Source organism: Loxodonta africana, chromosome 2, assembly GCF_030014295.1.
Source record: "Loxodonta africana isolate mLoxAfr1 chromosome 2, mLoxAfr1.hap2, whole genome shotgun sequence".
Taxonomy (NCBI): Eukaryota; Metazoa; Chordata; class Mammalia; order Proboscidea; family Elephantidae; genus Loxodonta; species Loxodonta africana.
This window is the reverse complement of record NC_087343.1, coordinates 203443503-203504450: the sequence shown is the minus strand read 5'-3', so window position 1 is coordinate 203504450 and position 60948 is coordinate 203443503. Positions and strand designations below refer to the sequence as shown.

The window sequence follows — 60948 nt, the reverse complement described above, 5'->3', positions numbered from 1 at the left end:
ACTCACAGCCCATGGGAACTGCAGTCCACGTGTCTCCTCAGGCACACCTCAGGCTTGTTCCCCACCCCTGCCCCCCTTCCTGTCCTTCAGAGATACCTTAAATCGTTTCACTCCCCTAATATGGCCAGAATGGAGCTTAAGCCTCAGGCAGCCAGAGGGATCCTATTCAAAGAGTCAGATCACGGCCCCCTTCTGCTCATCATTTCCCATGCGTCCTCTTTTGGCTCCAGAGGGCTACAGTGCCCTCCAAAGACTCTCCAGACTGTGGGCCCTGGTAGTCTCCAATCTCTTCCCTATTATTCTCTCCTTTCTGCCCTCAGCTTCAAACACCCAAGTTTTATATGGGCCACTCGACAGTCCAGGCAGGCTCCAGCCCCAGGCCCTTTTCACGGAATGGTCTTCCCCCAGACATCCCTGTGGCACTCACCTCTTTAAAGCCTTTGCTCAGATGTCAACTTCTCAGTAATGCCTTCTATGACCACATATTCTCCCTCATCCCTTACCCCCTCTTGCTTTATTTTTCTCCACAGTACTGATCACCTTCTAATGGACCATATAATGTACTTGTTTATATAATGTTTCCCCTACACAAAACGTAAATCCTGATGAGGACTGTATGTTCCGATTACTGCTGTATCCCAGTGCTTGGCACATTGTAAGTGCTCAATAAATATTTGTTGAATGAAGAACCCTACATATTCATTGGATTCAAGGGAGCAGAGTAGCTTTTATTTGCAGGGCCTTCAGTACAGAGGGACTTAAGTCATGGGAATCTTTTTTTTTTTTTTTGCCAGTTTAGGGCCTTCCCTTTTCCGAGTGGTCTTTCCAAACTGGGTTCCCTCCTGAAGGAGTTTGAACACCAGTTGCTTCAGCTTGGCCCATGCCTTGCTGGAATTCCCAGGACACTCAAGCAAGGAAGTCAGCAGATATAGTTCCTGATGTCCACTTCAGGGGACCAATCCTGTTCTTATTCAGCAGCTCTATTGGTTTGGTGGGGATGTGGTTATGGGAAGGGAGATTGGCAGGTGATGCCATCTCTAGGGTGTGAAGGAGAGGCATCCCTCCTCCCCTCATATGCTTTGGAGCAATGTAAGTAGAGGGGTTGCTGGAGGTTACCTGTATATTGTATGATGAAAGGAGACATGACATGTGTGTGCAGCATGCCAACTGTGAGAGTGTGGGTGGGTGTGTTTGTGGTGCACTGTGTGGGTGTCTTGTAATTACACACGAGGGGCCTGTGAGTCTGTATGTGGATTGGGGTGATCCTGCACACATGTGCCCTGGAGCCACTGAGTTCATCCTCTAGTCCAGAGAGAACTGTTAGACAAACGAGGAGAAAGTCTGTCTGTCTGTCTCTCTCACACAGAGTTAATGACAATTGTAAAATATCATTAACAAACAGAAGATGGCTGACTAGGTAGAAGCTACCTCGGATCCCTCCTGCAACAAAGACTTGGAAAAACAAGTGAACCAATCACATGCATAACAGTCTACCAACCCTGACCATCAAACACAGATATAAAGAGTTGACCTGAGTGACAGAGACTGAGAACGAACAACCACGGGGAAGCAGTGACTGTTTTCAGAGCCTGGAGCCAGCATGCCAGTCAGGAAACCTTGGCCCCAGTCTTTGGACTGGGCGCAGGCAAGCTAGCACGGCATCCTGAGATGGCAAAAACAAGGGTCGCAGCCCGAGCCCCCAGAAGTGACCTCGGGGGAAGCCTAGCCAGTGCACTCAGGCAGCACAGCGATGCAGCTGACAGGAGGAGAAGTCACCGGGAGGTAGTGACAGGTTTTGGAGCTGGGAGTGCGGCGTCCCAGCTGGGGAACCTTGGCTCTGGGCTTTGGACTGGGAACGGAGGAACTAACCGTGGCTTCTGAGACAGCACAAGCATCTCCCACCAGCGCCTGATCTCTAAAATCTTTATGATTCTGTTAAAACTCAACCACAAAAAGACAAACAACCCAATCAAGAAGTGGGCAAAGGATACGAACATGCACTTCACTAAAGAAGATATTTAGGCAGCTAACAGATACATGAGAAAATGCTCTCGATCATTAGCCGTTAGAGAAATGCAAATTAAAACCACGATGAGATTCCATCTCACTCCACCAAGGCTGGCATTAATCCAAAAAACACAAAATAATAAATGTTGGAGAGGCTGCGGAGAGACTGGAACTCTTATACACTGCTGGTGGGAATGTCAAATGGTACAACCACTTTGGAAATCTACCTGGCGTTTTCTTAAAAAGTTAGAAATAGAACTACCATACAACCCAGAAATCCCACTCCTCGGAATATACCCTAGAGAAATAAGAGCCTTCACACGAACAGATATATGCACACTCATGTTTATTGCAGCTCTGTTTACAATAGCAAAAAGCTGGAAGCAACCAAGGTGTCCATCAAAGGATGAATGGAATACTACACATCGATAAAGAACAGTGAGGAATCTGTGAAACATTTCATAACATGGAGGAAACTGGAAGGCATTATGCTGAGTGAAATTAGTCAGAGGCAAAAGGACAAATATTGTATAAGACCACTATTATAAGATCTTGAGAAATAGTATAAACTGAGAAGAACACATACTTTTGTGATTAGGAGGTGGGGAGGGAGGGAGGGTGGGAGAGGGTTATTTACTGATTAGTTAGCAGATAAGAACTACTTTAGGTGAAGGGAAGGACAGTACTCAATGCACGGAAGGTCAGCTCAACTGGACTGGACCAAAAGCAAAGAAGTTTCCGGGATAAGCTGAATGCTTCAAAGGTCAGCGGAGCGAGGGTGGGGGTTTGGGGACTATGGCTTAAGGGGACTTCTATGTCAATTGGCAAAATAATTCTATTAGGAAAACATTCTGCATCCCACTTTGAAATGTGGCGTCTGGGGTCTTAAATGTTAACAAGCGGCCATCTAAGATGCATCAATTTGTCCCAACCCACCTGGATCAAAGGAGAATGAAGAACACCAAGGTCACACGATAACTACGAGCCCAAGAGACAGAAAGGGCCGCATGAACCAGAGACTTATATCATCCTGAGACCAGAAGAACTAGATGGTACTCAGCCACAGTCGATGACTGCCCTGACAGGGAGCACAACAGAGGGAGCAGGAGATCAGTGGGATGCAGACCCCAAATTCTCTGCCCTGAGGGAGCAGGAGATCAGTGGGATGCAGACCCCAAATTCTCATAAAAAGATCAAACTTAAATGGTCTGACTGAGACTAGAGGAATCCCGACGGTCATGGTCCCCAAACCTTCTGTTGGCCCAGGATAGGAACCATTCCCAAAGACAACTCATCAGACATGGAAGGGACTGGACAATGGGTTGGAGAGAGATGCTGACGAAAAGTGAGCTACTTGTATCAGGTGGACACTTGAGACTGTGTTGGCAACCCCTGTTTGGAGGGGAGATAGGAGGGTAGAGAGGGTTAGAAACCGGCAAAATTGTCACGAAAGGAGAGACTGGAAGGAGGGAGCAGGCTGACTCATTAGGGGGAGAGTAAGTGAGCGTATGGAGTAAGGTGTAGATAAGCTTATATGTGACAGACTGACTTGATTTGTAAACGTTCACTTAAAGCGCAATAAAAATCATTAAAAAAAAAAAAAGATTCCGTACAGATTGGGAAAAAGTCTTCAGCTCTGACATTTCCAATTAGCATCTGTTGTCTAAAATCTACATGATATGCAAAAACTCAACTGTGAAAAGACAAATAACCCAATTAAAAAATGGGCAAAGGATATGAGCTGGCACTTCACCAAAGAAGACATTCAGGCAGCTAACAGATACATGGGGAAATGCTCACGATCATTACCCCTTAGAGAAATGCAAATGAAAACTACACTGAGAGACCATCTCACTCCAAGGAGGCTGGCATTAATCCAAAAAAACACAAAACGATAAATGTTGGAGAGGTTGTGGAGAGACTGGAACACTTACACACTGCTAGTGGGAATGTAAAATAGTACAGCCACTTGGAAATTGATTTGGCGATTCCTTAAAAAGCTAGAAATAGAACTACCATATGATCCAGCAATCCCACTCCTTGAAATATATCCTAAAGAAATAAGAGCCTTTACATGAACAGATATATGCACACCCATGTTCACTGCAGCACTGTTTACAATAGCAAAAAGATGGAAGCAGCCAAGGTGCCCATCAACAGATGAATGGATAAATAAATTATGGTGTATTCACACAATGGAATGCTACGTATTGACGAATAACAATGATGAATCCGTGAAACATTTCATAACATGGAGAAATCTGGTAGGCATTATGCTGAGTGAAATTAGTCAACTGCAAAAGGACAAATATTGTATGAGACCACTATTACAAGAACTCAAGAAACAGTTTAAACAGAGAAGAAAATATTCTTTATGATGGTTACAAGTGGTATTAACTAATTAGATAGTAAGCAAGAACTATTTTAGGTCAAGGGAAAGACAACACACAACACAGGAGAGGTGAGCACAACTGGACTAAACCAAGAGCAAAAGAATCTTCCTGAATAAACTGAATGCTTCAAAGGCCAGAGTAGCAAGGGCGGGGGCTTTGGGGACCAGGGTTTCAGGGGACATCTAAGTCAATTGACATAATAAAATCTATTAAGAAAACATTCTACATTCCACTTTGGAGAGTGGCGTCTGGGGTCTTAAACAGTAGCAAGCAGCCATGTAAGATTCTTCAATGGGTCTCAACCCACATGGAGCGAAGGAGAATGAAGGACACCAAACACACAAGGTAATTATGAGCCCAAGAGACAGAAAGGGCCACATATATCAGACACTTGTCAGCCTGAGACCAGAAGTACTAGATGGTGCCCAGCTACAACTGATAACTGTCCTGACAGGGAACACAACAGAGAATCCCTGATGGAGCAGGAAAACAGTGGGACACAGACCTCAAGTTCTCCTAAAAAGGCCAGACTTAATGGTCTGACTGAGACTAGAAGGACCCAGGAGCTCACAGTCCCCGGACCTTCTGTTAGCCCAAGAGAGGAACCATTCCCAAAGTCAACTCTTCAGACAGGGATTAGACTGGAATATAAAATAGAAAATGATCCTGGTAAGGAGTGAGCTTCTTGGCTGAAGTAGATACATGAGACTTTGTGGACAGCTATTGTCTGGAGGGGAGATGAGAGGGCCGAGCGGGGCAGAAGCTGGCTGAATGGACATGGGGAGTACAGGGTGGAGAGGAGTGTGCCGTCTCGTTAGGGGGACAGCAACTAGGAATATAAAGCAAGGTGTATATAAATTTTTGTATGAGAGACTGACTTGATTTGTAAACTTTTACTTAAAGCACAATAAAAATTAATAAAAAATTTAAAAAATATCATTAACAAACAACATGCAGATGTATTATATTTAAAAAATTAAAATACTAAGATAAAAAAATAAAAAGGTAGAAAATTAATAAGCTAGGTGATTGCTCGATTTATCCATTAGTTGCGGAACTACATAGATGATTCACTGTCTTCTGGCAAAGTAATTTAGATCAAAACAACAAAGTAGTTCATTGTTTTTAAAACATTGCAACATTTTGGTTGGTTATGAAATCAATTAGAAGGGTCATGATTCAACATTTTTTTTTTAATGAAATAAAATGGAGCCTAATTCAATAGCAAATATTAGAGTGTATTACCCTTAGAAAGACTAAGTATTTTATATTTACGAAACATTTGTTTATAGTTTGGCTGTGTGACCCCAATACTCTCCAGCATATTTTCTCGTTTTTCAAAATGGGCGACTGAGAGCTTGACATAACTAACAGCCAGGACGTACCTATAGGTTTTTCTCATTCCTCTGCCTGCCACCTCCGTCACATACCTCTGTTAATGACTTAGTTTTGACCTAATGTTAAGGACTTTGTTCTTTGTTTTAAACTGATACGAATAACCTTTGCACCACCAGTGACTTACAAGCCCCACAGGAAGATCAGAGCCCAGGTCCCTGGTATGTACATCTTTAGTCTAATAAAGAGTCTTTTGTCACTATCTTGTAATGCATAACTCCTCTGGCCATGCCATCTGCAGACTGCAAAAACACTTCTAACCCTTGTAAAATCCTATATAAGCTCTAATTTAAATGGCTTTTCGGGGTTCCATAGAGACAGCCTGTGTTGCTGTCAGATCCCCAGTGATGTATACATCCCCTTAATAAACTTTCTCACTCCTTCTGACTTGGAGTATGGTTCATTGGCTCAGCTGCTCCAGGACACGGACCCTAATCAGGTAACAGGTATATAGTTAGAACAATAGACAGTCCTGGGTACTAGGTAAAGATGTAAAATATATTTCTTATTCTGAGTCATGATAAAAGAAGTTCAAAAGTTATTGACAATATTCTAATATTTCACGCGTGATATATCCTAAGTATACATATATTCTTTAAGAATATGTATGGTGCCTGTTTTCAGCACTTCTGGGGTTTGTGATTCATTGGATGGACCCTTCCCCACTTCTGCATCTGAGATGTGGGCCTGTATCTTGAGGAATAGCCTGTCACACATTCATCACTCTGCAAGGCCGCTGGTGGTCAGCTTCTACGTTTACCCACCAGAGTGCGGGTGTTTGAAGCTGAAGCTTGCATTCATTGCCAACTGTCAGGAACTTACCGTGGTACCTGTCCTGGAAGAAGCAAGTGGCAGATGTTGAAAAAATGAGTCAAGAGAAAAGATACACATTTGAAACTTTTTTTTTTAATTTTTATTGTGCTTTAGGTGAAAGTTTACAAATCAAGTATCTCATACAAAAATTTATATACACCTTGCTATATAATCCTAGTTGCTCTCCCCCTAATGAGACAGCACACTGCTTGCCTCTACTCTGTATTTTCATGTCCGTTCAGCCAGCCTCTGACCCTCTCTGCCCTCTCATCGCCTCTCTAGACAGGAGCTGCCCACATAGTCTCATGTGTCTACTTGATCCAAGAAACTCACTCTACACTAGTGTCATTTTCTAGCCCATAGTCCAGTCTAATCTCTGTCTGAAGAGTTGGCTTTGGGAATGGTTCCTGTCTTGGGCTAACAGAAGGTCTGGGGACCATGACCTCCACGGTTCTTCTAGACTCAGTTAAACCATTAAGTCTGGTTTTTCCATGAGAATTTGAGGTCTGCATCCCACTGCTCTCCTGCTCCTTCAAGGCTTCTCTGTTATGTTCCCTGTCAGAGCAGTCATCTGTTGTAGACAGGCACCATCTGGTTCTTCTGGTCTCAGGTTGATGTAGTCTCTGGTTTATGTGGCCCTTTCTGTCTCTTGGGCTCATAATTACCTTGTGTCCTTGGTGTTCTTCATTATCCTTTGGTCCAGGTGGGTTGAGACCAATTGATGCATCTCAGATGGCTGCTTGTTAGTGTTTAAGACCCCAGATGCCACTCTCCAAAGTGGGATGCAGAATGTTTTCTTAATAGATTTTATTATGCCAGTTGACTTAGATGTCCCCTGAAACCTTGGTCCCCAAACCCCTGCCCCTGCTACGCTGGCCTTCGAAGCATTCAGTTTATTCAGGAAACTTCTTTTGCTCTTGGTTTAGTCCAGTTGTGCTGACCTCTCCTGTATTGTGTGTTGTCTTTCCCTTCACCTAAAATAGCTTTTGTCTACTATCTAATTAGTGAAAACCCTCTCCCTCCCTCCCCACTCTCATAACCATCAAATATTTTCTTCCCTGTTTAAACTATTTTTCGAGTTCTTATAGTAGTGGTCTCATATAATATTTGTCCTTTTGCAACTGACTAATTTCACTCAGCATAATACCTTCCAGAATCCTCTATGTTATGAAATGTTTCACAGATTCATCATTGCTCTTTATAGATGAACAGCATTCCATTGTGTGAATATACCATAATTTATTTATCCATTCATCCATTGATGGGCACCTTGGTTGCTTCCATCTTTTTGCTATTGTAAACAGTGCTGCAGTGAACATGGGTGTGCATATATCTGTTCATGTAAAGGCTCTTATTTCTCTAGGATATATTTCAAGGGGTGGGATTGCTGGATCAAATGGTAGTTCTATTTCTAGCTTTTTAAGGAAGAGCCAAATCGATTTCCAAAGTGGTTGTACCATTTTACATTCCCATTGGCAGTGTATACGTGTTCCAGTCTCTCCACAACCTCTCCAGCATTTATTATTTTGGATCAATGCCAGCCTTGTTGGAGTGAGATGGAATCTCATTGTAGTTTTGATTTGCATTTATCTAACAGCTAATGATCGTGAGCATTTCCTCATGTATCTGTTAGCTACCTGAATCTTCTTTAGTGAAGTGTCTGTTCATATTCTTTGCCCATTTTTTAATTAGGTTGTTTGTCTTTTTGTAGTTGAGTTTTTGCAATATCATGTAGATTTTAGAGATCAGGCACTGATCAGAAATGTCATAGCTAATAACTTTTTACCAGTCCGAGGGTAATTTTTTTACTCTTTTGGTGAAGTCTTTGGATGAGCATAGGTGTTTGATTTTTTGGAGCTAGGCACTGGGTGGGTTTTGACCGGTTCTCTAGTTTCTTCTCTGCATTGTTAATAATGTTTTATATACCATTTATTAGGGCTCCTGGCGTTGTCCCTATTTTTTCTTCCATGATCTTTATCATTTTAGATTTTATATTTAGGCCTTTGATCCATTTTTAGTTAGTTTTTGTGCATGGTGTGATGTATGGGTCTTGTTTCATTTTTTGCAGATGGATATCCAGTTATGCCAGCACCATTTGTTAAACAGACTGTCTTTTTCCCATTTAACTGACTTTGGGCCTTTGTCAAATATAAGCTGCTCATATATGGATGGATTTACGTTTGAATTCTCAATTCTGTTCCATTGGTCTATGTATCTCTTGTTGTACCAGTACCAGGCTGTTTTGACTACTGTGGTGGTATAATATGTTCTAAAATCAGGTAGTGTGAGGCCTCCCACTTTGTTCTTCTTTTTCAGTAATGCTTTACTTACCTGGGGCCTCTTTCCTTTCCATATGAAGTTGGTGATTTCTTTCTCCATCTCATTAAAAAATGTTGTTGGAATTTAGATCTGAATTACATTGTATCCATAGATGGCTTTCAGTAGAAAAGACACTTTTACAATGTTAAGTCTTCCTATCCATGAGCAAGGTATGTTTTTCCACTTATGTATGTCTCTTTTGTGTTCTTGTAGTAGTGTCTTGTAGTTTTCTTCATATAGGTCTTTTACATCTGTTGTAGGGGAAAAAACATCACAAAGTTTGGTAAAGCAAAAAGAGAGTTTTATTCAGCATATATTCAAAAAGACAAAAGTGGGAAGCGGACAAGCATGCTGCCGGAGCAAATGTCTGCTTGAATCTGAGGAAATATTATAGAGTAAGCAAGTCTGGGAAAACAGACAAGCATGCTGCCACATCCATGAAGTTGCTTGCTGTTAATCACTGTTGAGTCAGCTCTGACTCATCGTGACTTATTTATAACAGAAATATTGCCCAATCCTGTGTCATTTCCATGATCATTGGTATGTTTGTGTCCATTGTTGCCACTATTGTGTCAATCCATCTCACTCATCTCATTTTCACTGACTCTCTCCTTTACCAAACATGATGTTCTTTTCTAGTGATTGGTCTTTCCTGATGACATGTCCGAAGTAAGCAAGCCAAAGTCGTGCCATCCTCACTTCTAAGAAATATTCTGGTTGTATTTCTTCTAAAAACACTTATTTCTTCTAAGGCTTCTGTCTCTGTTGCTGCTTTTTGCCCTGAGCACTGATATTGACAATCACAATTTGTGGCTTGCAATAATAAATCATCCATTGCTGCATCACTCTGAGTGACTTAAGTGCATTGTAATCTTGAGTGTTTATAGTTAATCTTAACTTGTCTGTGAATTAACAGTTGTACTTTGCATTATGATGGTGTTATTTAAATTTTTTTAACACTGTAAACATTGTGACCATGTTTCCTAAAATTCAGATAATAAAAATGAGAACAATTGCAATATCAATGCTGACACTACCCACACATCAACAAAAGAGAAGCCTAAATGACTGTGCTATTTTAATGACAGATGCCAGAACCTACACACCTGGTTAGGGAGGTAAGTGTCATGGATTGAATTATGTTCCCCCAAAAATGTGTAAACTATCTTGGTTAGGCCACGATTCCCAGTATTCTGTGGTTGTCCTCCATTTTGTGATTGTAATTTTATGTTAAAGAGGTTTAGGGTGGGACTCTAACACCTTACCAGGTCACATCCCTGATCCAATGTAAACGGAGTTTCCCTAGGGTGTGGCCTGCACCACCCTTTATCTCTTAAGAGATAAAACGAAAGGGAAGCAAGCAGAGAGTTGGGGACCTCATATCACCAAGAAAACTGTGCTGGGAGTGGAGCGCGTCCTTTGGACCTGAGGTTCCTGTGCTGAGATGCTCCCAGACTAACGAGAAGGACCTTCCTTCAGAGCCGAGAGAGAGAAAGACTTCCCCTGAAGCTGATGCCCTGAATTTGGACTTGTGGCTTACTTGACTGTGAGAGAATAAACTTCTTTTTGTTAAAGCCATCCACTTGTGGTATTTCTGTTATAGCAGCACTAGGTGACTGAGACAGTAAGTAAACAAAATAGAGCATCCTGCACAATGTGCTGAGAGTTTGGGATTAGACATGGTGGAGAAGTGAATCGAAGCACATATGGAAACTGAATCTCACAAATCTGGGATAAGACAAATGAGTGCTTCTGAATTAATCAAAAGTTTTTATTTTTGTCTCCCTAAACACACCTAGGAACCCTGGTGGCTCAGTGGTTAAAGCACTTGGCTGCTAATTGAAAGGCTGGCAGTTCAAACCCACCAGCTACTTCACAGGAGAGAGATGCGGCAGTCTTCTGTGATTTACAACCTTGGAAACCCTGTGGGGCAGTTCTCCTCTGAATCGATTTAATGGCAGTGGTTTTTTTTCTTTTTTATGGTTTTAAAGACACTGTTGTTCAGTTGAAAATCGTGGCTGCTGAATTAGCTTGAGCATACCACAGGAACTAAGATACATATTGTGTAATATCCATGCAACTGAATACAGTTACGTTTCCTGATTCGGAGCTTGTAAGTAAACATCCTGTAGGTGAACAAAAGGGGAAATTTGGGTAACACATGCATTGGTCCTTACAGTGCAGGGCTGCTTTTGTTGAGCCTTGCCAATGATCATGCTTCTCACAGTCTATCAAGTTGTACCTCGAATCAAGGCAGCAAAGAAAAAAAAAAAAAAAAAAGGTTTCCCCTATCCCTTAAGGACTTTGATTTGAAAAATAGAGTTTCAGATCATCTTCCTGATTTCTACAAAGATTTTAATAAAACTAGGGGAAAAAAGAAAGATTGTTGATATCTTGTCCAATTACAAACTAGATTTTGCTAATCTGCCTATCGGGCAGGCATTGAAAACGTAAATTATGACAAATTTCATTCGGTCTAGAAACTTCTTGCCAAAGAAAATGAAAATATCTTACCAGCTAGATGTCCTGTACATCTTGTATACAACTCTTCTAAAAAGCAGTGTGATTTGCTTACCTGGGCTACTGGGCTCAGAAGGAAGTGAGGAAAGCTGTACAGAAAGTCTCTATCATTTTAGAGAATACATATGGTGCCAGCAAGAGAATGTTGCTGGAAGTGTGGATACTAAATGTGCTTTTGGTAAGGCTTTAAAAGAAAATGATGAGCAAGTGATAGGATAATAGAGGAAGGGCAATGCTTTTTATGCGGTGACAAAGAACTTGCCTGAATTATGTTCAAGTGTCTGGTTGAAAGTAGAGCTTGTAAGTGATGAATGTGGATATTTGGCTGATGAGATTTCTAAGCAGGATCTTAAAGGGGCCACGTGGTTTCACCCTGATGCTTATAGTAAAATGTGAAAAGAGATGGAGTCAAACATGAACTGTGCAAAATGAAAACAGAACTCAAAGATTTGGAAAATTCTGTTGTACAAACTAAGGACACATGTCTTAGAATGTTCACCAAGGACACGACTACACATTCTTTTGTTAAAGAGATTAAACCTCTGACTTATGGATCTAACCATCTACCACAGCAGAAAACCTATCAGCTCAGACTGATGGGGATGAGAAAGAACAAAAGGAAAGAAAGCTGTCTGCCTCTTGAAATTCTACAGGCAGGAAACAGGCCAAAGGAGCTACATCTATTGTCCTCCAAAAAAAGAAAAGGACCATCCCTGGAGTAGCTTGGACAGCAGCAGTACTGTTGGAAGAAGCATGATAAGCAGGCTTCTTAGTTTCAAAGAGGGGGGGCCAAAGTCTTCTGGATCTCAAAGAGTGGAACCACAACCTCCTAGGTTTCAAAGAGTGAGGTCTTTGCCAACTCGGTTCTGGATTATGGGGCTGCTGTTAAGGTATGCCAGGGAAATGGACCTGCCGCCCAAAGCTGAGGGGTTGGGATTGTCATACACAAGGGTTAGAAGGACAGGGCCTGCTGAGGTCGAGGGGTTAGGGTTATCACTCAGATGGATGAGGAGAATGGGACCACTCAAAGCAAAGGGGGCAGGGTTGCCATCTCAGTGGGCCTGGAAGGTGGAGTTGAAGTCCTGGACCAAGGGCCTCCATCCAGACTCCAGAGAGCATGGCTAACACCTAGAATTTGGAGGGCAGGGCCATTGCCTAGACAGTCTCAGAGTTGTCTTTTTTATGTTAATAAGGCAGGATTAAGGTAGGGCATGTCTTGAGTCAATCTCTTGCAAAATATAAAATAAGCAGATTAAGCAAGCAGAGATGGGGGAAGAGGGATGCCAAGCTCATGAAGATCACCCAGAAGCACAAGCTCAAAAGAGACAAGGGCCTTCCTCCAGAGCTGACAGAGAGACAAAGCCTTCCCCTAGAGTCGGTACCCTGAATTTGGACTTCTACCCTCCTAAAGTGTGAGAAACTAAATTCCTGTTTGTTAAAGCCACCCACTTGTGGTGCTTCCGTTATAGCAGCACTAGATAACTAAGACAGCAATCGTATAGAGATCAAAGTTTATTAGTCATTCGGAGGCAGGAAGGAGGCGGGTGGAGGGGGAACTCATTGCATAGGGGCACTGAGCATTTCTGTTAAGGGTGATGGAATAATCTGGGAACAGATAATGTTAATGGTTGAACAACATGAAAACATAACTAATGTCACTGAATTGTATATGTGAAGAATGTTGAAAAGGCAAACAATATGTTACATACATATTTACCACACCTGACATAAGGCTACCTCTTCAAAGTGTGGGACAAGAAGAATGTCCTCTAATTTAGAAACACAATGAGGATGAGAGTGGAAAAAAGGACTAAAGTAAAACAGAAATTTATATGCTGTTTCTCCACAACTGAAGGGGCTGAAAGGATGAACTGACTATGCCTGAGTTATTCCATGCTATATGCAAGTTGCAACAAAAACAGAAAAAAAATACAATTAAAAAAAAAATGACAAGAGATTGGAACACTTATACACTGCTGGTGGGAATGTAAAATGGTACAACCACTTTGGAAATTGATATAGCACTTCCTTAAAAAGCTAGAAGTAGAACTATCATATGATCCAGCAATCCCACTCCTTGGAATATATCCTGGAGAAATAAGAGCCTTTACATGAACAGATATATGCACAGCCATGTTCATTGCAGCACTGTTTACAATAGCAAAAAGATGGAAGCAACCAAGGTGCCCATCAATGGATGAATGGATAAATAAATTATGGTATATTCACACAATGGAATACTATGCATCGATAAAGAACAGTGAGAAATCTGTGAAACATTTCATAACATGGATGAATCTGGAAGGCATTATGCTGAGTGAAATTAGTCAGTTGCAAAAGGACAAATATTGTAGAAGACCACTATTATAAGTACTCAAGAAATAGTTTAAACAGAGAAGAAAATATTCTTTGATGGTTATGAGAAGGGGGGGAGGGAGAGAGCGTGGGAGAGAGGTATTCACCAATTAGATCGTAGATAAGAACTACTTTAGGTGATGGGAAAGACAACACACAATACAGGAGAGATCAGCACAACTGGACTAAACCAAAAGCAAAGAAGTTTCCTGAATAAACTGAATGCTTCAAAGGCCAGTGTACCAGGGGTGGAGATTTGGGGACTATGGTTTCAGGGGACATCTAAGTCAATTGGCATAATAAAATCTATTAAGAAAACATACTGCATCCCACTTTGGAGAGTGGAGTCTGGGGTCTTAAACACTAGCAAGCGGCCATCTAAGATGCATCAATTGGTCTCAACCCACCTGGACCAAAGGATAATGAAGAACACCAAGGACACAAGGTAATTATGAGCCCAAGAGACAGAAAGGGCCACATAAACCAGAGACTACATCAACCTGAGACAAGAAGAACTAGATGGTGCCCGTCTATAACCGATGACTGCCCTGACAGGGAACATAACAGAGAACCCTGAGGGAGCAGGAGAGCCATGGGATCCAGATCCCAAACTCTCATAAAAAGACCAGACTTAATGGTCTGACTAAGACTAGAAGGACCCTGGTGGTCATGGCCCCCAGACTTTCTGTTGACCCAGGACAGGAACCATTCCCGAAGCCAACTCTTCAGACAGGGATTGGACTGGACAATGGGTTGGAGAGGTATGCTGGTGAGGAGTGAGCTTCTTGGATCAGGTGGACACTTGAGACTATGTTGGCTTCTCCTGCCTGGAGGGGAGATGAGAGGGTAGAAGGGGTTAGAAGCTGGCAAAATGGACACGAAAAGAGAGAGTGGAGGGAGGAAGTGGGCTGTCTCATTAGGGGGAGAGCAATTGGGAGTATGTAGCAAGGTGTACATAAGTTTTTGTGTGAGAGACTGACTTGATTTGTAAACCTTCACTTAAAGCACAATAAAAATTAAAAAAAAAAAAAAGACTGCTTCAGAACTCAAAAAAAAAAAAAACCACTTTCTTGGGAAAGGGAGGTTGACTTACGTCATCTAATGTGCTTTAGAATATCTAAAAATGTTGTATCTTTCAGACACGAGCAGCCTATGTAATTGCCAAACAGCTGGTCTACAAAACCAGTCTGTGGATACAAAGTGGATGGATATTTTGGAGAGCTGGGAACTAATTCCTATGAGTCTAAAAGTCTGCCATTGCTAGTAAGTAAAATTTGAAGTGTTCCATGGTCAAACACTGTGTATAAAGTGGGCTTGATAAAAGCAGAAACCAACTCAAGATGAATGTTCTGTTTTACTGCATTCAGTTTTACTACTACTTAAAAGAAAACCAGTTGCTGTCCAGTTGACCCTGACTCGCGGTGACCCTATGTGTATTAGAGTAGAACTCTGCTCCATAGTGTTTTCAATGAATGCCATTTTGGAAGTAGATTGCCAGGCCTTTCCTTTCCGGCACCTCTGGGTTAGCAGCTGAATGTGTTAACAGCTTTCACAACCCGGGGACTCCTGAAGTACACATTGCTGTTAGTTGCCATTGAATCAATTCCGACTCCTGGTAACCCCATGTGTCCAGAGTAGAACTGTTCTACAGAGTTCTCAAGGCTGCGACCTTTTGAAATTAGATCACCAGGCTTGTCTTCAGAGGCACCTCTGGGTGACTTCAAACTGCCAACCTTTCAGGTAGTAGCAGACCGCTTAACTGAGCCACTCAGGGACTCACATACACAATAGGAAAGCATGCTTGGAAGAGACTGATTTCAAACTAAAGCTAAGAGCAAAACCCTGATGGAAGACTTGACATGAACTGAACTTCTGAAAAGTTTTCATTGAGCAATGACTTTGTATAAGGAAGAAATTATGTTCTAATAGCAAATTTGATATATAAGCAAGTCTTGAGGGCTGCATGTGTTTATTTAACAACTACTGTTTGTATGTGTAGAGTTTCTGGGTTGCCAATTTGAATCACTCCAAGGGAACAAAGCTCCCAGTTTTCACCCTTCTGAAGGGGAGGCTCTTTCCTCCCAGTTCCCCTGTGCTAAGCCGCTTATCCCTCCAAACCTCACTCATGGTTAAGCCCATTGTCCTCTTCCTTGGTAGGCTGGGGGGCTAGGAGGGCAGAAGAGGCATTGGCAGGCTTGAGCTGTCCAGAATGGGTGGGAGGGTGTGTGTGCTGGGCGGGTGTGAACCAGGAAGGGTGGAGCAGGGCAGAGAAGAGGGCAGAGTCTGACAGGGCTCAGGGAAGGGCAGAACCTGTGGACAGCTGTGTAAGAAGCAAGAGAACCTGGGCCCTCTGCAGAAAGACACTGTCCCAAGGGAGAATAATAACAGTGGTTGAGCTCACATTCTGAGCCAGATTCTGCACTTTACATATTGTAATTCATTTAACAGTACAAATCTTATTGCCCCATTTTACAGATGAGGAAAGCAAGGTAACCTGATGATGCCACATACAGTTAGAAATGGCTGGAGCCCAGGCTTCTGGCCATTCTGTGTGTCGTTCTGGCTCCTAGTCCAAGTAGGTGTGTGTGAGGGAGAGGGGCCGCTCACTGGGGTTCTTTCCAGACCAGTGGTAACAAGGGTGCACCACGATTTCATGAGACAAGCAGGTGTGTTGTCCCCAAATGTCCAATACTTTTGTTCTTTCCTACCAGAAATCCATTTAAAAGATGTCAAATTCACCCTTCGACAATCTGGCAGAAAAAAGCTTAGAACTGCCAGCATGACTTGGGAAAACTAACACTTCAGGGTGAGTGACTGTCGGTCACAGAGTCTCTGGGATTGCGTTGGTTCTGTGGCAAGAAGGCATTGGGGAAGCAGAGGGCCAGGAAAGGGGAAAGAACCATAAAAGGTAGAAAGTAGGAGAGTATAGACATTGACACCAACCTGCTTCATCATGAGTCTCCAGGACCAGAAACCAGAGCTGCAGGGCTTCCAGCCACTCTGCACTTGCTTTCTGGGACCTTCTGCAGCTTCTCTCATTTTTTTTTTATGGCTGGACAAGGTGTGGAGATGAATGAAGACCACCCAAATGAGAACAATCAGAGGCTAGTTATTCAGAGCCTTTGTATAGCAAAGGAGTCAACCAACATCACTTGCATTGGGCAGGGACTCAAAGGCAGGCAGGGGAGTGGGAAAGCTTTACAGTGGAAAAAAGGGAAGGCTTCAGATGTGCCCTGATTGGAGGAGGTTGGCAAGGGGAAACTGGAGGCGAAGGGCATCCTATGTGATCAGTTAGGGGAGCATATTTGTCTTTCTCCATTTGGTCCTAAGTAGGAAGTGGGGGCAAAAATCAAGAAAGCTGGCAGTTATTGATCAAACCTTGCCTGTTTTGGGGCCAATTGCTATAGAGTCTATGGTTGACTTCCTTGGCTGGATGCTGCAGATAGTGGGTTCAAGTTCTATTTTTATATAAGGTCTGGCCATTGTCCATTTGTATCTTCAGCCTCCCAAAAGCCTGGCCCAGCTCTGTGCTCCTCATCTCCAGGCCTCAGATGGCAGAGGGACATTTTAACACTGTGTGTCCAGTGGCCCCTTCTAGGTAGCACAGAGGGCTTGTACTGGGTCCTCTTTGGGACACTTGAACCCTTCTTCCTCACTCCTTGTGCTTCTACTAAGGAATGTTTGTACCTTAGAGCACTGGGTTTGGAAACCCTGGACAAGATGATTGTTCAGGTCTCTTTCCAGCTGTTCACACTGCAGCTCAGTCCTGTTAACCCACTTAAACCATGGAGAACAATGGCCAAACTCTCCCTCCCAGAGCCTCACTGCCTCATCCCAGGCCTTGGATGGCCGTGGGGTCCAGGCTCATTTCTACACTACCTGCTTTCTGCTCAATTGGCAACATGACTCTCTCACACTTAACTTTTTGCAATGGCATTCTGTTTTCTGGGGAGTCAAAATTGACTATTTTTTCCACTTGCAGTTTACTTTGAAAATTGAGGTATATATTAAATACAGTTAGTATGGCCTATTCATGAACTTCATTTAAACGGCACCACATAGCTGTATTTGCTCCACACTGTCTGTGGGGTTCATCCATGGTGTTGATGTAGTAGGCGCGTTTGGTTTGATTACACATAGTACGCCACAATTTACTTACCTGATTCATTGTTGATGAGCATTTGGGTTGTGTCCAATTTTGGGATTTTGAGAATACAGCTGCTAAGAACATTCTAGTACTTGCCTTTTGGTAGACATATGTACTCATTTCTTTTGGGCATGCACCCATTTGTCCTGAATTTTAAAGCCTAAATAAGGAAGATTTGTCCTACATATTGGCCATTGTCTTAAGAAAATAAATCCTGGTGTATTTGTGTATATACACTGTAGCACATTTTTTAGAAAATAGTGCACCCACGTAAATAATGCCTCACACACATAACACTAGGAAATGATGAAATTATGTAAAAAAAAAAAATTCTGGCACAGCCCGCCCATGCATATACTGTGGTGGCATTTTCAGAAATGAATTTTGGTCTCATTTACCCTTGTTCAATACTCTGAAAATGTTACTTTTGATCATATTTATGTAATAAAAGTATAAGCTCTGGTCCAGAAGTCATGGGTTGAGTATGGTAGTACCCAGTGATTGGAAAATAAACAATTGAAACTGTTCCCTCGGGTAGTTTAGTGACCGGACCTAAGAGTGGTGGAGTTGCTTGCAGCTAATCTACGAACAGGTATGAGGCGGAGAAGAAGGCCAGAGGGCTGCAGCCCTAGCATGCACTGGTACTCCATGGGCGGGTATCTGTTGCCCAACATGCCCAGGTCCTGAGGTACAGAGCCCTATGTGAAGTCACATGGCAGAACAGCATGGGTGCAGGTGTGTGCTGCCCCAGCTCCTCGAGGCCCTCAGGGCCATCAGTCAGACCCACCTCCTCTGAACAAGGGTTGCATGACCCCTCTGTGTCCTTGTTCTCACGCCCATCCCGCGGCATCCACGAGGGTGGGAAATTCAAAGGGCTTGAGCAGGGGCAGCTGGCCAGCTAGTCAGATAGCTGGGCTGCTTGTGGGCAGAAAAGTGATTTCTTTACTGCATTGGAGAAAGCAGTTTGCAGACCATGGAAAGAATCCTCCCAGGAGAGAAGCTGCCTTAGAAACTCAAGGGTAGGCTGGTGATGGTCTACTGCTGAGAAGGAAACCTCTGTGTCAACAGGCACCAAGATGAAGACTTAAACCCGTTGGATAGAAAATAAAACTGAAATTGAAGTCAGCAATAAAAAATATTGGTATAGCCGTGCTTACGAAAATAACATGGGGGTTGTGCGTTACGCAAAAACACAACTTGCACATTATTCTTGTAAAATATGGTACTAGCTGCCACCTGCGTTTTTGCCTCTCATTAAATCTGGAAGTCCCCTAACCATTTGGGAAAGAAAGTTAGTTGCCACCACACACCAAACCCCAAAATTAATTTTAGAAGGATTAAAGTTTTGAAATCTCTTTTATTTTAAAAGATAGCACAGATACAGAAAACAAATGTATGGCTTGATGCATTTGTATGAGGCGTCACCCCTCATAAAACAAATATATGGCTTAATGCATTTTTTATGAGGCTCCAACATCCAGGAAAGAAAATAGTTAGGAACCCAGCAACTCCTCCACAAACCCTATCTCAGCCACACTTACCTCCCCCACCACAGTAACCTCCAACCAAACTTTATTAATAATAATTTCTGGATTTTGTTATAGTTTTATCATCCAGGTGTGCATCCCTAGATAGCAAAGGCACAGTGAGGGTAATGAGTACCCAGGGCAGTCTCTAAGTTGTGCCCCTCACCCCCCAATTTCAAGATGTATAGAGTTGATAGCAGCGAGGCGTCAGCAGAAATGTCTTCCCCCATTTTGTTCAGCTGCCTCAGTCAGGCACCGTTTGTATTTGTGAGGCCTAGGAATGTCTTCCATGCCTCCTCTGGGGAACCCTTGGACTAGTGCCAGGGGGCAAGTGCCTGCCTTTGCCCCCCCTTCACATCTCTGCTAGATAGTATGATTTGAGATATATATATTTAAGTTTCTTTTAATTTACAGCTTCCCCCTCCATCTTTTTTCCCCTTTTCATTTTTCCTTTAAACAACTTGGTCATTTGATTTGTAGTTTCTCATATTCTGGCTGCTTCCATTTGCATATTCATGGTGCCAGTTAGTCTGCTTCTCTGTCTTTGGAGTTTCCTGCAAACTGACAGGTATTCAGAGGCTTGATCAGACTCAGTTTCAATCCCTTTGGCAAGAATACGGGTGGTGGTGGTGTGTTCCTTCTAGGAGGTATATCATGCCTAATTTGTCTTTTTGCAATATTAGCAGCTGTTGATGCTCAATGCTAAATCCATTAATTTATTGGAGGTTATAAAATATGATATTTTAAATTTATTGTTTATATTTATTAGTGGGAATACTTTTATAAAGGAACATTTTTCCTTACCTGCTATTTGATTGCACTGGATATAAATCACACAGAAAAGGCAGGGTAAATGCCTGGTTTTTCCCTTTTATTTACCAGTTTTCAAAGTAATAAATTTGTTCCATATGATTCTCCAAATGTAGCCAATAACTTTTTTTTTGGTATCATTATGAACTCATGGTTTTAAGCACACATGATGGGTTTTAATGCATTGTTATTATTATCTTTACTGAAATTCAAATAGAAGTAGAGAATATACATTTTCTTTAGTGTTTCAGCATCAAAATAAGAGAATGTATTTTCTTGTTTAGCTGTATAAGTTGTGATTAAATCTTTAGTCTTTGAAAATATCGATTACTTGCTCTGGAATCTGTCTCACGATTGTTCCTTTGTAGAAAAACAAGGTAATCAAGATTTTTGTTGTTAATTAAACCAGGGGACAAGACAATGAGCAATACCATCAGGACCCAAGATAATTGAGCAAAACCCGGATCAATCTTGTGACCCAAACCAGGATGGCGATAAGAGACCAGCTAGACATCAACAATAGGTAACTTCGTCATTATGTCCACCTCAAAGAACAATCAACATTCCTGGAAATCTCTAAACCCTGACCCTCTCCCTAATAAAACCCTCCAGTTAGCCCTTTTGGGGCAGATAGAATTTGCAGAACCCTTTGTCTCTCGAACACGGTATTCAACGAAGCCCTCTTGCTGCTTACCGCCTGTCTCAGTATTGGCTTTGCAGCAGGCAGGCAGCTAGAATCCGTGATTTGCGGTAACTAAATTGTCCCATCTCCAGTTAATGGGAGCCCTCTCAAGTTGGCTCCTGAGCCCTTAGGTATGATCCTAGTAGCCCTGCTAGCTTCCTGGCTATCTGGTATGACAAGCGATTCCAGGCTTAGCTTGTGTATTTCTTGGGTCAGACCTGTATATTTCTCCAGTATCCCTGGTTTGTTTTACAGGGAAATGATATTTCAAAATCATAGTGTGTTCTGGGCACTAGGAATGCTCGATGTTACTGACTTAATTATTTTTTCTGAGACTTTTTAGTGGACAGAACTAGGAAAAAAATTATCTGTGTATCTATATCTACATACAGATTAAATAGCTAATGAGTTCATACTGATAGTTCCAAATCAAATTCAGGACCACAAGTTTTAACCTAAACCTTTACTACATTACATCTTCATCTCCTGTCTTTCACACTGAGAATCCTGGTTCTCAAAGGCACAGGGAATAACAGAATTAGCACATGTCATTATTATTCATTTGGTTTTCCTGTGTTATGCATACAACAATTCCAGCAAAAACAATACTAATACTACCGTCTACAATACGATTATTGAAAGGTTAAAAAAATTTGTTTCCTTTTTTTTGCATTTGTTCTCTCCATTCTCTCCCCATTTTTAAAATGCTTGTGCTATATGTACATGGTCAGGCATATAGCCATTAAAAACCGTACACTCTTTCTTTGAACCTTCACTTAGTATTAATTCTAAAAGTAACTAAAGATCATCAGCATTCTTTAAGTTAATGTCTCTTGTTATTTTGTTTACTTGAAAGTTCATTTTCTTGCAGATACATCAGGAAAGGCTCATGGGGACAATAGTCCTTGAGTTTTTGCTAATAACATGATGATAACAATTTGTCTATTCCCTTTTGCCACAAACTTAAATCAGATTCACTGGACATAAAAATCATTGACCCACATTTTTTTTTCTTTGAGTGTCTTAAATATGTTACTCTGTTTTCTTTTGGCATGAAGCATTGTTGTTCAAAATCTGATAATCTGATTTATTTCTCTTACAAGTCACTTGCTGTTTTTGCTTAGATGCCCAAATGATTTATTTTCTTTTTCTTTCAAGTCCAACAGTTTTACTAGAGTGTGTTTAGAATCTAGAATATGCAAATTTAAGGAAGAAGCAAAAGACATAAGGTGTCATTAAACAGAAATGTACATAAAACAAGGTTATGTATTGATCTGTTGAGGAAATGTTGTGACCACCACCATCTTCCCAGAACCCTCTGGTCTAAAATTTTAAATGCAAAGAAGGAAAGAAAACAAAAAACTCTGACTGTACTAGTTGTAGATTAAATTAAAATGACATAGCATTTTAAGACTATCAGATTTGCAAAGTTTGTAAAAATAAAGCTTAAGGAGTTTAAAAAATAAATTGGCATAACTTTTCTGGAGGGCAATTGGTAACATATGTAAAAGCTCTTAAACAACACATTCCTTCCTACTCAGTAATTACACTTCTAGGGATTTATTGTCAGGAAATAATAATTTAAGTGCTGTAAAGGAGTATGCTCTCTTTAAAGTTTTGAAAAGCAAAGATGGCACCTTGAAGACTAAGGTGCGCCTGAACCAAGCCACGGTATTTTCAATCGCATCATTATGCATGTGAAAGCTTGGCAGTGAAGAAGGAAGACTGAAGAAGAATTGACGCCTTTGAATTGCGGTGTTAGCGAAGAATACTGAATATACCATGGACTGCCAAAAGAATGAACAATCTATCTTGGAAGAAGTACAACCAGAATGCTCCTTAGAAGCAAGGATGACAAGACTTCATCTTACATGCTTTGGGTATGTTGTCAGGAGGGATCAGTCCATGGAGAAGGACATCATGCTTGGTAAAGTACAGGGTCAGCGGAAAAGAGGAAGACCCTCAACGAGATGGATTGAAACAGTGGCTGCAACAATGGGCTCAAGCATAACAATGATTGTGAGCATGGGGAAGGACTGGGTAGTGTTTCGTTCTGTGGTACACAGGGTTGCTATGTGTAGGAACTGCCTCAATGGCACCTAACAAAAACAACAGTAGCAGGAAACAGTATCATTACCTTTGAATACTTTAGAGCAACAGATTAAACAAAGTCTGTGAATGTAAATTTAAGCAAGTTTAATCATAAATTGTATTGGGGGCAAGTAACTGGATCTTAAGGAGCCCTGGTGGAGAAGATAGTGTAACGGTTAAGAGCCTGGCTGCTAACCGAAAGTTCTAACCCATCCAGCAGCTCCACAGGAGATAGTCTTAGAAAACCCTTTGGGGGCAGTTCTACCCTGTCATACGGGGTCACTAGGAGTCAAATCTCCACAGCACCTAACAACAACAACAATTGGAGCTTATCAGATAATGTGTTGACTTATTAACATTGAACTGAGGACCAACAGCACTCTCATACCTGGCTGAAGCTTATTCTACAGGCGGATTTTCTCCTTGAGGGAGGTGGAAGTATTCTTGATCTTAGGCATAGTACATAGCACTTCAGCACTATACTTCAGGCGTATTTTAAACAGTGATATCAATAGCATAAAAAACACTAAAATGTGACACTAAGAAGATGTGGAGTGGACACTTGTTTATGGTACGAGAACTGGAATAAGAAGGCATAGAGTCATCTTAGTTGACCTCAATGTGCGAGTTGGGTGACTCAAATTATTCACCACTCTATACATATCCATGAGTGACCTCAAAAGTGCCATGGGTATTGATTTGGGGGTTGCAAACAAATAATAGTAAATAATTGTAAATTATAAGTAGGTAAATTAGCAAACATAGAATCTGTGATAATGAGGATATGAAGAAATCTATTTTATGGAATTTGTTTACAAGATTGTAGGGGCTGGCAAGTCCAAAATTAGTAGGGAAGGCTGGAAGCTCTGCAGCAGGTGACGTTGCAGTCTTGAAGCACTTTCTTCTTCTCTGGGAAACTTCAGTTTTGATCCTAGGGCCTTCCAACTGATTGATGAGGTTCACCCACATTATTGAGGATAATCTCCTTTACTTAATGTCAACTGACTGTGGGTGTTAGCCACATTTACAAAATACCTTCACAGCACTGGTCTAGCCAAAGGTGACACAGAAACTAATCATCACAGCATGTAAATGCAATTTCTAATTTACCCATTGGGGGATTTGTTAAATGAATAATTGCAAATAGAGATAATAAAGTATTCTTTGGTCATTACAAATGATGATACCGTATAAAGTTAAACTTATTGACATAAACAGAAGTTAATGATATATTAAGTGAAAACAAAAATAAAACAACAGTCATAATGTGATAGTATGACCATAACCACATTTTTGTTTTAAATATATGCATATGTGGTGTGTGTTTTTAATTAATCTTAATTTGTTTTTGTGATTTCCCTATTTGAGTTAATATCAGGATGTTCTGTTCTGTGACCTTGTGTTGTGCTGGTATCTGATATTACTGGTTTTCTGACCAAACAATTTCCTTTAGTATTTCTTGTAGCTTTGGTTTGGTTTTTGCAAATTCTCCAAGCTTGTGTTTATCTGTAAATATCTTAATTTCACCTTCATATTTCAGAGAGAGTTTTGCTGGGTCTATGATCCTTGGCTGGCAGTTTTTCTCCTTCAGTGCTCTGTATATGTCATCCCATTGTCTTCTTGCCTGCATGGTTTCTGCTGAGTAGTCTGAACTTATTCTTATTGATTCTCCCTTGAAAGAGACCTTTCTTTTATCCCTGGCTGCTTTTAAAATTTTCTGTTTATCTTTGGTTTTGGCAAGTTTGATGATAATATGTCTTGGTGTTTTTCTTTTTGGATCAATCTTAAATGGGGTTCGATGAGCATCTTGGATAGATATCCTTTCGTCTTTCATGATGTCAGGGAAGTTTTCTGTCAGCAGATCTTCAACTATCTTCTCTGTGTTTTCTGTCCTCTCTCCCTGTTCTGGGACTCCAATCACACGCAAATTATCCTTCTTGATAGAGTCCCACATGATTCTTAGGGTTTCTTCATTTTTTTTAATTCTTTTATGTGATTTTTTTTCAGCTATGTTGGTGTTAATTCCCTGGTCCTCCAGATTTCCCACTCTGCATTCTAATTCCTCGAGTCTGCTCCTCTGACTTCTATTGCATTGTCTAATTTTGTAATTTTATTGTTAATCTTTTGGATTTCTGCATGCTGTCTCTCTATGGATTCTTGCAACTTATTAATTTTTCCACTATGTTCTTGAATAATCTTTTTGAGTTCTTCAACTGTTTTATCAGTGTGTTCCTTGGCTTTTTCTGCAGTTTGCCTTATTTCATTTCTGAGGTCATCCCTGATGTCTTGAAGCATTCTGTAAATTAGTTTTTTATATTCTGTATCTGATAATTCCAGGATTGTATCTTCATTTGGGAAAGATTTTGATTCTTTAGTTTGGGGGGTTGTAGAAGCAGTCATGGTCTGCTTCTTTATGTGGTTTGATATCGACTGCTGTCTCCGAGCCATCACTAAGATATAGTAGTGATTTAGTCTACATTTGCTCACTGAGTCTTATCTTGTTTTGTTTTCTTTCAATATACGTAGATGGGCTACTAGATTGTGCTGTCTTGTTTGTTGTAGCCCTTGACTTACTTATGACCTATTACCAGCTGGTTTGGGCTGTTGCCAGATATATATGCCTGAGTCTATTCACTATTCTTGAGTAGAATCTGATTTTGGGCCATCAAGTGTGTGCTGCACCCTAACACCTATCCACCTCGAGAAGTAGTGGTGATAGTTGTGTGCACCAGATTCTATTAGCAGCTGGGGTTCACACTCCGGGGGGGGGGGCAGGATGCTGACAGGCTTCCCCCAAGTGTCAGTGAGGTAGGCGTGTCTCTATTCCTAAGGCAGTTTGGTGGGTGGGCTCTGCAGCTGTACCTTAGGCCCCCAATGCAAGTACCTCTACAGATTGGTAGGTGTCACCCTCCTTAGACCCTTAAGGCAGGAGGCTAGATGGTCTAGGGGGAGCTTCAACCCTCAGTTCCCTGTTGTGGGTCAGTGAGGGGTCTGTTGAATAAGCAGAGATATCAGACCTGGGAAACTTGTTTTTCCAGTAAATCCGCTTAAAAAAATGCAGTCAGATCCCTATCAGAACTGCCTTTGCATTATAACAGCCACCTTGTTCCCTGTAAGGATGAAAGCCTGAGATGTGGATCACATATGCTTGGCTGGAGCTGGTTCTGTGTTTTTAGTCCAATTAGGGAAGGATTTTTGGTCCCTGAGTTTTTTGTGGTTGCTTCTCTCAGGCCGGAAGAATGGGTTAGGAAAAAACCAAAAAAAAAAAAAAAAAAAGGGAAAAGCAAAGCTTCGGAGCTGGAGCCGTTCTCCCTTTGGCTCAGGAAATTCCAATGTTAATGAAGCCGCCTGGGAAGGGGAGGGGAGGGTTCAGAAAAACAGGAGAGAGTAAAAAAAAACAGCACCCCAGAATATAGCCAAAGTTGCTTATCATGCTTGGGATGACTATTTTATCTGAGATTCCCGAGGGGCGTGTCGCCTACGTGTGCTGGCTGTGTGGAGATTGTCCCCGAGGGTCTGGCCAGCTGAAGCTGTGGTTAGATCCTCTGCTGCCAGTCCAAAGCTCAGTGTCAAGGTTCCCCTGCTGGGATGCTGCACTCCCGGCTCCAAAATCAGTCGCTGCCTCCCGGGGACTTCTCGTCTGGCCAGCCGCGTCCCTGCGCTGCCCCCGTGGACCAGCTGGGCCCCCTCCCGGGGTTAGTTCAGGGGAGTAGGGCTGCGCCCCGTGTTTGCGCTGTGACCGGATGCTGTATTCAGCTCCCCTGTGCCCAGTCCAAAGCCTGGCGCCAAGGTTCCCCGGCTGGGACGCTGCATTCCCGGCTCCAAAACCAGTCACTGCCTCCCAAGGACTTCTCCTCCCACCAGCCGCATCGCCACGCCGCCTGCACAGACCAGTTGGGCCCCCTTCTGGGGTCAGTTCAGGGGGGTAGGGCTGTGCCCCGTGTTTGCGCCATCACAGATGTCGTGTTCAGCTCCCATGCGCCCAGTCCTAAGCCCGGCGCCAAGGTTACCTGACTGGGACGCTGGCTCCAGGCTCCGAAAACAATTGCTGCTTCCCCTTAGTTGTTCATTCTCCGTCTGTCACTCAGGTCAACTCTTTAAATCTGTGTTTGTTGTTCAGGGTTCGTAGATTGTCATGTATGTGATCGATTCACTTGTTTTTCTGAGTCTTTGTTGCAAGAGGGATCCGAGGTAGCACCTACCTAGTCAGCCATCTTGGCCCCCCTCTGTGGTGTGTGTTAATGTACAGGAAAACTCTGGTCAGATACTTGCTGAAATGTCAACACTGACTACCTGGGGGTTGGGGGTAGGCAGATGCCTGCTAGAGGGGCCAGTAAGGTGACTGTCTCCTTCACAGCTTTCTTCCTTACCTGAATTTTTTTTAATATATAATTTCTTTTTTTTTTTAATTGTACTTTAGATGAAGGTTTAGAGAACAAACTAGTTTCTCACCAAACAGTTAGTAGGCATATTTTTCTATGACATTGGTTAACAACCCCATGACATGTCAACACTCTCCCTTCTCAACCCTGGGTTCCCTGTTACCAGCTTTCCTGTTCCCTCCTGCTCCAGGGCTGGTGCACCCCTTTAGTCTTGTTTTGTTCCATAGGCCTGTTCAATCTTTGGCTGAAGGGTGAACCTCAGGAGTGACCTCATTACTGAATTTTTTTTTAATACAATGGACATTTATTATATTTATGACCTGAAAAAGCTATTCCATCAAAATTTACAAGACCATCTTCTGTAATTATGAGGCCTGACTTATCCATCCCCATTTCTGAATCACATCTATAGCCTACAGCCTCTGCTACACAATTTAAGACTTATAGTCCTTATTCATGTATTATTCACTAATGGCTTCCCTGCATTGAATGCGAGCTGCCCAAGACTAAAGATTGTTTTTCTGATTTTTTCCCCTTTTTGGAAACAGTGTAATGATCCATCACCATTTGTGAAAAAGTTGACACAATTTTATATATTGTAAACCCCATTGCCATCAAGTTGATTCCAACTTATTGCAACAGTATAGGAACAGTATAGGAAACCCTGTAGGGTTTCCAAGGCTGTAATCTTTATGGAAGCAGACTGCCACATCTTTCTTCCACAGAGAGGCTGATGGGTTTGAACGACCCACCTTTCGGTTAGCAGGTGAGTGCTTAACCACTGCACCACTAGAGCTCCCTATAAAAACCAAAAAACCCACTGCCGTTGAGTCGACTCTGACTCATAGTGACCTTATAGGACAGAGTAGAACTTCCCCATAGAGTTCCCAAGGAGCGCCTGGCCGATTTTGGTTAGCAGCCATACCACTTAACCACTACATGGGGTTTCCAGAGCTCCCTGTATCTCCCATAAGACCAGTTGCCATTGAGTTGATTCCGACTTAGAAATGTGTTTACGGGGATAGTCCACCCTTACTCCTGGATGAAACCTTGGAGAGGTCCCAGAACATTTGTGCTCACTTACAAGTACCTGTGATGGGCAGAATCATGGTTCCTGAAAGATGTCCATGCCTAATCCCTGGAATCTGTGAATATGTTACTTACGAAGCAAAGAAGAATTAAGGTTGCAGATGGAATCGAGGTTGCTAATCAGATGACCTTAAAATGGGAAGATGATCCTGGGTTATGTGGGAAGGCCCAATGTAATCACAGACACACACACACACACCCCAAACCCACTGCCGTCCAGTCGATTCTGACTCACAGTAACCCTGTAGAGTTTCCAAAGAGCACCTGGTGGATTCAAACTGCTGATCTCTTTGTTAGCAGCTGTATCTCTTAACCACTACGCCACGAGGGTTTCCAATGCAATCACAGGGTCCTTAAATGTGAGAGAAGAGGCAGAAGAGCAGGCCAGAGTCATGTGATGTGAGAAGAACTAGAGGGCCATTCCTGTCTTTGAAGGTGGACAAAGAAAGGCACAAGCCAAGAAATGTGAGTGGCCTCTAGAAGTTGGAAAAGGCGAAGAAACAAATCTGCCCTAGAACCTCGAGAATGAACACAGCCCTACCAACACGTTGTCCAGAGAGACCTGTGTCAAAATTCTGACCAATAGAGCTGTATGGTAGCAATTTTGTGTTGTTCTAAACCACTAAATATGTGCTTATTTGTTACAGTAGCAATAGAAATCTAATACAGTATCTGATATAAAACCCGTGATTATTTTAATTACCAATCCTAATCTCAGTTCAGAAACAAAAGTCCCTTTGCATTAGGATTGGGGATAATGATGACAACTCCCCTCCCCTTGCTTGGAAGTCCAGGGGAGTGGGACTCCCAGGGGGCAAAACAGATTGACAATCTCATTAATCCTACCACCTCCATGCCTATTGTGATCTTTTTATATTTAAACCTGACGATAAAAGAGAAGAGTCAGGGAATTGGTTTCCCAACCTTTGCTGCCAGAGATCTGCCTTACACTCAGTTTGGTATCTGACATTTCTATGATAGGTAACTGTCATGGATTGAATTGTGTCACCCAAAAATATGTGTCAACCAGGTTAGGCCATAATTCCCAGTATTGTGTGGCTGTCCTCCATTTTGTGATTATAATTTTATGTTAGAGAGGATTATAACACCCTTTCTAAGGTTGCATCCCTGATCCAATGTAAAAGGAGTTTTCCTGGACTGTGGCCTGCACCACCTTTCTTTCTTTTTTTTTTATAATAATTTTTATTATGCTTTAAGTGAAAGCTTACAAATCAAGTCGGTCTCTCACACAAAAAACCATATACACCTTGCTACACACTCCCAATTACTCTCCCCTTAATGAGACAGCCTGCTTTCTCCCTCCACTCTCTCTTTTCGTGTCCTTTTCGCCAGCTTCTAACCCCCTCCACCCTCTCATCTCCCCTCCAGGCAGGAGATGCCAACATAGTCTCAAGTGTCCACCTGATCCAAGAAGCTCACTCCTCACCAGCATACCTCTCCAACCCATTGTCCAGTCCAATCCATGTCTGAAGAGTTGGCTTTGGGAATGGTTCCTGTCCTGGGCCAACAGAAGGTCTGGGGGCCGTGAGCACTGGGGTCTTCCAGTCTCAGTCAGACCATTAATACTGGTCTTATGAGAATTTGGGGTCTGGATCCCACTGCTCTCCTGCTCCCTCAGGGGTTCTCTGTTGTGTTCCCTGTTAGGGCAGTCATTGGTTGTAGCCAGGCACCATCTAGTCCTTCTGGTCTCAGGACGATGTAGTCACTGGTTCATGTGGCCCTTTCTGTCTCTTGGGCTTGTATTCACCTTGTGTCCTTGGTGTTCTTCATTATCCTTTGATCCAGGTGGGTTGAGACCAATTGATGCATCTTAGATGGCTGCTTGCTAGCGTTTAAGACCCCAGATGCCACTCTCCAAAGTGGGATGCAGAATGTTTTCTTAATAGATTTTATCATGCCAATTGACTTAGATGTCCCCTGAAACCATGGTCCCCAGACCCCTGGCCCTGCTATGCTGGCCTTCGAAGCATTCAGTTTATTCAGGAAACATCTTTGCTTTTGGTTTAGTCAGATTGTGCTGACCTCCCCTGTAGTGTGTGCTGTCTTCCCCTTCACCTAAAGTAGTTCTTATCTACTATCTAATTAGTGAATACCCCTCTCCCACCCTCCTTTCCTCCCCTCTCTCGCAACCACAGAAGAATGTTTTCTTCTCAGTTTTAACTATTTCTCAAGTTCTTATAATAGTGGTCTTATACAAAATTTGTCCTTTTGCAACTGACTAATTTCACTCAGCATAATGCCTTCCAGGTTCCTCCATGTTATGAAATGTTTCACAGATTCCTCACTGTTCTTTGTTGATGCATAGTATTCCATTGTGTGAATATACCATAATTTATTTATCCATTCATCCATTGATGGGCACCTTGGTTGCTTCCATGTTTTTCTGTTGTAAACAGTGCTGCAATAAACATGGGTGTGCATATATCTGTTCGTGCGAAGGCTCGTATTTCTCTAGGATATATTCCAAGGAGTGGGACTGCTGGATCGTATGGTAGTTCTATTTCTAACTGTTTAAGGAAGCACCAAATCGATTTCCAAAGTGGTTGTACCATTTTACATTCCCACCAGCAGTGTAGAAGTGTTCCAATCTCTCCACAGCCTCTCCAACATTTATTATTTTGTGTTTTTTGGATTAATGCCAGCCTTGTTGGAGTGAGATGAAATCTCATTGTAGCTTTGATCTGCATTTCTCTAATGGCCAACGATCGTGGACATTTCCTCACATATCTGTTAGCTACCTGAATGTCTTCTTTAGTGAAGTGTCTATTCATATCTTTTGCCCATTTTTTAATTGGGTTATTTGTCTTTTTGCAGTTGAGTTTTTGCAGTATTATGTAGATTTTAGAGATCAGGCCCAGAAACCTTTTCCCAGTCTGTAGGTAATCTTTTTACTCTTTTGGTGAAGTCTTTGGATGAGCATAAGTGTTTGATTTTTAGGAGCTCCCAGTTACCTAGTTTTTCTTCTACGTTTTTTATAATGTTTTCTATACTGTTTATGCCATGTATTAGGGCTCCTAACATTGTCCCTACTTTTTCTTCTATGATCTTTATCGTTTTAGATTTTATATTTAGGTCTTAGATCCATTTTGAGTTCGTTTTTGTGCATGGAGTGAGGTATGGGTCTTGTTTCATTTTTTTGCAGATGGATATCCAGTTATGCCAGCACCATTTGTTCAAAAGACTGTCTTTTCCCCATTTACCTGTTTTGGGGCCTTCGCCAAATATCAGCTGCTCATATGTGGATGGATTTATGTCTGGATTCTCAATTCTGTTCCATTGGTCCATGTATCTGTTGTTGTACCAGTACCAGGCTGTTTTGACCACTGTGGAAGTATAATAGGTTCTAAAATCAGGTAAAGTAAGGCCTCCTACTTTGTTCTTTTTCAGTAATGTCTTATTTATCTGGGGCCTCTTTCCCTTCCATATGAAACTGGTGATTTGTTTCTCCATCTCATTAAAGAATGTTGTTGGAATTTGTATTGCAATTGCATTAAATGTATAGATCGCTTTTGGTAGAATAGACATTTTTATAATGTTAAGTCTTCCTATCCATGAGCAAGGTATGTTCTTCCACTTATGTCTCGTTTGGTTTCTTGCAGAAGCATACGGTAGTTTTCTTTGTATAAGTCTTTTACATCTCTGGTAAGATTTATTCCTAAGTATTTTATCTTCTTAGGGGCTACTGTAAATGGCATTGATTTGGTGATTTCCTCTTCGATGTTCTTTTTGTTGCTGTAGAGGAATCCAACAGATTTTTGTATGTTTATCTTGTATCCCGATACTCTGCTGAACTATTCGTTGCGGTAGTTTTCTGGAGGATTCCTCAGGGTTGTCTGTGTGTAAGATCATGTCGTCTGCAAATAGAGATACTTTTACTTCTTCCTTGCCAATCTGGATGCCCTTTATTTCTTTATCTAGTCTAATTGCTCTGGCTAGGACCTCCAGCACAATGTTGAATAAGAGTGGTGATCAAGGGCATCCTTGCCTGGTTTCCGATCTCATTAGGAATGTTTTCAGGCTCTCTCCATTTAGGGTGATGTTGGTCATTGGCTTTGTATAAATGCCCTTCAGTATGTTGAGAAATTTTCCTTCTATTCCTATTTTGCTGAGCGTTTTTATCATGAACTGGTGTTGTACTTTGTCAAATGCCTTTTCTTCATCAATTGATAAAATCATGTGATTCTTGTCTTTTGTTTTATTTATGTGGTGGATTACATTAATTGTTTTTCTAATGTTGAACCATCCCTGCATAAATACCTGGTATGAATCCCACTTGGTCATGGTGAATTATTTTTTTGATATGTTGGAGAATTCTATTGGCTAGAATTTTGTTGAGGATTTTTGTATCTACATTCATGACGGATATAGGTCCATAATTTTCTTTTCTTGTGGTATTCTACCTGGTTTTTGTATCAGGGATATGGTGGCTTCATAGAATGAGTTTGGTAGTATTCCATCCTTTTCTATGCTCTGAAATACCTTTAGTAGTAGTGGTGTTAACTCTTCTCTGAGAGTTTGGTAGAACTCTGCAGTGAAGCCATCCAGGCCAGGGCTTATTTTTGTTGGGAGTTTTTTGATTACCTTTTCAATCTCTTCTTTTGTTATGGGTCTATTTAGTTGTTCTACCTCTGTTTGTGTTAGTTTACGTAGGTAGTGTGTTTCTAGGAATTCATCCATTTCTTCTAGGTTTTCAAATTTGTTTGAGTATAGTTTTTCATAGTAATCTGATATGATTCTTTTAATTTCAGTTGGGTCTGTTGTAATATCGCCCATCTCATTTCTGATTTGGGTTATTTGCTTCCTCTCATGTTTTTCTTTTGTCAGTTTGGCCAACGGTTCATCAATTTTGTTGAGTTTGTCAAAAAAACAACTTTTGGTCTTGTTAATTCTTTCAATAGTTTTTCTGTTTTCTATTTCATTTAGTTCTGCTCCAATTTTTATGATTTTTCTTCTGGTGCCTGTGGGTTTCTTTTGTTGCTCTCTATTTGTTCAAGTTGTAGGGATAGTTCTTTGATTTTGGCCCTTTCTTCTTTTTGAATGTGTGCATTTATTGATATAAATTGGCCGCTGAGCACCACTTTTGCTGTGTTCCAAAGATTCTGATAGGAAGTGTTTTCATTCTTACTGGATTCTCTGAATTTCTTTATTCCATCCTTAATGTCTTCTATAATCCAGTCTTTTTTGAGCAGGGTATTGTTCAGTATCCAAGTGTTTGATTTATTTTCCCTGCTTTTTCTGTTATTGATTTCCACTTTTATGGCCTTATGTTGAGAGAAGATGCTTTGTAATATTTCAATGTTTTGGATTCTGCTAAGGCTTGGTTTATGACCTAATATGTGGTCTACTAGACAATGTTCCGTGTGCACTAGAAAAGAAAGTATAGTTGGTTGCTGTTGGGTGGAGTGTTCTGTTTATGTCTACGAGGTCAAGTTAGTTGATTGTGGCATTTAGATCTTCTGTGTCTTTATTGAGCTTCTTTCTGGATGTCCTGTCCTTCACCGAAAGTGGTGTGTTGAAGTCTCCTACTCTTATTGTGGAGCTGTCTATCTCACTTTTCAATGCTGATAGAGTTTGTTTTATGTATCTTGCAGCCCTGTCATTGGGTGCATAAATATTTAATATGGTTATATCTTCTTGGTGTATTGTCCCTTTAATCATTATATACTGTCCTTCCTTATCCTTTCTGATGGATTTAACTTTAAAGTCTATTTTGTCAGAAATTAATATTGCCACTCCTGCTCTTTTTTGATCGTTGTTTGCTTGATATTTTTTTTTTCCATCCTTTGAGTTTTAGTTGTTTGTGTCTCTAAGTCTAAGGTGTGTCTCTTGTAGGCAGCGTATAGACGGATCTTGTTTTTTAATCCATTTTGCCACTCTCTGTCTCTTAATTGGTGCATTTAATCCATTTACATTCAGGGTAATTATGGATAGGTATGAATTTAGTGCTATCATTTTGATGTCTTTTTTTGTGTGTTGTTGACAGTTTCCTTTTCCTACTTGATTTTATGTGCTGAGTAGATTTTCTTTATGTATTGCCCTTTCCTCATATTTGTTGTTGTTGATTTTGGTTCTGCTGAGTCTGTATTTTTCCTTGTATTTTATTTTGATAAGTAGGATAGTTTGTCTCCTTTGTGGTTACCTTATTATTTACCCTAAATTTTTCTAAATTTATAACTACTTTTTATTTCTTTGTATTGCCATATCTTCCTCTCCATATGGAAGGTGTATGATTACATTTCTTAGTCCCTCTTTATTATTTTAATGTTGTCTTCTTTTATATAATAACATCGCCGTTACCCTGTGTTGGGCTTTTTTTTAATGTTGCTTTTTTTTTTTTTGGATTTCCCTGTCTGGGTTGACTTCTGGTTGCTCTGCCCAGTGTTCTAGTCTTAGGTTGGTACCTGATATTATTGATTTTCTAACCAGAGAACTCCCTTTAGTATTTCTTGTAGTTTAGGTTTGGTTTTTATGAATTCCCTCAACTTGTGTTTATCTGGAAATGTCTTAATTTCAGCTTCATATTTAAGAGACAGTTTTGATGGATTAATGATTCTTGGCAGGCAATTTTTTTCCTTCAATTTTTTAAATATGTCATCCCATTGCCTTCTTGCCTGCATGGTTTCTGCCGAGTAGTCCGAGCTTACTCTTATTGGCTCTCCCTTGTAGGAGACTTTTCTTTTATCCCTCGCTGCTCTTATAATTGTCTCCTTATCTTTGGTTTTGGCAAGCTTCATTATAATATGTCCTGGTGACTTTCTTTTAAGATCTACCTTATGTGGAGTTTGATGAGCATCTTGGATAGATATCTTCTCACCTTTCGCAATATCAGGGAAGTTTTCTGCCAACAAATCCTCAACAATTTTCTCTGTATTTTCTGCTAACCCTCCCTGTTCCGGTACTCCAGTCACTCATAGGTTATTTCTCTTGATAGAGTCCCACATGATTCTTAAGTTTTCTTCATTTTTTAAAATTCTTTTATCTGATTTTTCTTCAAATATATTAGTCCCAAGTGATTTATCTTTGAGTTCAGAAATTCTAGCTTCTACTTGCTCAAATCTGCTCCTCTGACTTTCTATTGAGTTATCTAATTCTGTAATTTTATTGTTAATCTTCTAAATTTCTGATGGCTGTCTCTCTTTGGATTTTTCCAGCTTATTAAACTTTTCATTATGTTCCTGAATAAATCTTTCTGATTTCTTCAGATGCTTTATCTGTGTGTTCCTTGGCTTGTTCTGTGTACTGCCTCATTTCCTTCCTGATGTCTTGAAGGGTACTGTATATTAAACTTTTGTATTCTGCATCTGGTAATTCCAGGAATGCACTTTCATCTGAAAGATCCCGGATTCTTTGTTTTGAGAGCCTGTTGAGGTGATCATGGCCTGTTTCTTTATGTGACTTGATATTGACTGTTGTCTCCGAGCCATCTATAAGTTATTGTATTAGTTTATGCTTACTTACCGTGTTGTAGATGCTTGCTTTGTTTTGTTTTGGTATACTCCTATGGGTTGCTTGAGTGAGCTAGCTTGATGATTTTCACCTTTGGATCTCTGGTGTCCTGTCCCCAGCTGGCTAGAGCTATTATCAGGTATATCAGTCTAGGAGTCCATTCAGTTTTCTTGTATGAATTCAGCTCAAGTTTCCAGGTAGCTGATATCAAGTGTGTGGTATAGGCTCTGTCCTACAGTCTTAGAGGGGCAGGGGTGATTGGCATATATATTCGTATCTGATTGCAGCAGGGGGTCACACTCTGAACAAGGCAGGGGGCTGAGAACTGACCCCCAAGTGTCTCTGAGGAAAACGCATCTCTGTTCCCTAGAGCATGCTGGTGGATGGGATCTGCAGAGGGACCATGGGCACCCAAAGATTTTGTTGTAAGGACTCAGAGGTACCAGTTATCCCTGGGCCCCTGTCGCAGGTGTCTGGGCAACCCAAGTGGAGCCACCAATCCTTAGGTCCCTGTTGTGGGTAGGTGAGGACCTTGTTTAATAGGCAAAGCAATGTCAAACGTCAAACACCCACCTCTCCACTGCACAGCTGAAGTGGTTGGAGTTTGCCAAGAAGGGCCTATTCTCCCAAAATAGGCCCACACAGGTCCATGCAGAAGGGAAAGGTGCTCAAGGGCCATGGACGGTTTATGCTTGGACAGGAGCTGCTTCTGTCCTGAGCTCCCCCAGTTAATGGAGCTAGCAAATTATCTTTTCCCCCCAGTTGGAAATTTTTTCCTTCCCCAAGGCCGGGAGGACAGCTCCAGGTGCTCACCAGGGTCTATCTCAGGCCTAGGGATTCAGGCATTGAAGCTGGGTTGGGGGTGGGGCAGGCGCGGTAAAATATCTGCAAGTACTTAGCTTTTGCCGAGAGCGCCCTTCTGCTCAGGTTCTGGAGGTGTGAGTGGGCTGTGTGGCTGGCTGCTTCTCCCTGGGGAAACTGCGGCTGAATGCTAGGACCAGCCTGCCAACGCTGCTGCCGCTGCCGCAGCCACTCCAGGAATGGTGCCTGAGGGCTCCCCGCGATTCGGTTCTGGCAACTCCTCTCCACTTCTGAACGGTCTCTTCCTTCCCCTGCCCCTCAGTTCATTGTCTAAGCTTGCCTTTGATGCTCAGGGCTCCCAGCTTGTCACAAATATACTCCTTTCACTTGTTTTTTTGGGTCTTTGTTGTAAAGAAGGCTCTACGGAAGCGTCTGTCTATTCCACCATCTTGGCTCTGCTCCCTGCACCACCATTTATCACAAGGGATAAATGGGAAGGGAAGCAAGCCAAGAGTGGGGACCTCATACCACCAAGAAAGCAGCATGGACAGATACATGAGAAAATGCTCCCGATCATTAGCCATTAGAGAAACGCAAATTAAAACTACTATGAGATTCCATCTCACACCAACTAGACTGGCATTAATGCAAAAAACACAAAATAATAAATGCTGGAGAGGCTGCGGAGAGATTGGAACTCTCATACACTGCTGGTGGGAATGTGAAATGGTGCAACCACTTTGGAAATCCATCTGGTGTTATCTTAAACAGTTAGAAATAGAACTACCATACAACCCAGAAATCCCACTCCTCGGAATATACCCTAGAGAAATAAGAGCCTTCACACTAACAGATATATGCACACTCATGTTTATTGCAGCTCTGTTTACAATAGCAAAAAGCTGGAAGCAACCAAGGTGTCCATCAATGGATGAATGGGTAAATAAATTGTGGTATATTCACACAATGGAATACTACACATCGATAAAGAACAGTGACGAATCTCTGAAACACTTCATAACATGGAGGAATCTGGAAGGCATTATGCTGAGCGAAATGAGTCAGAGGCAAAAGGACAAATATTGTATAAGACCACTATTATAAGATCTTGAGAAATAGAAAAAATTGAGAAGAACACATACTTTTGTGGTTACGAGGAGGGGAGGGAGGGAGAGGGTTTTTTATTGATCAATCAGTAGATAAGAACTGCTTTGGGTGAGGGGAAAGACAACACTCAATACAAGGAAGGTCAGCCCAATTGGACTGGACTAAAAGCAAAGAGGTTTCTGGGATAAAATGAATGCTTCAAAGGTCAGCGGAGCAGGGGCGGGGGTCTGGGGAACATGGTTTGAGGGGACTTCTAAGTCAATTGGCAAAATAATTCTATTATGAAAACATTCTGCATCCCACTTTGAAATGTGGCGTCTGGGGTCCTAAATTGTAACAAGCGGCCATCTAAGATACATCAATTGGTTTCAACCCACCTGGAGCAAAAGAAAATGAAGAACACCAAGGTCACACAACAACTAAGAACCCAAGAGACAGAAAGGGCCACATGAACCAGAGACCTACATCATCCTGAGACCAGAAGAACTAGTTGGTGCCCGGCCACAATTGATGACTGCCCTGACAGGGAGCACGATAGAGAACCCCTGAGGGAGCAGGAGATCAGTGAGATCAGTGGGATACAGACCCCAAATTCTCATAAAAAGACCATACCTAATGGTCTGACTGTGACTAGAGGAATGCCGGTGGCAATGCTCCCCAGACCTTCTGTTGGCACAGGACAGGAACCATCACCAAAGACAACTCATCAGACATGAAAGGGACTGGTCAGTGGCGGGGGGAGAGAGATACTGATGAAGAGAGAGCTAATTAAATCAGGTGGACACTGGAGAGTGTGTTGGCAACTCTTGACTGGAGGGGGGATGGGAAGATAGAGAGAGAGGGAAGACGGCAAAATTGTCAAGAAAGGAGAGACTGAAAGGGCTGACACAAGAGGGGGAGAGCAAGTGGGAGTAGGGAGTGAGATGTATGTAAACTTATATGTGACAGACTGATTGGATTTGTAAATGTTCACTTGAAGCTTAATAAAAGTTAATTAAAAAAAAAAAAAAAAGAAAGCAGCATGGGGAGCAGAACGCATCCTTTGGACCCAGGGTTCCTGCATGGAGAAGCTCCTAGTCCAGGGGAAGATTAATGACAAGACTCTTCCATCAAAGCTGACAAAGAAGGCCTTTCCCTGGAGCTGACACCCTAAATTTGGACTGCTAGCCTACTGGACTGTGAGAGAATAAACTTCTGTTTGTTAAAGCTATCCACTTGTGGTATTTCTTTTATAGCAGCACTGGATGACTAAGACAGTGACTCAATTCAAAACAAAGCAAAAAGAGTACCATTTTAATATCCTGTTACACATAAAAAAGAGCCCTGGTGGCATAGTAGTGGTTAAGGGCTTGGCTGCTAACCAAAAGGTCTGTAGTTCAAATCCACCACCTGCTCCTTAGAAACCCTCCGGGGCAGTTCTAGTCTGTCCTATAGGATCGTTATGAGTTGGAACTGTCTCAGTGGTAATGGGTTTAGGTTTTAGTACACATAAAGATGTTGTTACTTGTTGGGCTGACTCGTGGTAACCCCATGCACAACGGAACAAAATGCTGCCCTTTAATACACCATCTACATGGTTGGTTTCAGACTGAGTAGGATTAAAGCATTGTAATCCACAGAGTTTTCACTGGCAGATTTTCAAAAGTAGATTGTCAGGCCTTTCTTCCTACTCTGCCTTAGACTGGAAGCTCCAGTGAAACCTATTCAGCATCATAGCAACATGCAAGCCTCCACTGACAGGTGGCTCCACATGAGGTGCATTGGCCAGGAACTGTGAATCAAACTCAGGTCTCCCTCATGGAAAGGAAGAATTCTACCACTGAGTTACTGCCCCTACACAAATAAGTTAAGAAAAACAGAAAACAAAAACAAATTGCCATCCAGTTGATTCTGATTCATGGCAACCCCATGTGTATCAGAGTAGAATTGTGTTCCATAGGGTTTTCAATAGATGTAATCTTTCAGAAATAGATTGCTAGGCCTTTCTTCCAAAGCACCCATTAACCATTTGTACCACCCAGGGACTCTGCATGTACCAATAGAAGTCACTAAATAAACACACGCAGTGCTTGAGACTTGCTTATATATCAAATTTGCTATTAGAACGCAATTTCTTCCTTATATGAAGTTATTGTTTGATGAACACTTTTCAGAAGTTCATGTCAAGTCTTCCATCAAGGTTTTGCTCTTAGTTTTAGTTTAAAATCAATCTCCTTCAAGCATGCTTTCCTATCCTGATTGGGTGCTTCAAAGTACAAGGGGTACACTCAAGTAATCGCTCTTAAAATATTTCGTGCAAAAAAAAAAAAAATGTCTCCAAAGGCCTTGCTGAGATTACCTCCAGTTTACACCAACTTGCTCAGACTCCAAAATGAAAAAATGATGAAAACAGAGCTGGCTGCTGCTGCCAAGTGCCAGATTCCTTCAGGAATGCTCACGTTTTGTTATAATGAAGACAGAGTATAGAGTTATCCATAATATGCACTTATGAATTAACATTACCAATATCACCTGCTTGAACTTTGAGTATACACCCATTAATAGAAACACTGTTATCCATTCCAGTCCTAATGTGATTGCTTCTGTGAGTTCTCACCTACAGGATTAATTACGCTCTTGTTTTTTTGTGCTGGGAAATAAATGTGATTGCTGATTTAACACTAAGGCATTCACCACTTTCAGGGCTCCTTTAGCGATCACCTGAAACATTTGTTGTCTGAATTCAAATTATACAGGCTTGTGTATTGAACATATAGCACATCTGAGAAGGGAAAATAATGCCTGCTTAGACACTGCGGGTAGGAGATGGGGGTGGAAGGATCCGGCTTCCAGTTGGAAAAGTGTAATTACGGAGTTAAAAAATGCCCACCTCCCTGAAAGCCTATCTGGCCTCTTGCCACTTGCTTCCTGTGCTTGGGGAGAAAGCACTTTACAAACGAATGGACACTCTGACTGGAGGTGGGGAGTGTTGGCAGGGGCCTTACAGTGTGCCGTAATAAGTCCTCATTAACCAGTGCTCTGGAGGGTTCAATAGGAAACTTAAAGGCCAAAAAAAAAGTTCACTTTTCTGTAGTAATGAAAGCAGTCAACAGAGGATTTATAATGGAAGGACTGCACTTTTTCAAAGAGCAAACTAATCAGAAAATCTCAAGAGTGTAAAACTCTGTGGTGTAAAACTCTGTGGCTTTCTGGAGGCATGGCAGCAGGTTAACTCAAGATAGAGCATTCACACACACACACACACACACACACATAAACACAAATACAGAAACACACATACACATGCACGTGTTTGCTTTTTATTTTGAAAAAAAAACTTTAGACTTTCAGAAAAGTGACAGTACAGAGAGTTCTTGTATACCCTTCACCAGCTTTTCCTAATGTTAACATTTTATATAGTCTTAGTACAAATATCAAAACCAGGAAATTAACATGGATACAGTACAATTAACTAAATGACAGACCTTATTCCTATTCCACCCATTTTTTCTCCAGATCTAATTCAAAATTCCACATTGCATTTGATTGTCATACCTTTTTAGTCAACTGTGATATAAAAAAAAAAAAAAAAAATTTTTTTTTTTTTGTGAAATACCCTCAGTCTTTTACGACCTTGACCCTTTTTACGAGTACTGCTCAGTTATCTTGTTGAATGTCCCCCATTTGAGGTTTGCTGGCTGTTTTCTCATGTTTGAGGTTTGCTGGCTGTTTTCTCATGTTTGAGGTTTGCTGGCTGTTTTCTCATGATTAAATTGAGGTTATGCGTTTTTTGGCAAGAACCCCATAGCAGTGATGTGCCCAGCTCAATGAATCCTATCAGGGCTTATATATAGAAGTCCAAATGTCTTGTTACTGATGATATCAACCTTGATTATCAAAGACATATTTTCAGTTAGAAGATGATGGGGCAAAATACACCACAACAAGCTGAATGTTCTAGGATGGGTGAAGCGCTTCCTTTGCATCAAGAAGACGTGTCTATTATCTACTAACATGTTATTGGGTAGATTTGTACCCCAAGGGAACATCCCCTTGCTAGGGCATGGGCTGTGTGGAACCTCCTATCCCTTGTTCAGGGACATGCACTGGTGAGACTGAGGCTAAAGAATATGGCTGGCTTTAAGGTAGGCACTGACTCTGGCTTCCTTAATCCTATGCTCTAATCTAGTATTTCTCAAACACTTTTGACTGTGACCCAGGATTATAAAAACATTAACAGGAATGATAAAAGTAGCATAATATATACCCCTTACTTAGCCAGGAAAGGGTAGTAGTGGTGGTTCAGCAGCAGAATTCTAGTTTTTTTTTTTTTTAACAATGCGCCTCATACACAGATACCACCCATCTGTTGGTGGTGGTTTTTGTGTTGCTATGATGCTGAATAGGTTTCAGTGAAGCTTTCAGACTAAGATAGACTAGGAAGAAAGGTCTGGCTGTCCACATCTGAAAATGAGCCAATGATTTGGGTCACAATGGCCTGATATGCTACTGATCGTGGGAATGGCACAGGACTGGGCAGCGTTTAATTCCATTGTGCGTGAGGTCACCATGAGTCAGGAGCGAACCTGATGGCAGCTAACAACAATAACTTGACCAGACACTGTACTAAATGTTTTACATTTGATGTTTTCTTTTTTTCATTTAATTCTTACAACAACTTTATAAGGCAGGTGCTATTATTATGTTTACATTTTTTAGATGAAAACATTAAGACCAAATGAGAGTGAGAAACTTGCCCAGGGTCACATAGCTAGTAAGGGCCAGGACTGGGATTCAATTCCAAGCCACCTGGCTCCGAGTCTGGTGCTTCATCACATAATACACTGCCCTTACTAGCTGTAGGGCTACTGCAGTAGTCCATTTAATGAAAGGATTCAGTCCCTCCACCCCACCTTTACACTCACAGACACAAATAGTCACATAACAGAAACAAAGTTTGTCCAAACAGAATTTATCTCCAGGGTGTGATGCTTAGGGTTCTTCTGGGTGGTGTAAACAGTTACGCTCTCAGCTACTAACCTGAAGGTTGGCAGTTCAAGTCTACCCAGAAGTACCTTGGAAAAAAAGCCTGATGATCTACTTCTGAAAATCAATCACTGATTTTTCTGGACTCTGTGGAGCACAACTATTCTGATACACATGGAGTTGACCTGAGTCAGAGCAGATTTGTTGACAAGTGGTTTTTTGGTGATGCTCTGAGATTTTGTCTTGTCTTCTATTTCATTTAAAAAAGTAGTGGGCCTTGCCTACTATACTGATTTAATGACCCTAAGAAGGGTGGAAAAACAATGTCCACAGTCAACTAGCCTAAGAGAGTAGTGCTTAGCAATAGCAGAAAGAGAATAGTGCTTAGGTCTGACCAGAGGGAGGGAAGGCTTGGATGAGGACTGTGTAGATTAGCTATGCTGCAGGCATTTCTGAAAAAATCTGTAATTTAATTTAGACTAGTGTGGAATGGAGCCCTGGTGGTGCAGTGGTTAAGAGCTTGTCTGCTAACCAAAGAGTTGGCAGTTCAAATGCTCCGGTTGCTCCTTGAAAACCCTGTGGGGCAGTTCTACTCTATCCTATGGGGTCGCTATAAGTCAGAATCAACTCAACAGCACTTTTTTTTTAGTGTGGAACACCCAGATAAGAACAAAGACTATTTATTCACAGCTTTTTTTTACTATAGCAAGAGAGTCAGTCACGTTCACTTTTATTTGGCAGAAACTCAAAGGAAGGCAGGGGAAAGGGAAAAGCTATTTATAGTGGCAAAAAGGGAAGGCTTCAGGTATGCCCTGACTGGAGGATGTAGGCAAGAAACTGGAGGGAGGTTTACTAGAAGCGGAGCATCTTATGTGATTGGCATCTTTGGTTGGTCCTAAGTTGGAATCAGGGAGAAAAACTAAGGAAGTGGTCAGTTATTAATCAAGTCCTGGCCATTTGGGGCTCACTGTCATAGGTATTGCTAACTGGATGCAGATAGTGGTTGACTTCCTGGGCTGGATGCTGCTGACAGTGGGTGAGAGTTCTATTTTTATATATGGTCTGGTCATTGTCCATTTGTTCATTCAGTGTCTCACTGGAGCATGGAATATGGGTTGCCCTTTTGTTTTACCCATGTAACTTTTGAGAATGACTGATTCAGTGATTTGCCACTCTTTTGCTTAATAAGAAATATGTACTTTGATGGAGAGCCAGAAGAGGATGGTTTAAGATAAAAATTTTTTACGTACTGTTGCTGTTGTTAGTTGCCATTGGGTCAATTTTGATTCATGGCAATACCATGTGTACAGAAGAGAACTGCTCTATTGGGTTTTCAAGGCTGTGAACTTTTGGAAGCAAATCTCCAGGCCTTACTTCTGGATGGGTTTGAACTGCCAACCTTTTGGTTAGTAGTCCAGCACTTAACCATTTGCTTTAACTATAAACAAAAACAAAAAACAAAAGACAAACTCATTGCCATCGAGTTGATTGCGACTCATAGTGACCTTATAGGACAGAGTAGAACTGCCCCATAAGGCTTCCAAGGAGCAGCTGGAGAATTCGAACTGTCAACCTTTTTGGTTAGCAGCCGAACTCTTAACCACTGCACCTCCAGGGCTACTACATAAATAGTAAAAAAATCTGGACATTTTTAGAGCAGTGACACTCTTCTGTATGATACTGTAATTATGGGCACATGATATTAATGTATTTGTCAACATTCATAGTAATGTACAATACAAAAAGTGAACTCTGATGTACTTTATGGACTCCAGATAATAATAAACTATCAATGTATTGGTTCATCAATTATAACAAATGTTCTACACTAATGAAAATGTTAATAATAGGGAAAACTGTGAAAGGTAGGATAAAGGATATATGAGAACACTCTGTATTTCTGCAGTTTTTTTTGTAAAACTGCTCGAAATTACATTATCTCTTGAAGAAAAAGTTTTTGAAGAAAATTCCAACCCTTTGTAACCCAAGTCTTTACAATTAAATTGTACTTTTCTAGGAGATGACCAACAAAATGACAACTCCTAAGCCCTTTGAGAGCCCCATGTTTGGAAACTTAACACGGAAAGAAGCCAGAGAGTTGTGACTATGGCTGCCATCTGCTCTGATCCCATGGAGACCAGTCCTGCCCACAAAGTGTTAGGCCTCCTCTTTGGTGGTGAGTGACCCCCATGAGGGTGGAGGCCACACTGCCAGCCTGATTCAGCACATATAGGCACCACGAGGGAAAAGGTGTGAAGAGTGGTTTGATTCTCAAGGAAGCGAAGTTGTTTGAATAGTCTGTGAAGACCTGTGACTAAAGGGAACTGACCTTGATAAAGAAGCTGAGGGAGAGACAGGAGGGTAGGGAAGAGGGTGGGGAAAGGCTCCTCTCTGCCCATAGTGGACTAGAAGAAAAAAAGCCAAGGCTTGCTTTTTCAGAACACCACTAACTGGAACCCACAGTTGAAAAATGCTTTTCTGCTGAACCTCTGGGGATAGGGGAGTCCAAGGATAGGAAAATGGGCTTACTTGGGGCTGAGGGAACAGCAGCTATGGCAACCTGGCTTCTGTTGGGCAGGACCAAGTTCAGGGCAATGAAAGGGGCTTTGCACTATTGAAAATAAACAATCCAAGAGCCACTTAGTGGTGGTCACTGTACTGTAAGCAGATCAATACATTTCAGGAAGGGTTCAAGCAGAAGCTTCTGTTTTATCTTTCCTTAGAAGCAAGGATGGCAAGACTTTGTCTTGCTTCCTTTGGACACATTGTCAGGAAAGACCAGTTTCTAGAAAAAGATATCATATTTGGTAGAGGACCAGCAAAAATAAGAGAAATCCTATGAGATGGATTGAAACAATAGCCAAGACAATGGACTCAAACATACAAATGATCATGAAGATGGCACAACCCTGATAACATTTCATTCTGTTATACATTAGATTGCCAACTACATGGTAACTAACAACAACAAACCAGAAACTTGAGTTGAATGCAGAACTTCATGCTCATTTACAGAGATTTGTCTGAACTGCCAGGGAGTCTCGAGCCATGTCCACGAGGCTGAAACCTTATCCTCTCCAACTGGGCAGTCTGGATCTCACCGGCAAATCCATAGGAACAGAGACTAGCTTTGGATCCAAGGTCACGCACACTGCCCCACAGTTCCTCCTGCTGATGAGGGGAGGCCCGAATGGGCACACTCCCACTTGCTCCCCAATCCACTTACCCTCATAGCTGGTGATTTCACCCAGGTTTATGGCTTTAAATACCATTCATAATTGGCCACTTCCAAATTTATCTCTCTAGCTGAGATCCCCTCCCAGATTGATGGCTCTGCTGCGTGTCTCATAGGCATCTTGCACAGAAGACATCAATCTGAACTCCTGATGTCCTCCACCCCCAACCTGCTCCTTCTGCTCCATCTTCCCTGTCTGAGTTTATAATGCCTCTATGCTCCAGCTGCTCACACCAAAAACCAGGCGTCATCTTTGCTTCCTTTCTTACACTCACATCAGTAAATTCCATCAACTCTATTTTCAAACTATATTCCGAATTGCACCACTTGTCACCACTGTCACTACTACCCTGATCCTATCCACTTTCCTCTCTTGTCTGGGTATCACAGTAGCTTCCTATCTTATTGCCTCCTCCCTTCACATCTGCCATGCCTCTCTGTCTATTCTCAACACAGCAGCCAGATAGATACCTCACTTCCTTCATGACTTTAGCTGAAGGTAAGGGGACTATACTGGAGTCCCTGGGTGGTACAAGAAGCTAAGCACTGGACTACTAGCCAAAAGGTTGGTGGTTTGAACACACCCAGAGGTGCATTGGAAGACAAGCCTGGTGATCTGCTTCGAAAGATCACAGCCTTGAAAACCATATGGAGCAGTCTACTCTGCACACACGGGGTCACCATGAGTTGGCATCAACTCACTGAAACTTACAGAAACAACAAGGGGGCTATATGCCATAGGTTGTCTGTATCTTTGCCAGATAAAATACAGGATACCCAGTTAAATCTGAATTTCAGATAAGCAATGAATAAATTTTTAGTATAAGGGGTATATACTAAAAAATCAGTTTCATTTAAACTATTTTTATGTGCTTTATCAGTAGCGAATACATGAAAAAAAAGAATAGTCTACCCCTCTGTATGTTGTACATTCAGTACCTTTCCCCATTCATACATGTATTAGTACTGTACATGTTTAATTTTGCATGTTCATGTTATCTATTATCATACATATTCAGATGACAAAACCTTGCTTGCTGAAAGTGAAGAGGGCTTGAAGCACTTACTGAAGAAGATCAAAGACCACAGCCTTCAGTATAGATTACACCTCAACATAAAGAAAACAAAAATCCTCACAACTGGACTAATAAGCAACATCATGATAAACTGAGAAAAGATTGAAGTTGTCAAGGATTTCATTTTACTTGGATCCAAAACCAACACCAATGGAAGCAGCAGTCAAATGCTGCTTTGGGCAAATTTGCATTGGGCAAAGCTGCTGCAAAAGACCTCTTTAAAGTGTTGAATAGCAAAGATGTCACCTTGAAGACTAAGGTGCACCTGACTCAAGCCATGGTATTTTCAATTGCCTTGTATGCACGTGAAAGCTGCACAATGAATAAGAAAGACAGAAGAAGAATTGATGCCTTTGAATTATGGTTTTGGCAAAGAATATTCAATATAACATGGACTACCAAAAGAATGAACACACTTGTCTTGGAAGAAGCACAACTAGAATTCTCCTTAGATGCAAAGATGGTGAGACTAGGTCTCACATACTGTGGACATGTTTTCAGGGGGGATTAGTCCCTGAAGAAGGCCATCATGCTTGGTAGAGGGTCAGTGAAAAAGAGGAAGACCCTCAATGAGATGGATTGATGCAATGTCTTCATTAAAGGGGGCAAGCATAACACGGATTGTGAGGATGGGGCAGGACTGGGCAGTGTTTCATTCTGTTGTACATAGGGTTGCTATGAGTCAGAATCGACTCAACGGCACCTAACAACGACAACATCAACAAGAAGGAAGATCAGTTAATATGACTATTATTCAAATTTACAAATCAACCACTAAAACCAATGACGAGGAAATTGAAGACTCTACCAATTTCTGCATCTGAAATTGATCAAACATGCAATCAAGATGCATTAATAATTCCTGGTGGTCGGAAAGTCAAAGATGGAAACAAAGAAGAAGGATTAATAGTTGGAAAATATGGCCTTGGTGGTAGAAACAATGCCAGAGAACAGAATTTTGCAAGACCAATGACTTCTTCATTGCAAATACTTTTTTCAACAACGTAAATGGCCACTATACACATGGACCTCACTAGATGGAATACGCAGGAATGAAACCAACTACATTTGTGGGAAGAGACGATGGAGAAGCTCAATATTATTCTTCAGAACAAAGCCAGGTGCCAACTGCAGAAGAAACCACCAATTGCTCATACGCCAGTCCAAGTCAAAGCTGAAGAAAATTAGAGCAAGTATATGAAAGCCAAAATATGACTTTGAGTATATCCCACCTGAATTTAGAGACCATCTCAAGAATAGATTTGATGCATTGTACACTAATGACCGAATACTACAGGAGTTGTGGAATGACATCCAGGGTATCATAAATGAAGAAAGCAAAAAGGTACATAAAAAGCCAAGAAAGAAAGAAAAGATCCAAATGGATGTCAGAAGACAGTTTGAAACTTGCTCTTGAACTTCAAGTAGCTAAAATTAATGCAAGAAATGATAAAGTAAAAGAGCTGAACAGAAGATTTCAAAGGGCAGCTCAAGAAGATAAAGTATTATAGTGAAATGTGCAAAGACCTGGGGTTAGAAAACCAAAAGGGAAGAACACGCCAGGCATTTCTCAAGCTGAAAGACTGAAGAAAAATGTCCAAGCTTTGAGTTGCAATATTGAAAGATTCCACAGGAAAAATATTGAATGACACAGGAAGCATCAAAAGAAGATGTAAGGAATGCAGAGTCACTATACCAAAAAGAATTGGTCATCGTTCAACCTTTTCAGAAGGTAGCATATGATTAGGAACCGATGGTACTGAAGGAAGAAGTCAAAGCTGCACAGAAGGCCCTGGCAAAAAACAGGACTTCAGGAATTGATGGAATACCAATTGAGATATTTCAACAAACTAATGCAACACTGGAGGTGCTCACTTATTTATGCCAAGAAATTAGGAAGACAGCTACCTGGCCAACTGGCTGGAAGAGATCTATATTTGTTCCCATTCCAAAGAAAAGTGATCGAACAGAACACAGAAATTATCGTACAAAGTCGTTAACATAGCACACAAATAAAATTTTGCTGAAGATCATTTAAAGCTGCTCAGCAGCAGTACCTTGACAGGGAACTGCCAGATATTCAAACCTGATTCAGAAGAGGATGGGGAATGAGGGATATCATTGCTGATGTCAGATGACTATTGTCTGAAAGCAGAGAATACCATAAAGATGCTTACTTGTGCTTTATTGACTATGCAAAGGCCTTCAGCCAGGTGGATCATAACAAATTATGGATGACATTGAATGAATAGGAATTTCAGAACACTGTGCTCATGAGCAACCTGTATATATAGACGAAGAGGCAGCGTTCGAACAATAGAAGGGAATACTACATGGTCTAAAGTCAGGAAAGATGTGTGTCAGGGTTGTATCCTTTCCCCATATTTATTCACTCTGTATACTGAGCAAATAATCAGAGAAGTTGGACTACAGGAAGAAAAACCACCCATCAGGATTGGAGGAAGACCCATTAACAACCTGTGATATGTAGATGACATATCACGTAACGCTTTTGTGTGGCCTTTCTTGCCATAGTTTGTAACACCTACACGGGTGATTGGGCAGGACTGTGCAAATATGTTAACTGTGGCAAACCAAAGGGATTGGTCAGTTTTTGTCATACTGATGGGCTTGATATGAACCATTCCAGAGGCAGGAGAGAGAGAGGTTCCCACCACTACCAAGGGAGAACAGCCAAGAGTGGAGAGCGTATCCCTTGGGCCCAGGATTCCTGAACGAAGAAGCTCTTGGAACCAGGAGGCAGAGAGAGAGAGGGCTATCAAGAAGTGATGGCATTGAAATGACGGCAAGAGACAGCTTGTTGGGCTTCTTGGCCCGTAGAGCAAGAAAGCTGAGTGCCTTTGGGTAGAAGGCTTGCTGGCAGAGTAGAGTGCCTCTGGGCACTTGCTGGCAGAGCTAAAGGAACTTTGTAACCCTTGCCTGAGCAGGGCAGAAGCTGAAGGCCAGGGAGAGGTGTGCCTGGAAGGACAGCTGAAAAGAGGCTGTCCTGATGGAAGAACTGTATTCTGAGTGTTTCTGAGCCTGAATTGTAACCTGTTACTTCCCTAATAAACCCCATAATCGTAAGTATTGTCCGTGAGTTCTGTGTGGCTGTTGCAGTGAATTACTGAACCCAGTAAATAAGTAGCTAATGCTGTGGGAGGGACGGTGGTGTCAGAATTGGTAAAGATTGTGGAGAGAGGAGACATGTCTGACCTCTGCCTCTTAGGAATCAGCCTTGGGCTGTTGGCCTTGATTCTTGTTCCCCCTTGTGAAGAGAGAGGAGGTCAGACCCCACCCCCAAGCCATTTTTTTACAACTTTGCTTGCAGAAAATAAAGAGGACTTGAAACATTTACTGATGAAGATCAAAGACAGCAGCCTTCAGTATGGATTGCACTTCAGTATAAAGAAAGCAAAAATCCTCACAACTGGACTAATAAACAACATCATGATAAACAGAGAAAAGATTGAAGTTGTCAAGGATTTCATTTTACTTGGATCCACAATCAACATCCATGCAAGCAGAAAAAGAAATGAAAAGACATATTGCATTGGGAAAATCTGCCGCAAAAGACTTCTTCAAAGTGTTGAAAAGCAAAGATGTCACTTTGAAGGCTAAGGAGTACTTGGATCAAGCAATGGTGTTTTCAATCGCCTCACATGCATGCAAAAACTGGACAATGAACAAGGAAGACCAGAGAAGAATTGATGCCTTTGAATTGTGGTGTTGGTGAAGAATATTGAATAACCATGGGCTGCCAGAAGAACGAACAGCTAGAGTGCTCTTGGAAGCGAGGAAGGTATGACTTCTTCTTAAGTACTCTGGACATGTTATCAGGAAGGACCAGTCCCTGGAGAAGGACTTCATGCTTGGTAAAGTAGTGGGTCGGTGAAAAAGAGGAAGACACTCTATGAGATGAGTTGACACAGTGGCTGCAATGATGGGTTCAAGCATAACAGTGATTGTGAAGATGATGCAGGACTGGGCAGTGTTTCATTCTGTTGTGCATCGAGTCGCTATGAGTCAGAACGGACTCCATGGCACCTAACAACAACACATAACAACATAATGTTAATAACAACCTGTGTTAACAGCGTTGCATGAGGGCATGACTCGAGTCCCACCCTTACTCAAGTTACACTCTTCCCCGGGATGTGGCCTGCATGCAAGGTATATGTGGATGTTCTGGAGGGGCTCTCTCTCTCTGCATCTACATCCTGCATCTGGCTAGTCACTGTCTGACCTCTGGTTCTTGGAATTTGAGTTAGTAGCCTACCGTCTAACCTGCTGATTCTGGGATTTGCCAGCTGCCATAGCCCCATGGGCCAGCAGCCTATTGTCTTGCCAGCTTCAGCAGTTTCGTGAGCCAGCAGCCTTGTAGTCTGGCATGCCAGTTTGGGTATATAGGTCCCTGTGGCTGCATGAGTCAGGAGAAGCCTACAACAGACCCATGGATTTGAAACTTGCTAGCCTCCACAAGCACCTGAGCCATTTCCTTGATAAAGTTAATGAGTTCTGTGAGATGTTGCAGTGAATTATGGAACCCAAAGACAGGAAGGAGAGTACTGAGGAGAAATGGAGTAATTGATATTAGAGAAGATGGAGTGGTACAGCAATATGGAGAAGCTGGACATTTGGGACTTGTTTAACATCTACCTCATAGAGACCAGCTTTGTGCTAATCCTTACAAAAGAAATATTCATTTAACTGGACGTTAAATTCTTAATTGAACCTCAACATGCATATGACCTCCAGTATCATTTCTTAACAAGCGAGCTTCTAGAAATCAGCAATCACCAAATATAATGTCCTTCTATGGGACAGATTCCTTCTGATAATATGTCCAAAGTACTTCAGATGAAGTCTCGCCATTCTGGCTTCCAAGAAGCACTCTGGCTGTACTTCTTCCAAGACAGATTTGTTTGTTTTTCTGGCAGTCCATGGTGTATTCAATATTCTTCACCAACACCATAATTCAAAGGCACCAATTCTTCTTTGGTCTTCCTTATTCATTGTCCAGCTTTTGCATGCATATGAGATGACTGAAAATACCACGGCTTGGGTCAGATACACCTTAGTCCTCAACGTGACATCTTTACTTATCAACACTTTAAAGAGGTCTTTTGCAGCAGATTTGCTCAGTGCAATGTGTTGTTAGTTTTTTTTTTTTCTTTTTTAAATTGTGGTTTAGGTAAAAGTTTACAGAGGAAATTAGGTTTTCATTGAGCAGTTTAATACAAAAATTGTTTTGTGACACTGGTTGCCAATCCTATGATGTGTCAACACTCTTGCCTTGTCCATTCCAGGTTCCTTGTTTCCATTCGTCCATCTTTCCTGTCCCTTCTTGCCTTCTGTTTGCTTTTGGGCTGGTGGGTCCATTTAGTTTCAAATACATGACTGAACTATGAAGTATGCTCTCATGTGTGTTGTTGTTTGCCCTATAGACCTGTCTAACCTTTGGTTGAAGGGTGAACCTCAGGAGTGACTTTAGTACTGAGCTAAAAGGGTGTCCAGGGGCTATACTCTTAGGGTTTCTCCACTCTGTCAGATAAGCAAATCTGGTCTTTTTGTGTGTGTGTGTGTGTGAATTTGAATTTTGTTCTACATTTTTCTCCCACTCTGTTCAGAACCCTTTATTGTGATTCCTGTCAGAGCAGTCGGTAGTGGTAGCTGGGAACCATCTAGTTGTGCTGGGCTCAGTCTGGTGGAGGTTGTGGTGGTTGTGGTCCATTAGTCCTTTGGACTAATGTTTCCCTTGTGTCTTTGGTTTTCTTCATTTTCCTTTGTTGCAGCTGGAATGGGACCAGTAGATGTATCTTATATGACTGCTCGGAGGGTTGTAAGACCCTAGACTTTACTCACCACAGTTGGATGCAGAACACTTTATAAACTATGTTATGCTAATTGAGCTAGATGTACCCGAGACCATGGTCCCCAGCCCTCAACCTCGACCTGGTTCCTCAGGATGTTTCAATGTGTCTGTGAAGCTTCTATGCCTTTGCCTTTGTCAAGTTGTACTGACTTCCCCAGTTGCATACTGTCTTCCTTTAAAATTGTACTTTAGATGAAGGTTTACAGAGCAAACTAGTTTCTCACTAAACAGTTAATACACATATTGTTTTGTGATATTGGTTGCCAGCCCAACATGTCAACACCCTCCCCTTCTCGACCTTGGGTTCCCTATTACCAACGTTCCCTTCCCCTCCTGCCTGCTTGTCCTTGTCCCTGGGCTGGTGTGCCCATTTAGTCTCCCTCTCTCTCTCTTTTTTTTTTTTTAATGTGCCTGTCTAATCTTTGGCTGAAGGGTGAACCTCAGAAGTGACTTCATTACTGAGCTGTAAGGGTGTCCAGGGGCCATTCTCTCACAATTCTATTTTGCAGTTGGCCCCTGGCCTTGTTTTGACTGATGGTATTGAGCTTTTCCATTGTCTCTTTCCACAGATGTAGTTGATTTGATTCCTTGGATATCGATCTTTATGTAGTCCATTTCATTTTTGAGAACTTCCAATTTTTCTAGATTCATACTTTGTATAGTCTGTGTTTTGATTATTAATGGATGTTTGCAGCAGTTTCTTCTCATTTTGAGTCATGCCACATCAGCAAATGAAGGTGCCAAAAGCTTTAGTCGATCCATGTCATTAAGGTTGATTCTACTTTGAGGAGGCAGTTCTCCCCCATTCATATTTTGGGTGCCTTCCAACCTGAGGGATTCGTCTTTGGGGACTATACCAGATACTGTTCTGCTACTATTCATAAGGTTTTCACCGGCTAATTTTTTCAGAAGTAGATCATCAGGCCCTTCTTCCCAGTCTTTCTTAGTCTGGAAGCTCCTCTGAAACCTGTCCGCTATGGACGACCCTGCTGGTATTTGAAATACTGGTGGCATAGCTTCCAGCATCACAGCAACATGCAAGCCACCACAGTATGACAAACTGACAGATGCATGGATGTGAATGGCTGTAACAATGTTGAATTTTACCTGAGGCCTGTGCTGCTGGGAAACAACAAAGAGCTTATTGCTAATAACCACTCCTGCCCATGTGACTTAGATAATGCTCACGGATGTTCTTTGTTTACGTATGACAAGGCCAGACACAAATCCTCCAAATTCCCTTCGTTGGCTCATAAATGATTAGCTGAACTCTTTGTCCCTTCTGATGAATCAAAACAAAATGGTGTTAACCAAATTTTTGTTAAGCTTCTCTCCTTCACCCAGGTTCCTAAATTTTAGTCCACTCTCAACCTGGGCCAGCATAAAGCCCTTCCTTAATAGTCCCTCCTGAGAATAGGCTGGCTTCAGGGTAAAACATTACTGTGTAATGAATCGCTTTTCTGTGGCCTTTCTTGCCAGGGTCTTGATTGGGTGAAACAGTGCAAATGAGGTAATTGTGGCCCACCAAGGGAATTAGATTTGCCTTAGAAGAGAGCCAACTCCAGAGCAGAAGAGAATCCCACCACCATCAAAGAATAGCCAGGAGCTGGGAGCGTGTCCTTTGGACCCAGGATCCCTGTGCTGAGAAGCTTTTGGAATCGGGAGACAGACACAGAGAGAGAGGGAGAGAGAGCTCAAGAAGCGATGGCAGAGAAACAACAGCAGGAGGTGTCATGGTGGGCTTCCCGGCCCTCAGAGAGAGAAACATGAGTACCTTTGAGCAGGAGGCTTGTTGGCAGAGTAGGGTGCCTCTGGGCACTTACTGGCAGAGCTAAAACAACTTTGTAACACCTGCCAGATCAGGGCAGAGGTTGAGGGCCAGGCAAAGGCGTACCTGTCAGCGTAGCTGAAAAGGGGCTGTCTTGATGTTAGAACTGTATCCTGAGTGTTCCTGAGCCTGAATTGTAACCTGTTACTTCCCTAATAAACCCCATAATCCTAAGTATTGTCTGTGAGTTCTGTGTGGCCATTACAATGAATTATCAAACCCAGCAGAGAAGTAGAGAGTGCAGTGGGAGGGATGATTGGTGTCAGAACTGGTAAAGATGGCATAGACAGGAGGCAATGTCTGACCTCTGCTCATAGGAATCAGCCTTGGGCTGTTGATCTGGAGTCTCCTTCTCTGTTGTGAAGTTAGGGGAGTTCAGACAACACCCCCATGCCATTTTTACAAACCTGCTGTGATTTGTTATGTTATGATGTCACCCTTTTCTCCCATTTCGTCATATCCCTTCTTTCTAGCCTTGTTTACTCTGGTTTCTGTGAAAGAAAAACGCTTTTTGCCTAACTCTTGAGACCTTGCAGATATCTGAGATTGGAGTGTTTGTCTTATTACAATAGTCTTACTTTCTGAATAAAGCCTCTTCCTATCTAAGTCCAGATTTGTCTGACAAATGAATGAGATGTAGGTTCTAGGAACAACAACAGACAAACAAACAAAACTGTCTCAGGAAAGGAAAACTTCCAGTGCAGTCATTGAGACAGAAGCATAATATGCTTTCCATGCTATCTAATTTTAATCTGGATTTCTAGACTAACAGCTATGTTTTTTGAGAAAAAAACATGTTTTTCCTTGGTTGTCAAAACCAGAATGTGAAACCCTATCCCCCGAGGGGTCTTAAACAAGTGACTGTCTGCACCCGTCAAAATACACATACTCAGGAAGACTGCTGTCTGGGTGCTGTTGCCAACAAGAAATTTTTGCAAGATAGACAAAGAAAATACACGTAGGCATTTTGTGACTTAAGCATCCTGTGAAACTATCTGTAAGCACCACCTATACTATTAATAATCAGTAACAATCAGAGTACAATTGTTATAATACTCACTGATTTTCCTGTAATTGCCCTCCCTATGATTTGGTTTCTTTTTTTGCCCCATAAAAATATTTACATAATGAAACTGCCCCAGGACTACCTGGTTCCATTTTTAATGAACTATGTAGTTCCCCAATTGCAACTGTTTTAAACTGTTGACAAATTTCTCTGTTTTAACTTGAAACAACGTTCAGGTTTTTCTCTACAACATTTTGGTGTCAGTGATGTGAGATCCAAAGGTAATTTGCCTGCTAAATGACTCCAGGAGGACACTGTGAAATATTGGCCCATATATGAGCCCTTTGTATGCTCACTCCTCTTTCCCAGCTCTTGGGAGTTGTCTCCAGGTAACACCTCTTGGACCAAGGACCTGTGTAGAAGTCCCCTGAGGTTTGTTAATGATCTTTCATCTCTACTTTTGGTTCGCTCAAGAGCATTTTGATGAGGTGTTGCTTGGTTCAGGCTGTGTGAACTTGCTGTGTTTTTCTCTAAACAGCCATTAAGATTTCCTCAGGTGTTTTTTCTATGAAAAGTCTCCGGAGTGGTTTTCACACGTGTAGTTGCCATCTTAGTGAGGATAGAGAGTACCATTAGCCATGGTATGCTCTCATTAAGGGGAATTTAGAGTTTTCTGCACAGTGAATTAGGATCTAAAAGCCTCAAAATTAAAATCAGTTTGAACAGTTTGTTACTGAATTTTAGTTTTTAGATCAGCACTATTATTCTGGCATGAAATTATCTGAGAGTAACCTAAGTTTTCTTTGAAACTGTGGTGCACCATTTTTGTTTCCTCAAACGTTTTGACCATTTTAAAGTACTTTCCAATTAAAAAGATTAATACATTTAAAATAAGAGTCTAGGCCTCTAACTGGCAAAATAAATTAAGTTAAAAAATAATGTCTCATATGTTGTCTTATATGTTATTTGAGATAGCCTTAGAGAATTGTAATTTTTTTGTCTCATTTTGTGTTTAAGTTTTTGTGTGTCTTATCTCACAAGCTGTGATAGCAGTTGCAGTTGTTTTTTTTTTTCTCATAAGGAGGTCTTTCATGTCTTGGGGAAACCACTTAGCATGCCTAGGCTTCTAATAGCTACTTTGAAGACTTTAATATGAATTCATTCTGGGTAAAGTTTTTATTATTTTATAATATGTCAACTTAAATTAGGTTCCAGAATTCATTTAAGTAGCTTAATGTGAACCGAATATATAAGAACTTTTTAAAATCTAAAGCCTGAGATTTCAGAGTTAATGTCTGAATTTTCGCAATTGAAAACCTGAACATTCTTTTAACTTCTGCTTTTTTAAGTGTATATAATTTTTCTATTCTGGCCAGAAACTGCCAGAGACCTTAACATCTGTTCTTCTAGCAAAAAAAAAAAACAGAAAACAAAGCAAAAAACCTTGAGAGCTATCATAGCTGCTGGGGTAAATTTCCAAAGGCTATTACAAGTCTTGAACTGAGCTCTTCTATTCAAATTCTGTAACTGAATCCTTCTTCTTCTTTTGACATCACTTGCTAAAAATTTACTTTCATTTCTCTAAATACACAAAATTTTTTATGTACCTTTTCAATCTCTAAGATCAAGTTTTAACATCATTAAGAACCTTCAAGAAGTCATCTAAAAAAACAGCAAATGGGTGAGTAGCCTTTCAGATTGAATTTTGAAATGTTGCATTTGAATTCTCCTAGAATTTATGATTGTTCCATCTTTTTTTTTCTTTTTGGTGCAGGGAGACGTCCCCAAATTTTACTTGTATAAATCTGGTTTTCATTAGGAACAGAAATCAAATGTTGTTTATCCTGAGAGTTTTTAAGTTTGTAGAATCTCAGACCCCACAAGCCATTGTTGTTATTGTTAGGTGCTGTTGGATCAGCTACCCTGTGTACAACAGAATGAAACACTGCCCAGTCCTGCACCATTCTCACAATTTTTGTTATGCTTGAGTCCATTGTTGCAGCCACTGTGTCAATCCATCTCATTGAGGGTCTTCTACTTTTTCACTGACGCTCCACTTTACCAAGCATGATGTCCTTCTCCAGGGATTGATCCCTCCTAATAACATGTCCAAAGTATGTGAGACATGGTCTTACCATCCTTGCTTCTAAGGAGCATCCTGGCTGTACTTCTTCCAAGACAGATTTGTTCATTCTTTTGGCAGTCCGTGGTATGCTGAATATTCTTTGCCAACACCGTAATTCAAAGGCGTCAATTTTTCTGTCTTCCTTGTTCATTGTCCAGCTTTTGAATGTATATGAGGCGATTGAAAACACCCTGGCTTAGGTCAGGCACACCTTAGTGTTCAAGGTGACATCTTTACTTTTTTACATGTTAAAGAGGTCTTTCTGCAGCAGATTTGCCCAGTGCAATATGTCGTCTGATTTCTTGACTGCTGCTTCCATGGGTGTTAATTGGAGATCCAAGGAAAATGAAATCCTAGACAACTTCAATCTTTTCTCCATTTATCATGATGTTGCTTATTGGTCCAGTTGTGGGGATTTTTGTTTTCTTTATGTTGAGGTGTAATCCATACTGAAGACTGTGGTCTTTGATCTTCATCAGTAAGTGCTTCAGGTACTCTTCACTTTCAGCAAGCAAGATTGTGTCATCTGCATAATGCAGGTTGTCAATGAGTCTTCCTCCAATCCTGATGCCACATTCTTCCTCATATAGTCCACTTTCTTGGATTATTTACTCAGTATACAGACTGAATAAGTATTGTGAAAAGATACAACCCTGACACACACTTTTCCAGACTTTAAACCACAGAGTATCCCCTTGTTCTGTTTGAACGACTGCCACTTCGTCTATGTACAGGTTCCTCATGAGCACGATTAAGTGTTCTAGAATTCCCCTTCTTCACAATGTTATTCATAATTTCTTATGATCCACAGAGTTGAATGCCTCTACATAGTCGATAAAACACAGGTAAACATATTTCTAGTATTCTCTGCTTTCAGCCAGGATCCATCTGACATCAGCAATGATATCCCTGGTTCTGTGTCTTCTTCTGAATGCAGCTTGAATTTCTGGCAGTTCCCTGTTGATGTACTACTGTTACAACTGCTTTTGAATGATCTTCAGCAAAATTTTACTTGTGTGTGATATTAATGATATTTTTTGATAATATCCATGCTTGCTTGGACCACCTTTCTTTGGAATATGGATCTTGTCCATTCGGTTGGTCAAGTAGCCGTCTTCTTAATTTCTTGGCATAGATGAGTGAGCATATCAATTCTTGTAGGACTGTTTTTCACCAATGCCTTCAGTGCAGCTTGGACCTCTTACTTTAGTACCATCATTTCCTGATTATATACTACCTCCTGAAATGGTTGAATGTTGACCAGCTTTTTTTGGTATAGTGACTGTGTGTATTCCTTCCACCTTCTTTTGATGCATTGTTTAATATTTTCCCCTTAGGATCCTTCAGTAATGTAACTTGAGGCTTGAATTTTTTTCTTCAGTTCTTTCAGCTTGAGAAATGCTGGGCTGGTTCTTCTCTTTTGGTTTTCTAACCCAGGTCTTTGCACATTTCATTATAATACTTTGTCTTCTGGAGCACCCTTTGAAATCTTCTGTTTAGCTCTTTTACGTCATCATTTCTTCCATTTGCTTTAGCTATTCTACGTTCAAGGGCAAGTTTCAGAGTCTCTTGTAACATCTACTTGAGTCTTCTGTTTCTTTCCTGTCTTTTTAATGACCTCTTGCTTTCTTCATGTATGATGTCCCTGATGTCGTTCCACAACTTGCCTGGTCTTTGGTCATTAGTGTTTGTCTTAGTTATCTAGTGTTGCTATAACAGAAATTCCGCAAGTGGATGGCTTTAACAAAGAGAAATTTATTTTCTCACAGTCTAGTTGTCTATAGGAAACCCTTACACCATAGTGGTTAAGAGCTAGGGCTGCTAACCAAAAGGTCTGCAGTGTGAATCTACCAGGTGTTCCTTGGAAACTCTATGGGGCAGTTCTATTCTGTTATGTGGGGTCTCTATGGGTCAGAATTGACTCAATGGCAATAGATTTGGTTTGGTTTTTAGTAGTCTAGAAGTCCGAATTCAGGGAGTCAGCCCCAGGGGAGGGCTTTCTGTCTCTGTCGGCTCTGGAAGAAGGTCCTTGTCATCCATCTCCTTCTGGCTGAGGAACTTCTAAGGTGCAGGGACCTCAGGTCCAAAGGACACGCTCTGCTTCTGGTGCTGCTTTCTTGGTGGTATGAGGTCCCTAACTCTCTGCTCGCATCCTTTCCTTTTATCTCTTATAAGATAAAAGATTGTGCAGGCCACGCCCCAGGGAAACTACCCTTACATTAAATCAGGGATGTGATCTCAGAAAGTGTTTTACATCCCACCCTAATCTTCTTCAACATAACCCAATCCTGCCTCATTAATCACAGGCATAGATTAGGCTTTACGATACATAGGAAAATCATATCAATCACAAAATGGAGAACAACCACACAATACTGGGAATTATGGCCCAGCCAAACTGATACGTATTTCTGGGGGACACAATTCAATCCATGACCGTGTTCAACGTGTCAAATCTATACTTGAGATGGTCTCTAAATTCAGGTAGGATATATTCAAGGTGGTACTTTGGATCTTGTGAACTTGTCCTAATTTTCTTCAGCTTCAACTTGAACTTGCACATGAGCAATTGATGGTCTGTTCTGCAGTTGGCCCCTGGTCTTGTTCTGACTGATGATATTGAGCTTTTCCATTGTCTCTTTCCACAAATGTAGTTAATTTGATTCCTGTGTATTCCACTTGGCGAGATCCATGTGTATAGTCACTGTTTTTGTTGGTGGAAAAAGGTATTTGCAATGAAGAAGTTGGTCTTGCAAAATTCTGTCATGCGATCTCCAGCATCATTCTATCATCAAAGCCATATTTTCCAACCATTGATCCTTCTTTTTTTTCAACTTTCACATTCCAATCACCAGTAATTATCTACCCTGATTTCATGTTTGATCTGATTCATAAGCGTACTGTTGATTATTAATTCATTGATTTATTCATTGA

General features: G+C 41.4%; 1 long non-coding RNA gene across 4 annotated transcripts; it reads left to right on the top strand.

Annotated features, from left to right (window-relative positions):
* The first annotated feature begins 2645 nt into the window (after positions 1-2645).
* On the top strand, positions 2646-53422 carry LOC111751517 (uncharacterized). 4 transcript variants are annotated; one of them, XR_010321039.1, is made up of 5 exons: positions 2646-10045; positions 14942-15065; positions 20695-20808; positions 44887-45045; positions 47124-53422. It is a non-coding gene; the product is annotated as an uncharacterized LOC111751517 (long non-coding RNA). The 4 variants fall into 4 exon arrangements; XR_010321041.1 differs by adding an exon at positions 16514-16608 and having other exon boundaries at positions 44887-53422; XR_002786632.2 differs by having other exon boundaries at positions 44887-53422.
* The last annotated feature ends 7526 nt before the right edge of the window (positions 53423-60948 follow it).